Source organism: Perognathus longimembris, chromosome 8, assembly GCF_023159225.1.
Source record: "Perognathus longimembris pacificus isolate PPM17 chromosome 8, ASM2315922v1, whole genome shotgun sequence".
NCBI classification, from domain to species: Eukaryota; Metazoa; Chordata; class Mammalia; order Rodentia; family Heteromyidae; genus Perognathus; species Perognathus longimembris.
Genome location: NC_063168.1, coordinates 10,153,392 through 10,218,425, shown reverse-complemented (window position 1 = coordinate 10,218,425; position 65,034 = coordinate 10,153,392). Strand labels below are relative to the sequence as shown.

Genomic DNA, 65,034 nt, shown 5'->3' with positions numbered 1-65,034 from the left:
CCTTGCCTGGAATGTCACCCGTCACCCATCCAGTGACCGCTTCTTTGGACTCTGTCACCATCGGTTCTGGGAATGGTATTAGCACCTTTAAGTGCAGCTCCCTAGGAATTCTGAGGACACAGATAAACAGTAAAATGTTCTATTGCCAGAGTGTGACTTGCATGGCTTCTAGTCCAATTCCTAATAGCATCCTTGTTTTCATTGGAAATCTCACAAACCTGGCTTTCACCGTCAACATTCCTATCATCATTCTACCCTTCTGAGCTCCTACCAGAACCACCCATTAACCTCTGTTTACAGCATTCTAAAGCTTCTCTAGCCTCTGTCTCCAAATTCTTCCAGATTCCTCTTGCAAACCTCTTCCAAAGGGTTCTACACGTTTCAGTAGGCACAGTAGCAGTCCTGCTCCTGGTACCAATTTTTCATATTAGTAAAGCTTTTGAATTCCTGTGATGAAAATACCTAACATAAAGCCACCAGTGGCTCACACTTGTAATCCTACCTACTCAAGATGCTGGGATCTGAGGTTTGAGGTTCAAAGCTGGCCAGGGTAGAAAAGTCCATAGGACTCTTCTTTCTGATTAACCACTAAAAATCTGGAAGTGGTTCAAGAAGCATAGTGGTAGCTTTGAGTGGAAACAGCTAAGGCCCTCAGTTCAAGCCTCAGTACTGCCCACTCCCCTGTCAAGAATATATAACTAAACAATTTAATAGGCTTATGAATGAGCTATATCAGAAACATGGACCAACACACTTGCGGTTTCACAAAAATCAAAATGTATTGAATAACTATTAATAAATTCCCAAGATTTGTCACTTTGATTGGAATTTACCAAATGATACAGGTTTTGATTGATAGCTCTGTTCATTGACAACACAGCTTTCTCTCTCTCTCTCTCTCTCTCTGTGTGTGTGTGTGTGTATGTGTGTTTGAACTTGGGACCTGGGCACTGTCCTTGAACTTTTGTGCTTAAGGCTCGTGCTCCATCACTTGAGCTACATTTCTATTTCTGGCTTTTTGGTGACTAATTGAAGAGTGTCATAGACCTTCCTGCCCAGACTGACTTCAAAGCGTGACCCTCAGCCCTCAGCCTCCCGAGCAGCTAGGATTTCAGGGGTGAGCCACCCGCCCTGCACGACACACATTCTTTAATTCTGATTTAATTAGCAATACTCTTAGATTACTTAACAATAATGTAAGGCAACAGAAAGCTAATAAAGGGTTAAAGCTGCCATGGGGTGCCCAGAGGCCCAATAACCAGCAAAATGTGAAGGTATCGCTCAGGAAAGCCCCTGAAACTCTTATTTCCAATAAATTACGCAGAAAAAGCTGGAAGCTCAAGTGGTAGAGCACTAGACTTGAGCAAAAAAGCTCAGGGACAGTGTCCAGGCCCTGAGTTCAAGCTTCAGGACTAGCACCAAAAAAAATAAACAATAAAAATAACAAAAGGTTAAGGACAGTACTTAGACCCTGAGTTCATGCCACAGGACACGCACGCAAAAAAACAAAATGAAACAAACAACAACAACAACAAAATGGGATTCCAAGCTTATTTTTCCCAGACAATGGTAATTCAAATGGGTCTCACCGCGCACCAAGTAGAGGAATTGAGGTGAAGTGAAGCCTGGGGACAGAATCAGAATTTCATCCCTGTCTATTCTTGACCTCTGTCTGTTTTTATTTTTTTGGCCAGTCCTGGGCCTTGGACTCAGGGCCTGAGCACTGTCCCTGGCCTCTTGCTCAAGGCTAGCACTCTGCCACCTGAGCCACAGCGCCCCTTCTGGCTGTTTTCCATATATGTGGTGCTGGGGAATCGAACCGAGAGCTTCATGTGTAGGAGGCAAGCACTCTTGCCACTAGGCCATATTCCCAGCCCCTCTGTCTGTTTTTGACACATGTGCCAGATGATCTGATGACAGGTTGGTGTGTGCCACTACTATACTGTACGGTTTATTAAAGTAGGTAATTGATAAAGGAGAGAAAAGTTCATTCCCAAACTGCTGGCCTGTGGCCTAGATGACGCACGGCTGGAAAGAAGGGCTGAACCACCCCAGGGCCCTGCCTTATCTAAGGCAGGGGCAGGCGGTATGGCCAGGTGGATTGGATGTGCCTTCAGAGAAGGGGGAGGTGGCTGCCTCCAGGTATGTTGCAGACTTAAGCAGGTGGGGGTATCTGCATGGAGCCCTCCTGGGGGTGGACCTTACATATACCTTCTAAGGTGTCCTTCCTTTCCATGACACAAGGGAGGGGGTGGCATTATGCCTAAGCCTGGTGTGTGCCCTAAGTTTGTGGGCCTGGTTTTTCTGATATGAGTTAGACACACACACATACACACAAACACACACACACACACACACACATCTATGGTGTTCTTGATTTAAGTTCAAAGATGGTAATCTTCTACTTGCATTAATAAAGTATACATCAGTTTATTTCAAGCTTGACAGAAAGTGTTTTTCTTTTCCTTTCTTGTAAAAACAAGATGTAGAATCATTCTGTCTCAGCATTTGCACTCAAAATGAAAGTAGGTTTTTTAGACTCCAAACCCAATGTCTAGGAATGTCATGTTAGGTCTGGCTGCTTGTCCCCACAGTCCAAATGAAGAGACATGGTGAAGGGTAAATAAAGGAGATTGCTTATGTGATAGCTAGGGGACAGCAGTGCTTCAGGACATCTTCAGCCATCTTCCCAGCTATAGACATTGGCTTCAGGTTAAACAGGGAGAACTGGCAGGAGGTGGGAAGGGTAGTCTCAAACGACAAGAGTGGCCTAATTAACTACTAGCTCACAATTGGTCTTGAGAGGCACTCTGGAGAAGTCATTATGACTTTACCACTGGAACAGAACGGAAACAAGTAGCCTGGAGGGTGATCTCCTGAGTTTTGGGCTGCTTTCTTTAAGATAATAAAAAGAAAGCACTGCCTGTTGATGGGAAGAAGCAATCTGTTTTTTTTTTTTTTTTTTTTGCCAGTCCTGGGCCTTGGACTCTGGGCCTGAGCACTGTCCCTGGCCTCTTCCCGCTCAAGGCTAGCACTCTGCCACTTGAGCCACAGCGCCGCTTCTGGCCGTTTTCTGTATATGTGGTGCTGGGGAATCAAACCTAGGGCCTCGTGTATCCGAGGCAGGCACTCTTGCCACTAGGCTATATCCCCAGCCCGGGGAAGAAGCAATCTTTTCTGTCAAATTAAAATTTCTCCATCTTGTAACCAATCACTGTTCTTTACTGATATTTCCTGGTATGGATATTCCCTGGAATGATTTGCTTCTTAACTTCCATTGTAACTATTATCTGTGTCATTTGCAGCTAGCCAGCCATGTCAAGGGCATGAGTTCTTACCAATGGAGTCAAAGAATGGCCTCCCCCCCACTGGATTGGGAACTTTCCACTGATTTTTCAACCTCCTCCAACTGTAACCATTCCCAGCCCCATTCCCAGCCAGCCATGAAGAAGAAAATGTACTCTTTTGCCTCCAAAAGGACAGTGTCCCTCCGGGTAGGACCTTTCACTGGTGGTTAGAGGCTAACTTCCTTGTATTACGCCATCACCCTAGTAACCAGTTATTAAAATTTTTGAGCTTGACTCCTTAGCAAGAAGGAGAAGAGACAATGTCACCCTGCATGGCGAGCCTGTCTACTTCTGGGGAGGGGATGGCAAGCATCCTTCTCTGCAGAAGTAAAACACCTTGAGGGAATCTCCTATATATGGCATCTCTATTCATTTTATGGCACTAAAAGGTCATGTGTTTCCAACATGTTTGAGAGGTAGCTTGCCTTCCACATAAGATACGTATTGGCTGATTTTTCTTCTTTCTTAGAGTTCAAGATGATTATGAAGTGAGTGTCAGACAGGCACTGGTGACTCGTGCCTATAATCCTAGCTACTCAGGAGGCTGAGATCTAAAGATTGCAGTTTGAAACCAGCCCAGGGATACAAGTCCCAGTGAGACTCTTACCTCCAATGAACTCCTCAAAAACCAGAACTGGAGCTGTGGCTCAAAGTGGTAGAGTGCTAACCTTGAACAAAAAGAGCTCAGGGACAGCACCCAGGCACTGAATTCAACCCCAACAACTGAAAAAATAAAAAGTAAGTGCAGAAGAGAATAATTCAGATTATAGGGCACAGATAAAAGTTTGGGGACTTTTAGTTAATTCACAGGACTCAGCAAAAGCATCTTTTAGGTTGCTTCTTACAAAAGAGGATCCAACTACTAATTTATAAAACAATGTCAGGGCAAATCTACTGTTCTATATAGTAGGGCGTCACTTAGAGCATGGTCCAGCCCAATTTCCACAGAGGGGGAAGGATTTATTTCGGCTAAGGTTTCAGAGGTGTCAGTATGTCACAGCAGGGAGGTACGGTACAGCAGAATAGTTCACATTATAGCATCCAAGGAACAGAGAAAGGGTAACAGGAAGTGACCAGTGCTAATATACACCTAAGACCCATCACAAGTGACCTACTTCCTGTAGCTAGGCCCCACGACTCCATGTTTCCATAACCTTCCGAAACAGCACCACCAGCCAGTGTCCAAGTGTTCAAAACATGAGCCTGTAGGGAATATCTCATACTCAAACCATAACTGCAATCTTGAAAAAGGAAAGCCAACTTCAATAAGGACATGTATTGCCAACTTAAAGTCTTACTGCATAGATGTAGTCATTAAGACAGTATTGAACTGGCAGGCAGAGAGATTAATAGCATAAACTCACAGTACAGTGCAAACCCTTACACTTAAGCTTAATTGATTTTTGACAAAGTTGCTGTGATAATTGAGCAGGGAAAGAATAGTGTTCTCAAGAAATGGTGCAGACACAAACAGAATGTGCCAGAAAGGAAGCTGGACTCCTTCCACAACCTCACCCAAAATAGAGAGCTAAATGTGAAAGTCTTAAGGTGGTAAGACTTTCAGAGGAGAACAGAGAATATATCCTGAGCTTGGATAACATAAAGGAGTCTTGAATGTAACATAGCATAAAAGGAAGGAGAAAACAAAAAGGACTTCACTGAAGATTAAAACTTATGCTGGGCTCCTGTCTATAATTGTAGCTACTCAGGAGGCTGAGATCAGGGGATTGATAACATCTCCAGTTAACCAACCAAAGGCCAAAAGTGGAGGTGTGCCTAAAGTAGAATGTCAACCTTCCCAAAAGGTAAACAAGACTGTGAAGCCCTTAGTTCAAGGTCCAGTATCAGTGAATTGCCTGCACACATACAAAAAGGAGGGGAACAGGGAGACTAGTGATGGAAAGGGAGTTAGATTAAGGCATAATTTATCTCTAAATATGGAACTGTCAGAACGAAACCTCTTTGTAGAGCTAATTGATTTTTAATAAAATGTGAAAACATTAAAATGGGCAAATAAATAAAAATCCCTCTAAGAAGATATATGAGAGCCATTAAAAATAGTTAACATCTTCAGTCTTCACTGAGAAGTAAATCAAACCCACGGACAGCTGCGAGTGTCCCAGATCTGTCTGCTCCACATTTGAAAAGCACTTCAAAGTACCTCATGGATCAAGAGTCTTTTGTTGCTGGTTGTGGTGAGCCGAGCCCACCCAGCCTTTCTGGACCAGCAGCTAGCACAGAGCACGAGGGTTGCATCCCCGAAGCAGGCAATGCTATTTAGCAGGGCAGCTCAGCTGCAGTCATGCCTGCTAGTGTTGCGTCATCACTGCCAGGGCTGCTGAGCTTCCAGGGCTGAGTCTTCTCAAGTTCTTGCCTGAGGAATTTTGACAAAAGATGTTCTGGACAATGAAGGACAAGTGTGAAGAACTTTATTCAGCAGGCAAAGTATTTAGCTCAAAGCCTGCTGCTGCCACTGTTGCTCTGCCTGCCCATCGTGTGCTTTTGTTCATTGAGTCTTCATCCTCTTTTCTTCAGGTGGTCCCTATGAAGCTGTGTCTGCCTCTCAGTCCTCTGTCTGACCCAGAAGCTCTGAGTCTAAGGGTTCTTAAAGTCTGGGCTGGGATCGGATTGGCTATTCCTGTTATAATGAGGTGTATTGGATGTTAACACTCTATAGGTCAGGTGCCCAAACATCCTTCTGATTGGCTGTTACTTCCTAATCAGGTCCAATCTGCAAATCCTCTCTAGGATCATGGGAAGGCTATGGAAACTAGGAGGGGCTGGGGAGAGGCAGGGGCAAGATGTTCTGAAACATCTCTTTTGAATCTGGTTTTCACTTGCCAGGCCAAAATGGTGCCCAGAGACCCGGGTCCTAACTCATTTACTCTTTCATCACAAAAAGGTGTGCCTCATGCGGTACAGGTTTTAACAAGGATTTTAGTATAACAGGGCAGAACTAGGAAGAAACATTTCCTGCTCCCCATGCAGGGTATGTGGATTAAAGACTTGAAACAGTGACTCCTGTTAGGAGCTAGGTGTGGTAGTGAATGGGATGGGTAGTGGATAGGATAGGTGAGGTCCCAAAACCCAGGTAGCCTTCAGGACATTTTTTTTGTTGTTGTCAGTTATGTAGCTTGAACTCAGAGCTCTTCTGCCAAAGACTAGTACTCTACTACTTTGAACCACAGCTAGCTGAACTTCTGGATTTCTGATACTTCATTGGAGATAAGAGTTTCATGGACTTGCCTGCTCTGGCTGGCTTTGAACCTTGATCCTCAGATTTCAGCCTCCTGAGTAGCTAGGATTATAAGGATGCACCATTAGCACCTCACCACTGTATTTCTTTTTTTTCCAGACATGGCTTTCCTTCTGTCGCTACCCTTAAATGAAGACTTTCCAGATTTTTACCATTTCTAGGGAGAAGACAGATTAAGCCTTTCCTAAATCTCCTTATCTTGTAATTTAACATCCAAAAGGAAGTAGGGTGAGGAGACTAGCTTTTTTTCCCTAGTTTCTTCCTGATTCTCAAGTAGTTATACAAATTGGTTTCAATTCAACATCCCTCTTTTGGTGCTGGTACTAGAGCTTGAACTCAGTGTGTGAGCACTGTCCTTTCAGTTTTTTGGTTTTTTTTGAAGGCTGACTTGAGCCATAACTCCATTTCCAGCTTTTTCTGGTGGTTAATTGGAGATTAGAGTCTCATGGGCTTTCCTGTCTTGCTGGCTTTGAACTGTCATCCTCAGATCTTAGTCTCCAGGGTAGCTAGGATTATATAGGCCATGAGCCCACCAGCACCTGGCTCTATTTTTTTTTTAAGATTAGGACCAGGGTTTGAACTCAGGACCTTGTACTTAGTAAGCATGTGTTCTACTATTTGAATAATGCTGACATTGAATAATGTCCTTTTCATTCTAATTTATTTTTCTGGTAGGTTTGTATGCTAGTATTGCCCAGGCTAGCCTCAGATTGTGATCCTCTTATCTCCACTTCCCAAGTAACTGGAATTACTGTGGTTTTGGTTTGTTTTGGTGGTGGTGGTGGTACTGAGGTTTGAACTCAGGGCCTACACTTGCTTATCTTTTGGGGCTGGCACTGTACTCCTAGAGTCATACCTCCAGCCCTGCTTTTCTCTGGTATTTTGGAAATAGAGTCCGAGTTTTCTGCCTAGACTGGCTTCTGTGACCCTGTGGACCTCAGCCTCCTGATTGGGTAGGATTACGGGTGTGTGTCACAAGCACCTCACCCAGGGTTTCTTGAAATGTACTCTATATGAGATGGCAATAAGCATGTCTGTTCGTGAGGGAATATTTTAATGCTGGCCATTTCCTGGCCAGAGCTACAGGGCCAGTTGGAGAGGGTTCTAGGAAGGATAGAAACAAGGGAATGCTTTAGGAAAAGGAAGCTGAGGTTGGCATTCAGGATACATACCTTCCCTCAATCCCTTTCTTTTATATCCCCCTCATCTTTCTTACCTGAGATTGAGTTCAATATTTTAAACAAGTTGAATCTGTCTCTTCCAGTAATGTTGCTCTTATGAAACTAGATGCATCAAAATTTGGCATTTATATTTTAGCGTTATCCCCTTCTCTAGCTGGACTGTTCATTTTTATCAATATGCATTGATCTTGTCTCTTATGACTAATTTTGGTTTGAATTCTTGTCACATAGGAGTATAGTGACTCCTGCTTGCTTTTGGACTCGTATGCTTTAGAAAAATTTTTTACAATGTTTTACTCTAAGCATGTTTGTCTTTGTCAGTGAAATGTGTTTCTGATTAGTTCTTGCTTTTTAATCTTGTACTATAGTCTATGTCTTTGGATTGGAGAATTGAAACCATTAATGTAAGTTACCATGGAAAGATATATAGTAACTCCTTAAAATTTGTGTTTTGTAGTGCTTGACTTTTCCTTACTACTCACTGTTTATCTACTTATATTTACACTTTCTTGTATTCGCATGAATTTATCATTTTCCTGTTCTGTATGCAGGGCTTTTTGTTTTGTTTGTGGGGCTTGAACTCAGGGTTCAAGCATTTTACAACTTTGAGAGAGAACTCCACTTCCAGTTTTCTGGTTGTTAATTGGAGGTGAGATCCATGGACTTTCCTGCCCAGGCTGGCTTCAAATCATGATCCACAGATATCAGCCTCCTGAGTAGCTAGGGTTACAGGCATGAGCCTATAACTGGCTCTCAAGTGGTGTTTGAATGTGTCCCCAGTAGTCAAGTGTGTGTCTGTGTATGTGGTTTTTTTGTTGTTGTTGTTGCTATTGTCCCAATGTTAGCATTTGGGTACCTTGTCTTCAAGCCTTGATATTATCTTATTCCATGTATTGTTAAGCCTTTCAACTGAATTTTTGACTTACTGAACCTTTCCTTTCCAGAATTTCAACTTTTCCCTAGAGTTCCATTTTATTTATTGAATTTTCCTGTGTGCTCAGGGTGCTAGCACTGCTTAGGTCAATGTAAACTAGCTGGAGTCTCTTCAAGGGTTTATTGTGTGTTATTTCACTACCAAAGCTTCCCTTTGTGTACTAGGAGCTGTGGCTGGCTGCAGGAGGTTTTACAGCCAGTGGTCTGGGGAGATTTCCACATGCTCTACAAACCCCTAGGGGCAGCAAGCATGCAAACACAGGGATAATCTCTGAATGGATCAGAGAATGCAGGGAGCAAACACAACACTGACTTCTGTGCACTGGCTTGGAGGAAACTTAAGGACCTAGGCACTGTGCCTGCTGGTCTTGTGTTTATAGGATCTGTGTAGCTGTTCGCCTCCGAGGGCAGGAGGCGGCTGTGGAAGTCTCATGACTCAGAGGCTCCCATCTCAGGGCCTTCAGACCCTCCAGATCCTCTTGACAGCATGCACACATTCCTGGCGGTGGGCCTCACAGCTTCCACATCCTGCCTAGCAGCTTTGCAACCTGAGGGAGGGAGCAGTCAATCTGTTTGGTACCCCCTCCAGTTGTCTGACTTACCTTGTGGTTGCAGCTTTTGTTCCAGACTTGCCACCCCCAGGGAAGACTATGCTGGGGCTGAGGACTGTTTCCTTCCCCTGTCACCTATTTCCCTGTGCTTTTCAGCTGTCCTATCATTTTTCTCACGATTCTTGCTGCTCTGTCTTTCTTTCCTTAGAATATAGTCATTCATTACCCTCACTCTTCTCACTAGATAGGGTTACAAAGAGGAAGTGTGTAATTTTGCCACTTCAGTCCTTTTCGATTCCACATCTTCCTTCCCTTGTTCCCTTTTTTGTATGGTCAGGCCCCCAGACTCTAAGCCTAGCTTTTTACTCTAGGAACCACTGGCATACAGTGAAACTGAATAGTGGCTGTCTGACCTATATTATATATTTCTTTTTTTTTTTTTTGCCAGTCCTAGGGCTTGACTCAGGGCCGGAGCACTGTCCCTGGCTTCCTTTTGCTCAAGGCTAGCACTCTACCACTTGAGCCACAGCGCCACTTCTGGCCGTTTTCTGTATATGTGGTGCTGGGGAATTGAACCCAGGGCTTCATGTATACGAGGCAAGCACTCTTGCCACTAGGCCATATCCCCAGTCCTATATTATATATTTCTTGTGTTTTGTTACCAGGCCTTGTAAAAATGTTTATAATTTTAGTGTGACCGGTGGAGAGAATATAGCATGAGTTATCCCACTGGACTGAGTCTAGAAATATGGATTCTTGCCCCAGCTCTGGACAGATAGAAAGGTCTTAAAAACAAATGAAGAGTAACTTAATCCCTGAGTCATGAACTGCTTCTCCTGGATTTGTTTACTCCTTTCTGTGTTGGCCTGTTTTCTTTTTCTTGTTCCTCATTTCCTACTTGAAATTCCCAGAGGTTTATTTAGACTTCTGTCCATACCTAATCAAAGCACATTATCTGAGGTCTCTCATAGGTTGAAACTTTTACCAGCATCTACCTCTGCTGGGATCTACATATTCTCTTGCCCAAAGAAAGGTCAAGTGTTGCTTTTCAGTTCCAACTGGGAAGAGGGTATCAGATATTACAGGAACCAAGGTCAAGTTGGCATATGCCAGAGTTGGGCTAGCGAGTGGTCTCCTGGGTTTCAGGGATCCTCCTGTCTCAGCCTACTGGGTAGCTGGTACTATATGAGCATGCCAATGCACTTGGCTTAGTTTACATTTCTTAGCACCCAACTGTGGAAGAAGCGTAGTTAAGGAGATCGCAATTCCAATTCACAAGCAAATTGAAAACCGGAAGCCAAACAACATTTAATGGAAAAAGAGTAGTCAAAATTGTAAATACAGTTAAACATATTTAATAGTAATACTAAAATAATCATTCCATTTCTTCACTGCTGAAGCCATGAGAGAATGTCTTTTGTAATCAGTTATTTTTTTTATCATGCAGAAATGTATTGTTATTTTTACCTTTGTTATAACATTTCTGTAATACAGACAAAAGTGATGTTTATTTAAATATTATTACATTTACAGTGTATGCTGCTGGCACACTCATATTCACAGTTTACAAGTAAAAACTCAACTGTTTAAGGTCGGCTCTGAAATAGAAGCATTTTCATGAATACATTCACCAGTTAGGTCTGTCTTCTAAGTCAGGAAAAAAAGAAATATACATTTTTTTAAATAAAAAAGAACAAACAACTTGTCAGCAGCAAATTTCAGCTAAGTTGGAAACTCATGTCCCTAGGAACAGAAGCACAAAGTCGGATCTCCAGCTGAGATGAAAGTATAAATTGCAGACTTAAGAACTTCCGAGAGTATACTGTATAGTCATTTATCAACAAATAAATATTAAAAATAGAACTCTCAAATTTAATAATACAATTTTTATCTAAATAAAATCTATTAAGAGGCATCAATGGCAAGTAACACCATCAGCTAGCTTGGTTACTCACCAGAATGATGGAAACATAGCCCTCATCTCTGGGTGTCTCTTTCAGTCCCTTTGGAGGACAAGCTGAAAGGATGCTCTACCTACCCAACACTGGGAACACTGGTTTCATTTCAATGCCAACTAATACCGACGCTGTTCTGAGAAATATTTGAGGGGATGAGAACATTCTCAAAACAGATTCATGGCTTGTAAGTAGGGCACCAAAATAATAGCCCTGAGAGACACACCAAGCTACCATAGCTAAGGTGGAGGACCCATCAATCCAGCCAGTGTGATACCAGCCTGTACCAGGGCTTGAGACAACATGGTGCGTTTTGAGAGTATAATATACTTTAGAGAAGAAAAGGACAGCTTATTCAAGTAACTAAATACACTATAATTTAACTTAGCCTCATAATTAACTGCAGTATATTTACTTCATTAATTCCATAATAAACATAAGCCAACTTTACCAGTAAGCATTTTCCTTCAGATGATAATTTCCAAATTTTCTCAATAATTTATTAATAACCTATCTGAAAATCTGACCTTGTAGCAAATAGTCTTGAGATATTATTTGAAAGGCTTAAATTCCGGCCGGTATGGTACCAAAATTTAGCTTCAAAATTCACAGTACTGCCAGGAAGCAGGCGGCTCCTGAGCTTGCAGACGAGAGCGGGATTTTTCCTTGTTTCCTCTTCCAGGGATGAGCCCCGGAGATCACAGGCTGCCTGTGGTGCTCAGTGAGAGGGCTGTGGCTGGACTGGAACCAACACTTCAAACTGTGGTACTTTTAAACTTGAGCTGAGACTTTAAATACATCAGTTATACATATTCACAAATATAGGAGGATGTGAAGAGATACATACTTTCTAGCAGACAGCAATACATGGGAACAAACCATTTTTTCCAACTGGGTTCTATTTGGTTAATAAGAATTTTCTTTCCATCAAAAATGCTTCTTTCTATCGAAGTCCAGACCAACTATGAAGATACGATGCCCACCCAGAGGAACGAGAAGCATTTTCTTCCTCACCTTTGGAAGGTTAGAAAAAAAGCTATTAAGTTTTCTCAATGTGAAATCTGTATTGTAGAATCAAGCTATAAACAAATAATGTCCTCTCCATTGATTACATGCCATCCAAAAGACATCGTAAAGGTTTTCCTTAGCAGAAGCCAGAAACTCACGCCTGTAATCCAAGTACTCAGAAGACTGAGATCCAGAGGACTGAGGTTTGGAACCAGCCCTGGCAGAAAAGACTCAGTTTCCAAAATAACCAGCAAAAAGCAGGGATGGTGCTGAATGCCAGTGGCTCATACCTGTAACCCTAGCTACACAGGAGACTGAGATCTGAGGATCATGGTTCAAAGCCAGCCAGGGGTAGGGAAGTCTGTGAGACTCATATCGCCAATTAGCCATCAAAAAACTGGAAGTGGAGCTGTGGCTCAAGTGGTAGTACACCAACACTGAGCACAAAATCTCAGGGACAGCACCCAGGCCCTGAATTCAAGCCCCAGACTAGCACAAAAAGGAAGAAAAAGCAGGGGTGGAGGCATGGCTAAAGTGGTAGAGCAATGGTGAAACAAGCAGGCCAGGTGAGTGCAAGGCTCTGAGATCTAACCATAGCACTGCTGAAAACATTTACAGAAAGGTGTTTTTCCCTTAAGAATATGGCATTAGATTTCCTCAGTTGAGACAAGTTAATGATTATGTTATATACTGTAACTGTAAAATTGTGAGCTGTAAAACGAAGCAAATACAATTCGGCAAAGTCATTTGCTATAAACAAGCAATATTATCATATCATAAGACGTGACTCCATTATCTTCTCACTACACACTTTGTTTTCTCTTTTTTGGTGGTATGGGGGATTAGACTCAGGACCCTGAACTTGCTAGCACTTTGCCATTTGCACCACTCTATTATTTCTTTCCTATTGGTTATTCTCAAGATAGGATCTTGCTTTTTAACTGGGCCAGCATTGGCCATAGGCTTCCTACTTATGCTTTCCTGAGTTGCTGGAGATGATAGGCATGTATCGCTGCACTCAATCATTGGTTGAGGTGGAGTTTCTTGAACTTCCTTTTGCTCAAGCCTCAAATTGTAATCCTCTGACTTCTGCCTCCCAAGCAGCTAGTTATACCAGACTTACTTCACTGGTACTTTGCCACTTGAGCCCTGCTTTTTGCATGTTATTTTGGGGATCCTTGGCTAGCTTTGAAATAGTTATCAGATTTTAGCCTCCTGAGTAGTTAGCATTACAGGCATGATTACAGTACTCAATTAAGCCTTTTTATTTTCTTGAGACAGGGTTCTCCTGGAACTTGTGATCCTTCTGTATTACCCCTCCTAGGTACTGGTATTACAGGCATACACCACCATGCCTGGCTTTCACCTATACAATTCTTAAGTACAATGGCAATAGTGAGTATAAATTATGAAACAGAAATACTAGCACTCCTGTTACATACCTTGAGCAATTGTAGCAAGTTTTCCCTTTTCTTCAGGGCTGAGCTGCAACATCGTGTCTATAACAGGGAGCAGTCTTTCTCTCTCACTACCTGGTTTGAGGAAAATGAACTGCAGCAAGACATTCTTCAAGTATTCTAGGTTAGCAACAGACTTTTCTCGTTCTTGATTCCTTTCCAATCTTCTTATTTCACTTTTGAGAAGCTAGTGTCGGGGAAATGAGTAAAATAATGGGTTTTAGGAGCTTCTGGTTAAACAGAGCAGACTGAACACATCTTTTCCTTTAGTACCCTCCCCACCCCTACCCATGACAATACAATGGAGGCTCGGGGGAAGAATGTGTCAGAGGCAACAAGAAATTCCCAAAAGATGAGAAACAGATGAAGCAGCAGAGGTAACTCAGTCCAGCAGTTTTCCAAGTACTATGGACAAGGACTGAATGTATACCATGTCAGTACTGAGCAGCTCCTGACTCAGAAGCACAAGATGTCATACAAATGGTTGGCTGAAAGCTGAGGACAGAGGAAAATTCTACTGAACAAGCAAATGGAGCTATAAGCTAGTACCGTGATGCCTCCTCCACTTCTACTGTCTATACAAAATGAACAGGGGAGTCAGTGTGTCTCAAAAGGAGGCCCTGAAGTAAAGGGCCACAGAGTCTCCTAAACCCCTGCTCTGCACCTGCTCCCAGAGAGTAGACAGCTGCCACCTCCATGGTAAACAGCACTTTCTAAAAAGGTGAATTCACTATCCACTGGATAAGAAGCAAAAAGCATTATAAAACACTGTAAGAAAATGGAAAAAAGATGAAAATAGCAGCTGAAAATTAAAACTCTTTGAGGACAATTTCCAGGTTTAAACAATGCTGTGGCTGTTGCTTTTATTGTTTTATTTCATCATTTTAATTTAGTACAGGAAATTAGCCAACGCCGTTCAAAAATCCAAGGTTGTTAAAAAAGTGACAAAAATTTACTGAGCTAGTCAGTGAATTGATAGGTATATTGGTGTTTTGACTAGTGGAAACAGTATTATTTTTCAACTTAAAAAATGTGATTATAAAGGTAATGTACAGAAAGAAGTGGTACCGTTTCATAAGTGAGGTACTAAGTACATTTCCTTTTGGACAATGTCATTCCTTCATTCTCTCCCAGTAACAGTATTATTTTATAGAGATGAATACTTAAGTATTTAGTGGAAAGATGTCATCATATACATAATTTACTCTAAGTGACTAATTCTGCACTGAAAAACGGAACAAAGTGCAGAGACAGAAGTTTGTGCTTTTTAGACAGACATGAGCTTGAATTTTGTACTACCATTTATACATACCATTTTCTTTTGCCTTCAGGGACAATGAGGTTTAAATAAGGGAATATATATGTAAAGTCAGGGGTCCAAATTGTAGAACCTGTAACCTCCTTCTGGCACTACAACTTCCTTCATGTCCCACTGGTGACTTTAGAGAGGAAAAACATCCCTAGCCATTTCATTGTCTCCCCATACACAACTAAGCACCCTCAGCTGAATGGTCAGAATTAGAAATAAGTATTCCACTGTTTTTTGTTTGTTGTTGTTGGTCACACAGTTTGGACCTGGGGCCTGGGCACTGTCCCTAAGCTCTTCTGCACAAGGCTAAGCACTCTGCCACTTTGAGCCACAGCACCACTTCTGGCTTTCTGGTGGTTAATTGGAGATAAGAGTCTCTTGGACTTCTCTGCCCAGGCTGGTTTTTGAACCGTGATCCTGAGATCTCAGCCTCCTGAGAAGCTAGGATTACAGGTGTGAGCTACCATCACCAGGCAAACAGAAATTGCTCTTTCTCTCTCTCTTTCTCTCTCTCTCTTTGTTGGAAATGGGGCTTGAACTCGGGATCTGGGCACTGTCCCTTTTGCTCAAGGCTAGTGCTCTACCACTTTGAACCACAGAGCCACTTCCTACTCCCCTAAAAGTGTCCTTTATGGATATGTGGGACAATGATCTGTCAACATCCATCTCTCCAATGTTTTCACTTTTGTGGCTTCTTAGAAAAAAAGTAGGAATAAAGAATCTTGATAAAACAGATATAAAAACAAGAAATATTTCTTGTAATCAGGAATCTAGTATAAAGAATTATGCCAGACATTGTTGGTTTATACCTGTAGTCCTAGCTATTCAAGAGGCTAAAATCTGAGGATTGCAGTTTGAAGCCAGTCCAAGCAGACAAATCTGAGAAATTCTTATTTCCAATTAACCAGCAAAAAGCCAAGAGGAACTTTGGCTCAAGAGTGCCACCTTTGAGCAAAAAAGCCAAACAAGAGTATGAAACCCTAAGTTCCAGTACACACACACACACACACACACACACACACACACACACACACACACACACAAATTGAGATCTTTGGATGTCATCTGAAAGGTTAATTTATCAACCTAGGTATGTGTCAGAAAATCAAACTGATTTTAAGTGTTTTCATGGTGGCTCACCTTAATTTGCTCCATAAGGATGGCATTGGTGGCTTCTGTTTCCCGAAGCAGGCCATTTAAGTGATCTGCACTTTTGGTGGTAGTGCTGAGTTTCTGAGCTAATTCTTCTTTGGTAAAGTCAGCATGCCACAAAGGAGGCTCTGCAAGATGTTATTTTAAGAATTAATTGAGCAAAGAGAAGCCAGGGACAGTGCTTAGGCCCTGATTGGCAAAAAACAAAACAAAACAAAAAAACAACAACAACAAAGAAAAAGAATTGATTTTTCTTCTTCTTCTTCTTTTTTTTCTTTTGGCCAGTCCCGAGGCCTTGGACTCAGGGCCTGAGCACTGTCCCTGGCTTCTTCCCGCTCAAGGCTAGCACTCTGCCACTTGAGCCACAGCGCCACTTCTGGCCGTTTTCCATATATGTGGTGCTGGGGAATCGAACCCAGGGCCTCCTGTATACGAGGCAAGCACTCTTGCCACTAAGCCATATTCCCAGCCCAAGAATTGATTTTTCAAAATCAGATTACAGATTCCAAATAAAGAAAATCATTTAAACATCATACTTTGCAATATTATATGTCTGCTTTCTTTGCAACATGCCTCAATAAAAGTCTCAAGTTGACTTCCATATAAGACAGAATCTCTGCTGTAATGCATATTGCTTCATTGAATACAATTCCCTAGAAGTCTCAATTCTGAAAGTTGTCAGGCTTTGCAAACTTTTGCCCCCTTCTTGTGGTGTTGGGGATTGAACCCAAAAACTCAAACATGCTAGACTAGTTCTCTACCTCTGAGGTACATCTCTAGCTTTAGACCAATTTACTAGTTTCATTATATATCCTCTATTTATCCATTATGTTCGATGAATGAGGTAATTTCTCTTATAAAGGAAGGAAGCATTAACATCTACATAATACACTCACTTTGTATTACAGACCCTTTTAAATCTCCCATAAATTGGGATAAGTATCATTATTTAGATCTTATAGAGGAAACAGGGTTCAAGGCAAGTAATTTTGGTAAAAAAATCAGCGACAAGTATGATTCTGGAGTCTTCTGCCACTTTATCTCCATGTTGCTAAGTTATCACTGTTCACTCTGCTTGGCATGTCTATCTCATACTATCAGTGACTAATATTATGGTTTGGATCTTAAATGTCTTCAGAAGGCACATACACTAAAGCCTATTGGTGCTGTTAGAAGGTAACGAATCTTCAGGAAGCTGGGTTAATGGATATAGTCCTGGGGCTTGAACTCGGCCTGAGCACTGTCCCTGAACTTCCTTTTGCTCAAGGCTAGCACTCTACCACTTGAGCCACAGCATCACTTCCAGCCTTTTCTGTTTACGTGGTGCTGAGGAATCAAACCCAGGGCTTCATGCATGCTAGGCAAGCACTCTACCAACTAAGCCACTTTCCCAATCCCTGGGTATGGTATTTTTTTTTTAAATTAAATTTTGTTGACAAGGTGTTGTGCAAAAGGGGTACAGTTACATAACTGGGCAGTGAGTACATTTCTTGTGATATCTTACACCCTTGTTTTTCTTTCCCTTCCCTAGATCAGGTAGGCATATATACAATACCCAGTGTACCAAAAACATATACAGTAGCCACATGGCATACGCCAAAGGAAATTCACCTAGAACTTTAAATGTAACGTCAACAACAGAGTTTGCTCATCCTTGTCTTATATGATCATATATACATAGCTTTTGAGCTATTGTGATCCACTGAGAGGTCTATTTTTGACCTTTATATGTTGAGTAGTTGTTTGGTTTTAGTTACATAATGTAAGGTCACTGACCCAAACCTGTGGGAAATACCATTTGACAAGAAGTTTTTTGTTTCGCAGACCTGGTCTCTACTGTCTCTCCCTCCCCCCACCTTAACAGTCATATATCAGGGAGATCATGCCCCTTTGTTTTCTGAGTTCTAGGCTTGTCTCGCTCAACATTATTGTTCAAGTTCTGACCATTTCCCTGCGAATACAAATATTTTATCATTTCTAATTGCTATGTAGTATTCCACTGTGTATGGGTACCACATTTTTTGGATCCATTCATCTGTAGAGGGGCATCTGGGTTGTTTCCATATTTTGGCTATTGTGAATTGTGCAGTGATAAACATGGATGTGCAGATGTCTTTTTGGGGTGTGGTATTCTTGAAGGGCATATTGGGACCTCTGTCCTTCCTGTCTTCTCTTTGCTTCCTGAAAGCCATGAGGTGAGCAGTTTCCCTCACTATGAGCTCCAACTATATGCTGCCTCCACACAGGCCAAAAGCAACAGGGTCAAATGACAATGGACTGAAACTTCAGAAACTAAGTCCAAATAAATCTTTGCTCTTCAAGCTGACTATCCCAGGTATTTTGCCATAGTAATGGGGAGGTAACAGAATCTTGGCTATATATAACCCTTATTCCAGGTGGTCCTAAAACTTCAGGAAAGTGAGATCTCCCTAATTATGAATGATGACATTAAAGATAAGAACAAAATATAACAAACTGTACTATTATTTATTACAGGAAACTTGGCGCCATTTCATCATAAGGAATAAACTAAAATGGCAAGTTTCTTGGAAGGCTGAGAAAATACTACTTTCTAATACCACTACAGGACTTCAAACTATCCATTTCTGGCTCAACTCTAGGGTAGCACTATTATTTTATTTTAGTCTTTTTTTTTTTTTGGCCAGTCCTGGGCCTTGGACTCAAGGCCTGAGCACTGTCCCTGGCTTCCTTTGCTCAAGGCTAGCACTCTGCCACTTGAGCCACAGCGCCACTTCTGGCCGTTTTCTATATATGTGGTGCTTGGGAATTGAACCCAGGGCTTCATGTATACGAGGCAAGCACTCTTGCCACTAGGCCATATTCCCAGCCCACTATTATTTTATTTTAAGAAGAATTTGCTTCATTTTTCATTTGAAAAGGTGGCATAATACTGAAAAATATTTTATGGAGCAGCTAAAAAAAAAGCAAAAAATGCAGAGTAAGGAAAATATTTATACAATGTTAACATACCAAGTTTGGTCTCAGGAGAATTAAGCAGCTGCTCTAAAGACAGTGTGTGTGTGCTGGTAGAAGATACAGATTCAGTGTCAGTTGTCTCCATTCCTTCTCCTTCTTCTCGGGTGGCTGTGTGTACATCTAGTAGTGGGAGGTCTGTGTTTCTCCTTTCTCGAAGGTTCTTCCCAGGTTGGTGGGAAGAAGCAGGGCCTGTATAATATTTTTGTAAAGGATAAATGTTAGATTATTTATAAGTGAGGATTCAGTTTTAACAGATACTCAATACAGTTAAAATGAGCCTGGGAATGTCAAATGATAAAGAAATTCAGTAGCCAAAAGACAAGCAAATGATGGAAGAAAGAATTGCTAAATAGCCCAAAGCATTTAGTCATACAAATCTGTACCACTTTAGTCATCTCAGCAGAAGCTATCCTCACTCGCTAACTAAGCTAGACAGCTGGATAACACAAAACTCTCAATTGTACTACTTAGTGTTTAGTAATTCATAGTAGAGGCTTATACTGTTGTTAAATATTGGTAGAAATTCTAAAGCTGGATTCAAGATGGTTTTTTGAGTTACGTTATTCCTTACCACTACATAACTTCTGATGTAATGCACAGGCTGTAGTCTGCTCAGCATACTGTCTCCATCACTGCCCTTAAACCTTCACCCCTGCTGCTTCCTGATACTGCCCATTCACATCTACAGAGTCCAGACATCAACCAGAGTGCAATGCAGAAAACCAAATAATACAGTTCCTGGGTGATGCTTCCCTTTTTTTTTGGTGCTGGTCCTGGGGCTTGAACTCAGGATGCTGTCCCTGAGCTTTGTTGTTCAAGGCTCACACTTTACCAACTATATCCACAGCTCTACTTCTGGCATTTTGGTGATTAATTGAAGATAAGAGTCTCACAAACTTTCCTGCCCTGCCCAGGCTGGCTGAAACCATGATCCTCAGATCTCAGCCTCCAGAGTAGCTAAAATTATAGGTATGAGCCACTGGTGCCAGCAATGCTTTCCTCTTTGCTGATAATAATGAAGTCTATTAGATATTTTCCAAATATTTACTAACTTGATAAAAATAAAAAAAACAGAGAAACATAATGATTCTAAGGTTTCTTAGCTAAGTGAGGGAGCAGAATTCTAACTGAAATTCTTGTTTGTTTCTTTGCTTTTTGGTGGTACTGGGGTTCGAACCAAAGGCTCCATACTCACTTGGTTTGATTGCTTAGCTGGTACTTTTGAGCTATACCTCCAGTTCTTGGGTTTGCTGGTTATTATGGAGACAAAGTCTCAAGGCCTTTCCTGCCTGGGATGGCTTTGAACCATGATCCACTAATCTCAGTCTCCCGAGTAGCTAGGATTATAGGCAGGAGCCACAGGTGTTGGGTTAATCCAGATTTTTTTTTTCCTGGTGTGTGTGTGTGTGTGTGGTTGTGAGGCTGTTGTGGGGCCTGGACACTGTCCCTGAACTTTTTTTGCTCAAGAATAGTGCTCTACCACTTTGACCCATAATTCTACAGTGGTTTAGTGGAGGTAAGAGTCTCATGGACTTTCCTGCCTGACTTTGAACTGCAACACTTCGATCCCAGACTCATGAGTAGCTAGGATTACAGGTGTGCGCCACTGGCATTCAGCTTAATCCAGATAAAAAAAATTTTAGAATTTAACTTATTTTCTATCCTGTAAGGTTATTTCTCTTTTTTTTTCCAATCTCAGCTCTTTGGCTGCCCTTTCTGAAGTTTTTTCCTAATTTCTTATATTTTGCCAACGACTCATTCCAATACTGACTTCTAGATTACGTTTTGTGAAATCCACTTGTTTTGGCTGGTTGTTCTCTCTTCTGATTCCTGATATATGTTAACTTTTCCTGAAGTTGTTTTCTGACCTTGACAACATTTCCCATGGGAAACAAAGCAGTGTCACTATGGCTAACACTTTCCTATCTTTTCCGAGAAGTATAAGAGATGATAGTAGGTGTGTTGAAAGTCTCAACCAGATTTGAAAGGAAGAAGCTGTATTGGCCAGGAAATTCTACAAGTTCAGTGCCACCACAGTGTTTTCAAGCCCTTTGCTTTACCTTTAATGTGTCCAACTAAAGAGAAGGTGTATCTAATGACCCACAATGAAGAACACCAAGTATAAAGTGGTGAATACTAGAATTAGAATTCATGTCACAAAACTGCTAAGAGTATGTAGTATCTAGAGAGAAAGAAATGCTCCTTTATGGGCTGGGGATATGGCCTAGTGGCAAGAGTGCTTGCCTCGTAGACATGATGAAGCCCTGGGTTCAATTCCCCAGCACCACATACACAGAAAACTGCCAGAAGTGGCGCTGTAGCTCAAGTGGCAGAGTGCTAGCCTTGAGCAAAAAGAAGCCAGGGACAGTGCTCAGGCCCTGAGTCCAAGGCCCAGGACTGGCAAAAAAAAAAAAAAATAAATAAATAAATGCTCCTTTATAGGGAGCATTCATGAAATAAATTTGTGAACTCCTAAGATATATCCAAGTAGTTCAAATATCTTCTTAGTAAATCCAAAATTCATTAATTACAGAACTGGCACTGTAAGTTTATGACTCTCTCACAAGAATGCACTCAAGTGACAAAATGTGAAATCACGAACAAGCACTTCCATGGGCACATACATACTTCTTGTGATGGGTTCACTCTTCAGCTGGAAGAGCTGAGCTTCCACCTTGGAGAGCTGCTGCTGGAGAGTTTCCATTGTTTTTCTATGCTCTTCCTGTAGATGGCGCACTTGATCTCGGAAACTGTTGCGGAGGATCTCATTTTGGGATGTTAGCTGACTTACGGTCTGGGCATGGTCAGACTTCATCATCATGTTCTCTGATTGTATTGAACACAACCTGGAGGTGACAGAAACTTAGTTCATATTTAGTTTCCATTTAATTTACCGATTCAGCCTTTCTCAAGAAAGAGCTTCTGCAAGAGAAGCCCTATATCATCCACATGTCGATTAACCTCTCTCCTCTGCATTTGCAATATATTAAGAAACACCTTCAACCCAAAGGTTTAGTTTTCTATAGTGCTTCCAAATCCCACTGTACATCACAACAACTGAACACCTTGATAAAACGGCCATCTAGTTTCAAACTACAACCTCTTTATCAGATTCTCTAACACTGTCCTACTTTCTCTAGTTTCCTCTGGAAAACTGAAAGTAGGCAAAGGATATAGTTAACTAGAGTACAAACAGAGTTCCTTCACTCACTCTCATGCCTGCCAGTATAAAACCTACTTCCAAGGGGACATAAACAGTTAAACATGTCCATGTTCACTGTACATGCATATACCACATGACATTTAAAATTAATTTTTAGTGGCAGAAGACAGATAAGCAATAAAAAATTTCAACTTTTAGAAAAGGTACTTTCTTTCTTTCTTTTTTTTTTTGGTGCCAGTCCTGGGGCTTGAACTCAGAGCCTGGGTGCTGTCCCTGAGCTTCTTTTTGTACAAGGCTAGTGCTCTACTACTTGAGCCACAGCTCCACTTCTGGCTTTTTTGGTAGCTTAGTAAAGTCTGACAAACTTTTCCACCTGGGCTGGCTTTGAACCTTGATCCTTACAGTCTAACCTCTTGAATAGCTAGGATTACAGGTGTGAGACACTGCCTGGGCTAGAAGGAGTATCTTAATTGGCAAATTCATATCATGAGACAAGAGAATGTGAGCATATAGTTTTCCACAAGTATTTTTGTTCAAGCATTATCTATGAAGAAGGTAAAAGAAGAACCACAACCACTGGCAGTCACAATGAGTTCCTAAGGAGGGCTGGGGATGCAGCTCACTGGTAAAGTGCTTGCCTCATATGGACAAGGCCCTGGGTTCTACCACTGGCACTGGGGAAAAACTTCCAGGAGGATAAGGTGAGGCTAGGGTAAGGATTTTGTAAGTTTGCTATATTATTCCAGTTATTTCTGGGTGTATACTTTATCTGTGTATGTATGTATGTATGTGTAGAGGGGGGAGAAAAGGGGATTAGCCAAGTCTTTTGGTAGTGCAGATATGAATAAGCACATTCTTTTGGCCAGTCCTGGGGCTTGAACTCAGGGCCTGGGTGCTGACCTTTTGTGCTCAAGGCTAGCACTATACCACTTGAGCCACAGTACCACTTCTGGCCTTTTCTGAGTAATTTATTGGAGATGAGAGTCTCATAGACTTTTCTGCCCAGGCTGGCTTTCAACCGTGATTCTCAGAACTCAGCCTCCTGAGTAGTTTAGGATTACAGGCATGAGCCATTGGTACCTAGCTAAGCACATTCCTTTGGAGCTATTTTCACAGTATTACATAGAAAATGTGTGGATACTTGAACATCGTAAAAAGTAATAACTATACAAAGAAAAAGCTACTTCTTACAGGGGCAAAGACAGTAATATTAACAGTAGGTTTTACTTCTTGTGAAGAAAGAAGAAAGGCCCCTAAAAGCTCAAAATGCTGTGAATAGTCTTCATCTCTTTTGAGTACCTCTAGCTTGGTAATGGGTGTGCGTGCGTGTGTGTGTGTGTGTGTGTGTGCGTGCGTGCGTGCGTGCGTGTGTGTGTCCTGCTCAGGAAGCTGAGACCTGGAGGATCACAGTTCGAAGTCAGCCCAGGCAGAAAGTCTGAAAAAATCCATACACAATTAACTAGCAAAAAGTTGGGCTGGATGTGTGTCAAGTAGTAGAGCACCAGCTGTGAGCAAGCAAGCTGAGAGATCTCCAAGCTCTGAGTTCAAGCCCTGATATCGACAAGACAACAAACAGAAATAGCTACTTGTTATTTCTGAGTCTGCATCTCATTAAGGGAGCAGGCTGTGTGCCTGGTTCTCAGTGCGAGTGCTGCCGGCAGCCTTACTTTTCCCGCAGCTCCGCCTCTTTGCTCACAGTTTCCTGCAGCATCCTGTTGTGCCTCTCCAGCAGAGTATCGTGCTCAGACTGCAACGTCTGCAGTTCACATACATTCATCTGTAAGCTATTCTGGCTATCTTGTAGTTTGATTTTCAATTGGTCAATCAGCAATTCCAGCTGTTCCCTAAAATAGAAATAAACAGTTGTAAAATATTCTTTCAAAGAAGTGATCCTCACTTGGGGGTTTATTATGTATCTTAATCATTTAATCTTTCAATGTCATGCTCTTGCGATTAAGGATCATTCTAAAAGCAATGTATAAGTTGCAAGAATTCACAGTCAGATTTTTAAATCTCAGGCTCTGTTTTTCTTTTTTTTAAGTCTGAATTTTAAAATATTCTATTATAATGGAACAGAGCCTATTTGAGATTTGCCACTAGCTGAGAAAAGCAAACAAAAGAACAAAAACAAACTTCATATAGGTCTAACTTAACTGTTATGAGATTGGGGTATTAGACCAAGGTGAAGTGAAAGACAACCCTGAAGAAAGCAATAGATATTAACTCAATAAAATATGGATAGAAATAGTAATATACTTTGTATTTATTCAATGTATTAATATTCAACCTCAGCTTTATGATGAGTTATTTTGGAGAAAATACCTCATCATGCTCCTTCAGTCCACATTTTCACTAGATTCTTACAGGAGAAAGAATGTAAACATAAATATATGAGCACCACAAGATCATCAGTCCTACCTGGAACTGTATGACCAGCTTTGAATACCAAACTTCTGGTACAAAACAAAGTGCATAAGCCAGTAGTAAATGCCCTACCGATCTCAGTATATTTCTGAGAAATTTACCAACTCCTTTGTAAATTTGCTAGTCTCAAATAATCATTAAGTACTATTCAAATATAATTGAGGTCATAAAATTAAGAAAAACTAATTTACAACTTCTTGAAATAAGTAAAATATTTGTAATCAACTTCTATGTAACTTAATGGGTGACAAATAAGTATACTGAGACAAGATTGAGCGTTGAATGTGTATCTCAGCAACCACATTCTGGCTTGACTATTTACTTTAATAGCTTTGGAGTCTTCAACAGTGCCCTTAATGATGAAGTTTCCCTGAGCAAAGCCAAGAACCTCTGTGCATACTCCTATAATGATATCTAAAATCTCCCAGTCAAAAGAAGAGAAAATTTTCAATCTACTTGATTAGTTACCAGTGTAAATTGGGAAAACCCTGAATATTGATATTTCTTTTACTTAACTTTACCTTTCTTGTTTAGCTCCCTCAGTTTCAGCTTGAGACACAGATTTATTTTTCTGTTGTTTTAGAACGTTATGAACTCGGACTTTGTAGCTCTCAAATTCAGAGGTTATAGCAGCTTGTTCTGCCTATAACATTTTAAAAAAAGAGAAAAATTCTTTTGTAGTATTCTATTTTTTTTTCAGAAGTTAACAAATTGAAGTGAAATCTAGTTTTGAAAATCAAGAAAATAGCTGATGTTCATTTGAGCCCTGATTTACTTCACTATGAAATACAGTTCTATTGGCCCAACAAAATGTTTTGCTATCCTGGCAGAATAATTTGCTACTCATTAATTTTACAATGGCACTTTTTGCTTCTGAAATTGTATAAATACTTTTCACTCATGATGTGCTCTTAAAATGAAATGAAAATTTCAAAGACATTACCTTACTTGATCTTCAATTCCAAAATAGCATAGTAAAAGTTTAATTCTAGGCCTTCTACTTGCCTGAAGAGAAACTATAAACCATGTCAATTTTGCCAAGATAGCCTTTCAAATCACTGCACTGTTTTGCTTATTGAAGACAAGGAAGCAGGCCCCAATGGTCATTCTGTTAGAATGTTATTTTATAATTACTTAGTTCTCAGAAAAAGCTATACTGCCTTTCTAATTTAAAAGGATTTTCTCACACACATAAATTGTACGTGGAAGCATGTGGTCATGTTACTCCTTTTAACAAAACTTATCATTTTAAAATAATGGTCAACATTTTGATGGAGGCACTGAATGGGTTTAGAGACTAGGATGAGCACAACCAGGTATTCATCTAGAGAGTGCTCATAATTGCAAAACTGCATAACTGCAACAGGGAGCACCCTGCCTGCTCTCTTGTAAGGGAATGTCATGGTCAGATGCTGCAGTCCCCAAGGGCGCACCTTGGCAGCTCGACTCTCCTCTTGTAGTGCTGTCACCTTCTGCTGGTATGCGCTCAGTGTGCGCTGATGCTGCTCTGCAGAGGTCTTCAGATGCTCGTGAATTTTGTGTTTCTCAGATGTTATTTCAGCAAGTTGAATCTGGGTGCAAAACCTTTAAGTTTAGCTCCAGAAATCAAATTTTCACTAGCTAAGAAGATTTTTTTTGGTAATTTATTTATTAATTGAACACAAAGTTTTTGACAAGGTGTTGTGCAAAAAGGGTACAGTTACATAGTAGGGCAGTGTGTACATTTCTTGTGATATCTTACACCCTGTTTTTCTTTCCCTTCCCTGGGTCAGGTAGACATATATACAATACACAATGTACCAAGAACATATACAGTAGCCCTGTGGCCTACGCCCAAGAAAATTCACCTAGGGCTTTAAATGTAATGTCGATATTAGACAATATGTCAACAGTAGTCTTATATGAACGTACATACATAGCTTTTGAGCTATTGTATTCCACTGAGAGGTCAATTTTTGACCTTTATATGTTGAGTAGTTGTTTGGTTTTAGTTATATAATGTTGGGTCGCTGACCCAGTCCTGTGGGAAATAACATTTGACAAGCAGTTTTTGGTTTCACAGACCTGGTCTCTACTGTCTCTCCGTAAGACGATTTAAAAAAAAAAACCAAAACATGAACTTAAGGTCGTAAGACCTAAGTATATGTTAGTGGCAGAACACAACAGTAAAATATTTTGGGTATTATATTCAAAAAAGTAGAGAGAATATAAATAGACTATAAGAACTTGATTGCTCAATATAAGAAGGTTACTTTTTCTTTCCTTTTTTTGGGCTGGTAAGGGGGCTTGAACTCAGGACCTTACAATCTCACTTGGCTTTTTTACTCAGCCCCTACTTCAGGCATTTTGCTGATTAATTGGAATAAGAGTCTCATGGACTTTTCAGACCACAGCCTCCTAAGGAGCTAGGATTATAGCCATGAGCCACCAGCACCTGGCCTTATTCTTTCTTACACCATCAATAAAAGAATATTAATTGTAAAAAATTCCACATTTAATTAAATACTTCAAGACATACACACATATTCATATAAAATTATCTTAGCTGCTTCTGTTACTGTAATTGTATTGAGGCTTCACATTATGTTTAGAGCCAAAGTTATCTTATTTTGCACTATTATATGATGCATTACAGATCTTCAAATACATAAATTTGTCTCTCCTACTGCCACAAAATGTTTAAAATCCCTCTTCTTCCCTTTTTCCCTTCCTTGGACTGTAATCCTACTTATAGCTGCCTCTTGTAGAACTGAAATTACAGACAAGAACCACCATGCCTGGCTTATTTGTTGGAGATGGGGGGTCTCACTAACTTTTGGCCCAGGATGGCCTTGGATCTCAATCCTCTCAATAGCTCATCTCAAGTGGCTGAAGGAATCTTTAAAAAAAACAAAAATTATCCAGATTTTTTATTGGCATCAATTACTTGTACAAAAAAGTTCTATTTTGACATATCCAAATCAGGTTAGTCTCACCCACTCTGTCACTCCCCCTCTTCCTCTAGCTCCCCTTAAATCTCAGTAAATACAAAGACTCTTACTTTATAGACTTCTACTTGCTGTTGGCTTGCCTCCAGCTCACCCTTTAATGATGCTTGAAGTATTAAGTGATCAGTTTCCTACAGAAGGAAAATCTTGTTTAAATTAAAAAATAAATTTGTTTATAAACTATGAATAAGTACTAAAATATGAAACCAAGAAATAAACGTACTGCTTGCTTTGAATCTGCCAGTTCCTTTTTGGTTTTCACAAGCAGTTGTTTGATTTTGGTGTTTTTTTCTTCATACTGCTGCAGTGAAGAGTGGAGGGAAGCTAGTACAAGAAGTAAGTTAAGCAGAAAGAGGTGAACATTTTTATGGGTGAAAATAAATACACGGATGTTAAGTTTTTTCTTCGTATTAACTCAAGCTTTAAAAGAAACCAATTTTAGCTTTTTATTATGAAAGATTACCAACACATTTGACAGTAGTGGTAACCATACGATGAATTCTACCGTTTCCAGTTCCCAGCTTGATAATTACTAATTGCCAATCTTACTACACTCAGACCAGTCAACAAAATGCAGCACAGAGGCTGTTTTTGTGAAGTTTTAACAAACATGCTAATTTGTTCGATTATACGTGAGTAACAGTATGAAATGAAGAGATAGCATCCCACAGAAAAGTAGCCCAAAAAGCTATCTGGAGTATTATGAAATACCTGTCAGGGATAGTCAGGGAAGACTGTTTTATTAACTGTGGGACATGATTAAGAATACTGACAGAATATTAGGATTGTGAACTAACAGTAACTTAAAATCACATATGAGGCTTCTGAAAATAAGAACCTCAAAGTCCCAAATTTTAAGATTTTGATTCTATCTTTTCATAGATGACCAGGCTTTTCAGAAAGCTCTCCAGGAGTTATTTGATACGGAAATCAGGTCTGGCTTCCCGGTCAAATGCTCCATTCATTCATTCATTCATTTTTGCGCCAGTCCTGGAGCCTGAACTCAGGACTTAGGCACTACTCTCAGCTTTTCTGCTCCAGGCTACTGCTCTAACCACTTAAGCCACAGCTTTACTTGCAGCTTGTTTTTGGTAGTCAATTGGTGATAGTCTCACAAACTTTCCTGCTTCAGCTGGCTTTGAACTGTGATCCTCAGATCTCAGTTTCCTGAGTAGCTAAGACTACAGATGTGAGCCACCAGCACCCAGCTTCGTGCTCCTTTTATAAAAATAAAAGTTCTCACAGATTTTTAGTATTCGGAATCTGTGTTTCTCATGAGTATCAATCACACTTCTTCTATTACTGTGGATATTACAAACCTTGTAACTGATAATGCTTGTATCTTTTCTCTAACTTCTAGGATGTTCAAAGCCAAACTCAGATCTTTTATGTGACTTTACAGCGTAGCCCTACCTCAATATTTCCTTTTATACTACTTCCTCATTTACATCTGTAAAGTCTCATTAATCTTTATAGCCACTTCAAATTATTTTACGGAAATTTTGCTTCTAGTCATGAGTGAGTAACAGGGTCTTAGCATCACAAACAACTAAAGCAACCAAACAAAAAAACATAAAACCCTTTTTTTCCCCCTGACAACAGATGATAAGTAGTGTAGGAATATCATCCCCAAGAGATGATAAGGTGAGCCTTGTTACTGTCCTGGTTTTCTGCAATGTAAGCAATTTCTAGACTGTGGGACAGAAAAGGAATCTAACGCTGAGCTGCTGGTCTTGCTGGCAAGCACAGAACAACTCTGGGGAAAGAACAATGAAGAAAGAGCTGCAGTCTGAACAGCTTCACACAGGGTTATAAAACTGGGCTAGGGAATCTCCACCAGCCATTTGGAGATACTTTTCTGAGTAGTATATAGGCACTCAGAAGTGGGAAGAGCACCACCTTAAGAGGGAGGCAGAACTCCATGAAGAGGAAAAGCTACTCTACCCTTGTCCAAAAGGGGATGGAGAGGAAAAAAACTCCATTTATAAAAGGACAGAACTGATCTACAAATTATTTGACTGGCAAATGTGAACTTTTTAGATGAATACAAAAGTTTATACTCAACAAGGAAAATTTACATTTGTTTTAAAATGCAGAGTAAAACATGATATATAACTATGAGAAAAAAATCCCTCAAAAGAAACAGATGCATACATTACATAAATAATGGAAGTAGTACCCAAGTACAAATACAGCTATTTCAATATGTTCAAAGACTTAAAGGAAAACATAAACATACTGAAGTGAGAAATGGAGAATATAAAGAAGAATCAAATGGAACTTCTAGAGATGAGAATGCACTATATACAACAAAAACTTCACTGGATGGGATTAATGGATTATATACTAGAGATTGGTGAACTTGCACACATAGTTAATAGGAACTACTCAAAAAGACATAAAATAGCACAAAGGACAGGGAGAAGGAAGTAAACCTCTCATAATATAAGACATAATTCAAGAGGTATGAAAAACTCTAATCAGCTACTAAAAACTTCAAAAGAAGACAGAAGAGGAAAAAGCAAACAAAAGACAAGACAGACTGCAATCAGCAAGGAGTAAATAACCTAGTTACTTAACATAAATGATTATGTTAAAAGGAAATGGTTTAATCACTTCAACTGAATAGCAGAGACCATCAGCTTGGTAAAAACAATACTCAATACCATGCTATTTAAGAAATTTCATGCACTTATGCTAAAACCAATGTTAAGTCATGATACAAAGAAATCTCAGTATCAATTCCTCTTAAGATCAAATAAGACTTTAAAGAAAGGAATATATTACCAGGAATAGAAAAGGGCATTCTATAGTAATAGAAAAAGTAAATCATCAAGAACACCAGAATTTTTAAATATATGAAACAAAAAACTGACAGAAGTGAAGTGTCAAAGTGATTCACAAAGGTTGGAGATTTCAACACACTTCTTGTAGAACTTGATAGGAAAAGTTCAGAACTCCCCTACCAGACATCATGTAACTGACATGACAGAGAGCATTCTATCCAACAACTAATCCACAGTCATACACTGATTTCAAGTGCACAAAGAACAGTATCTAAGGGAAGTCATTTGCTAGCTTACAGACCTAAAAGGCCTGAAATCATGAGCACATACTAACTGTAAAGGATATTAGAAATCACTAATAGAAAGGTATTTGATAAAAAAATCTGTTAATAGTTAGAAATTAAACAACATGCTTGTAAGTAACCCATGCATCTAAGAATGAATCACAAAGAAATTAAATATTTTGAACTAAATTAATGTCACATATTGATTTGTGAGATACAGCTGAAGGAGTAGACTAAATTAATACCTTTCAATGCTAATACTGGAGATCGTTTATGGACAAAGTTGAAATCTTTTTTCTTTCAGTGGTAATGGAGTTTAAACTCAGGGACTTGTAAGACTGCTGTTCTACCACTGAACCATGCCTCTAGCCCTTTTGGCACTGGTTATTTTTGAGATAGGGTCTTGCTTCCTGCTGGGTGAGTGCCTGGATTATAATATACTTATTTTAGGCTTCCTGTGATAGCTGGGATGACAGGCATATAATACCATACCCAGCTTTTTCTGTTGGGATAGAATCTCTCAGACTTTTTTGCCTCAGTCTCCAATGTGGCTATGATGTCAAGTATATATCATCATGGTCAGAAATTGGTTGAAAAGGGGTCTCTTGAACTTTTCTGACTGGGTTAGCAGGAACTGAAATCCTTTAGATCTTGGCTTACTACATAACTGGAATGGTAGGCATGTACCACCATGCTATGTTATTAGTTGAAAAGGCATCTCTCCACTATGCCTGGACTTGCCTGCCATTAGGATCTTTTGGCTCTGTCTCTACAGATGTCACCTCAGGTGTGTTGAGCCCCGGCACCTGGTTTAGAAAAATCTTTAAATGGGCTGGGAATATGGCCTAGTGGCAAGAGTGCTTGCCTCGTATACATGAAGCCCCTGGGTTTGATTCCTCATTACCACATATATGAGGCCAGAAGTGGCGCTATGGCTCAAGTAGCACAGTACTAGCCTTGAGCAAAAAGGAAGCCACGGATAGCGCTCAGGCCTTGAGTTCAAGCCCCAAGACTGGCAAAAAATAAATAAATAAAAATAAATCTTTAAATGCTTCACTTATATTTACATTTTGCCAATCAGCAAATTATGGCGAAAGACCTTGTAAAGTTTCTTGGTTTTGTCTTTGTACTGATCATATAACAAGTACTTAAGAAATTTTTAAAAAAGGAAGCCCATCAGGCAAGCAAGCACCAATGTGGATTATTATTTGTGGCAAATGGTTATCCTTTTGGTCCTCATGTTTAGCACTGTGTTAAGAAACACATGGTAAGGGAACTGTGCAATAAACTAATGCTGCCCTCTCAACCTACTATGATGAAATAATTAGAAGGTAAAGTGGATTTGTTTTTACTTACTCATTTCTTCTTGTAAAGTTTCCTGTTTTTGTTTCTGAATTTTTATTTCTTGTTCCAAATCCTCTATTTGGCTGTTTTTATTTGTTAATTTTTGATTTAGTTCTTTCACCAAACGTTCATAATCTGCTATTTCCATATTCATGAGTGTAGTTTGTTGAGCATCCTGCACATTTTATAGAAGATTATACGTTACTAGGTTAGTGTCATTTGTAATGTTCTAGTTTTATGTGGATCTTACATTTATGAAATATTAACATTTAAGCAGCCCTTACGGTATATTTATTTTTATCCTAATCTTTGGAAATGTAGAGAAAAGTTGGTCAAAGGTTTAAGCCTAATACAAATTTCAAACTTTAACATTAGCTAGATCTCCACTTGTCATTCAATAATTACATACAGAAGATGAACTATCAAATCAAAATCTAACAATTCATGAACCAAGATTCTTCTAAAAAGATAAGTACTTAGGAGTTAAAATTTCAATTAATAAGCTGAAAAGACTATTTTAGTATCATAAGAATATTTCAAATTATTCCTTTTTTATGTGCTTAGTATCATGAATAATGACTAAATTTTGAATGTGGTGACTTATATTACCTTTTTAACCAGCTCTAATTCTTGCATGGTTTTCTGAAGTTGTCTCTTTTCCTTCTGAAATTGTAGCTGAAGTTCTTCAAGCTCCTTTATAGTATTGGTATGTTCCTAAAATTAAAAGTAAAACCAATTCAACCAACATTTTAAAAAATGGTATTTGTTAAGGGCTTTAAATCTGACACACAAAAAAAGTTTGGTAATCTTTCAACAGTATACATTCAAAGTCAGTCTGTATCCTAAATTTTAGATTGGCGTAGATTAAGGAATGAATGAATTCTTCTGTTCTCAGTGTTCATTCCTTTACTAATCTTTTCTCCATTCAATAATAGTCTGATAAAAATATCTTTACATCATATATATGTAAATCAACAGGGTTTTTATTTTTTACCTTAATCTTCTGCTCTTTGTGAAGTTTTTCAGTTTCCAATTCTTTATCTACCATTGCTTTAGTTCTCTGGAGTTCTAAAATCTGTACTTCTAATAACTTGGCATTAGACTGTAGTGTCTCAATACGGGCCTGGAGATCTTCATTATCTGAACTCAATTTTTCACACTGAAATGATGAATGATTTGTTACTATAAATATGTGGAAAATATGCAAGGAAAGACTAACTGTTTAATGAGAATATTGGCATAGTATAAAAACTTAAGATTTTGGCTGGGCGCCGGTGGCTCATGCCTGTAATCCTAGCGATTCAGAGGCTGAGATCTACGGATTGGGTTCAAAGTCAGCCTGGACAGGAAAGTCCATTAGACTCTTTATCTCCAATAAATGACTCAGAAAAAGCCAGAAGTGCCACTGTGGCTCAAGTGGTAGAATGCTACTCTTGAGCAAAAGGAGCTCAGGAACAATGCCCAGGCCTAGAGTTCAAGCCCCAGAACTGGCAAAACAAACAAAACCCTTAAGATTTCAAACCAACTCCACGGAATGACAATGTTAAAGGAAGAATAAGTTTTTCGAGCTACCACTGTTGATAGGATAGTTATTTAGCTATTTTGTCAATATCCTTATAATACAGAAGAAAAAAAGGAGAAAGATATTCTACATCTGATTATATTCAAATTACCTATGAATGATATAGATTGAGATTAAAATTTATCACAATTTTCATGTCTGAATCAATTTAAAATTACCTGGAAGGCTGAATTTCTTAACTGTTTGGTAAGGTCTTCTACATGATGCTCAAAATTGCTAGCACGTTCTTTTTCCATATCCAGCTTCTCTGACTGCTTATCATATTCTAGTAAAAGATTCTTCAAAGAAAGATAGAAGAATTGAACACTAGGTTATTATGCAATCAGTAGGTTAGACTATATATATACATATTTTTTGGCCAGTTCTGGGGCTTGGACTCTGGGCCTGAGCACTGTCCCTGGCTTCTTTTTGCTCAAGGTCAGCACTCTGCCACTTGAGCCACAGCACCACTTCTGGCCATTTTCTGTATATGTGGTGCTGGGGAATCGAACCCAGGGCCTCATGTATATGAGGCAGGCACTCTTGCCACTAGGCCATATTCCCAGCCCCTAGGTTAGACTATATTATCAAGATATCTTCATATGAGACTTACTGAGTTCATTTGGGATGCTTAGAGTATTTAATAAGAAAATATGGCAATAAAAATATAAATTTATATGACAAAGGATTAATATTACTTTATAAAAAGATTTTACGAATCCATCTTTTAAAACACTTCTTGAATCAGTGGGTGTGGTGGTACATGTCTGCAATCTGAGCTACTTTGGAGGTAGAGATCAGGAGGATCAGTTTGAAACTAGCTCAGGCAAAAAAGTTCATGAGACCTCATCTCAACCAAAAAAAGCTGAGAACAGTGGCATGTGCTTGTTATTGGAAGTGCAAATAGGAAGATCACAGTAGATACCCAGTATAGTCTGGGTAAAACGTGCAACTGCTCTTTTTTTTTTTTTTCTTTTTTTTTGGCTGGGAGTATGACTCAAATGGTAGAGTGCCTGGCAAGCACAAGGCCCTGAGTTAAAATTCTAACATTAACAAAACATCAATGACAAAATAGTTATTTAACATTTACATAAGAGCTTATTCATGAATCAGTTTACACTAGAAGCTGAATGTATCTCCACATCTTTTCTTTCTTTCTTTTTTTTTTTTTTGGTGCCAGTACTGGTGCTTGAACAGTACTGGGCCTGAGCACTCTCCCTCAGCTTTTTTGCTCAAGGCTAGGACTCTTATCACTTGGGCTACAGCACCACCTCCAGCTTTTTGGCGGTTAATTGGAGATAAATCTCACAGACTTTTCTATCACTCCTAAGCAGTTAGGATTATAGGCATGAGCCACAGTGCCTGGCTATATATGTCTACACATCCTAACTTTATATAGTTTAATCTCTCTTTGTAATTTCTTAAATTGCTTTGAAATTCAAAAAGTTTTTTTGTAAAAAATTCAATAAATGACCAACTATTTTGAAGTATTTTTTCTTTCATTTACAGAATACATTATTAGTTTTTGTATGCAAACCTATGTAAATAAGGTCTTATTCTACATTAACAATTTTTTTCTCACAAAATTCTATCCAGATTTTAGTTTGTTCAGTGTTAAGATTTTTCTCATATAGTTTTTTAAAAATACGTAGTCATGATTTTTATTGTTTTTTTTAGAGTATTTATAGTTTTGTTTTTTCTTTTTACTCACACAAACGCATCTGACATGCACATGCATATACAAACACAGAAGATAATTTGATTCTTTCCTTAGCTCATCAGGACAAAACAATTGGTAATCTTATTTTACTTTTAGATTGGTATATATTTGTACATATTAGTTTTTTCTATACCAGTCCTGGGACTTGAATTCAGGGCCTTGGTGCTGTCCCTGGGCTTTCTTTCTCTTTTTTTATTTCAATGAGATTTTATATTTTTTTGTTTAATTATTTAAATTTAATTTTATTGTTGGGTGGTGTACAGAGGGGTTACAGTTACATATATAAGGTAGTGAAAACATCTCTTGTCAAACTTGTTACCCCCTTCCCTCATTTGTCCCTCATTTCCCTCCCTTCCAGCTCCAACCTCAGGTTGTACAGTTCATTTCCAACACATTGTCTTGTGAGTATTGCTGTGACATTGGTTAAATTACTTTTCCAGTGACTTTTGTTTTCAGACCTTCCTTGAGTAATATAGCTTGTTGGTTAAACAATTGATCTGCAACACTGGTAAAGTCCTAGCCTCTATTAGTGATCTTGAAGTCAATTAAGAATTTTTAAATAACCTTGAGTCAGATACCTCACTTGTAAACTGGTGATGCCAATTATACTCATTTTGGTTGTTTTGAGAATTGCATGTGTTAAAATACATAAAATACTTAGAAGAAAGCGTGGCACGTGTTGCTAAATATGTGGCTATGGTGTAGAAGTCTCTATCTCTTTTGATTTCACCAAAAAGGAAAAAAGGAACTCGAATTTTGTTTTGTGTGTTTATACAGGGACTAGGATTTAAATTCATGCCTTTACTAGGCCTTTTTTTTTTTTTTTTTAATAATATAGTCAGTGCCAGTTAAGCCACACTTTTACTTCAGGTTTCATGCTAGCTAGCTGGAGAAAAAGGTCTTACATTTTTCTGTTCAGGCTGACTTCAAACTTCAATCCTTAGATCTAAGCCTCCAGAGTAGGATTATAGCCATGAGCCAATGGTACCTGGCTTCTGAGATTTTTAATGAATTTTTTCTCTTTTAGAATTTGTAAGTTAACTTGAGATCTAATATTTCAAGTAATAGTCATCCTATATGAATTTTGAAGTTTTCTTCATTAAGGGTCCAAACTGTTCATTAAATTTCTTCCCAAAGTTGTATTTTTTTATGTCAAGTTCCATCCGTTTCTGCTTTGTAACTCTATCTACTCCCCCTACTTTCCTATATAATATGTATCTTTCCCTTTTGGTTGTTTGCCTGTTGGAATTTAAGTCTTAAGTGGATAGGAACTTAATCCTGTTTGGTTGGCAAGGGCCTATTTGGTTGATCACTGTCTATCTGAGAACTCAGAATTTAGTTCAGTTGTATAAATATTTGCTTAATGAACAAATTAATGACATTTATCTTGCATATGATGATTCTGTTGGCCTGTATTTTTAAAAATGTTACAGAAAGAGTCTCATGTTATTAGACAAGCTCATTACCTCCAAGTAACAATGCTTCCTTCCACTTTCCTGTTAGATGTCTTTTACTTCAGGTTTATTCACTTGGCCAGAAAAAAAATACTTCATTGTAAAACTAGTAACAGCCATCTTTCTTTTATTCTTTTTGTGCCAATCCTCTTCGGCTTGTATTCAGGGCCTAGGTGCAGATCCTGAGCCTCTGTGCTCAAGGCTCGTGCTCTACTACTTAAGCCACAACTCCAATGAAGACTTTCTGGTGCTTAATTGGTGATAGGAGTCTCATGGACTTTCCTGCCTGGCTGGCTTTTAACTGTGATCCTCGGATCTTAGCCTCCTAAGAAGCTAGGATTACAGGTGTGAGCCACCAGCACCCAATCCCCTTTTTATTTCTGAATTTTGTTAGAAAGTTCCTAAACAGAATTTAAAAAAATTCTTTAAAGGTTAACCACTTTAAAATCTTGGAATCATGGGGCTGGGAATATGGCCTAGTGGCAAAAGTGCTCACCTTGTATACATGAAGCCCTGGGTTCGATTCCTCAGCACCACATATATAGAAAAAAGCCAGAAGTGGTGCTGTGGCTCAAGAGGTAGAGTGCTAGCCTTGAGCATAAAGAAGCCAGGGACAGTGCTCGGGCCCTGAGTCCATGCCCCAGGACTGGCAACAAAAACAAAACAAATAAAACAAAATCTTAGAATCAAGATTACACTACACTATAAAACCTAGAAGTACACTGTATAAAAACTAGGAAAAAATGCCAGGTGTGGGTGGCTTAGTCTCGTAATCATAGCTGCTCAGGAGGCTGAGATGGTGAGGATGGTGGTTTGAAGCCAGCCTGGGCAGGAAAGTCCATGAGACTCTATCTCCAATTAACCACCAAAAAAAACAGAGTTCAAAAAAAGTTCAGGGATAGAGCCTAAGCCTTCAGTTCAAGCCCCAGAATTGTGGCTAAAATGAAAGAAACAAACAAAAAACCCTAGGGCAAAAAGATTCACTAACAAAACCAAGGTAATTGTTTTATGAACAAGAATATACATTCTCTTACATTTATTAGTTATGACTACAATTTATAATTAGCCAAACACTTACCTTGTAGCTTTCTGCCCCTTGAATGAGATCTCTCATGGAAGCAGATAACTGATCCTTCTCTGAACGTACAGATTCAATTTCCTCCTTTAGTGTCTGGGCCTATTTTTTAAAACACAGTAAAGTTTTTCATAAACAGAAAAACCTGGATTGTCTAAAATCTAAGATCCCTAACTCTCATGTTCTTAGGTCAGCTTACCTCTTTTCTGCTAGAATCAAGCTCTTTCTTTGCTTTCATAGCAACTAGTTTTAGCTTACTTATTTTTTCCTCCTTCTCTTTGGACTCTTTTTCCAGATTTCCTAAAAACAGAAATGAAAGGACTATTTGATACCCAAAAGAAAAACATTCAAGTTACTTATTTTTAATGCTAGACATTTTTTATTTAAGGAACACAAAATGTACAGGATGAAGTTAAGCTAAGTAGCAAAAACACTATCTTTTTAAGTGAAGGCTTAAATACTCATAATCTTATTGAGGCAATTAATGTCAAACTTTTCCATTTTCTTAAGTCATTTTAAACATGACTAGAAATTGGAGTTGTTCAGGTTTTTTAAATGTTTTTCTAAAAATTCAGGTATGTTAGGATTTTAGGTGGTAGTTTCTAAGTTAGGATCAAGTAGAGAGAATACTGGAGGTGAATACTTATGTACACTTCTGGGTTTTTTTTTTGCCAGTTCTGGAGCTTGAACTCAGGGCCTGAGCACTGTCCCTGGCTTCATTTTTTTTTGCTCAAGGCTAACACTCTACCACTTTGAGCTACAGCGCCACTTGTGGCTTTTTCTATATATGTGGTACTGAGGAACTGAACCCAGGGCTTCATGTATATGAGGCAAGCACTCTTGCCACTAGGCCATATTCCCAGCCACTTATGTATACTTCTCTAGGTTGATGGATCTGATATTTACAACTGTAATGTTGTTTGACTGATCCAATATTTATTTTTCCCCTTAATCTCTTTTGTTATCTGTATTCAAACTCCAGAGTGGATGACTTAACTTCATGTTATTTTCTGGAGTTAGGATCTGAATTTCTGTCTCTGTCTATAATGTGTATGTATATTCCTTGTGCCACAGTAAACTGTGTGTAGCAAAGGCTACCTGCCCTCAATTCTCCATTTCACTAAATGCCTTCTCATTTACTCAAGCATCAGAATAGTTATTTCCCCTTCTTGGTGGATTTTTCTCCTACAGATTATAAATAAGAAAAAATAACACCAAGAAATGAAGGTTAACAACAAATGGTGGAAGCAGCTGAAGAACAAAAAGGGAGAGCACCGTAGGATAGGTCAAATATCTATCCCAAACATGCTCTTACTTTTCTTTTTTTTTTTTTGGCCAGTCCTGGGCTTGGACTCAGGGCCTGAGCACTGTCCCTGGCTTCTTCCCGCTCAAGGCTAGCACTCTGCCACTTGAGCCACAGTGCCACTTCTGGCCATTTTCTGTATATGTGGTGCTGAGGAATTGAACCCAGGGCCTCATGTATACGAGGCAAGCACTCTTGCCACTAGGCCATATTCCCAGCCCTAATTCTCCATTTCTTTAACTTCTTTTTTTCCACATCTGTCATGGGGCTTGAACTCAGGGCTTGGGCACTGGTCCCTGAGCTGTTTTGCTCAAGGTTAGCACTCTACCACCTGACCCACAGCTCCACTTCCAGTTTTCTAATAGTTAACTGGAAATAAGAGTCTCATGGACTTTCCTACCCGGGATGGCTTTGAACCGTGATCCTCAGATTTCAGACTTCTGAGTAGCTAGGATTATAGGCATGAGCCACCAGTGCCCAGCCATTTCTTCAACTTTAACTGGGATAAATGCCTACCCTATAAAGTTGCTGCAAGGAACAGAGTGTGAAGTCTCAACTTTTCTGCACCTCTTGAGAACTTCCTCCTATGCTTGAGGTTATAAATGTTAGACACACACTGTTCCTTCTTGTTACCTTTCTTCTGTATCACATTCCTTATGTGAAACCCAACTGAATAACTTGCTCTGTGATGGTCTTCTTCAATCAAAGCAGGCAATGTCCTATGCACTATACGCTATCTACATGCCAGCCTCTAAGCAGTGAGCTTCTCTACCTCATATACTTTTCTACTACCTGTGTCTAGAACAGTTGAGCACTAAAATGATGTTTGTTAAATAGATGAAATATCCAAAATAATAACAGAAGCATTTAAAAAAAATGGAGTCATACATACTAGTGCTTAAGGGGAATAGGAATGACAGGAAAATAAAAGAGGTATTTGTCTTTAAAAATGTGTTAACTGGCTACTGTATTTCCCAATTTATTCTATTATTAACAAGTTTAAGCCGACAACACCTGTAAAGCCATAATTACCTATTTTTTCTTCCAGCTCTTTTACTGAAGAGAGTTGATCATTTTTTACATGTGATTTTTCTAAGGAATCCTAGATTTTGTAGGGGGAAATAAAATAAAAACAAAAAAACAGAATTCATTATCAGTCTTTGCAAAGAACTGGCCATCACTATAAGATGAGAAAATTGTTACCAAGGAGAAATCATATAAGAACTAGTTTCTTTGTCTTCCTTCTATTGATAGACTAGGTAGCACCAACATTATCATGTATTTATTTAAAAAAACAAAAACAAAACAGTACCAGGGCTGTGAATGTGGCTTAGTGGTAGAGTGCTTGCCTATCTTGCATGAAGCTCTCGGTTCAATTCCTCAGTAAAACATGAACAGAAAAAGCCAGAAGTGACACTGTGGCTCAAGTGGTACAGTGCTAGCCTTGAGCAAAGGAAACTCAGGGATAGTGCCCAAGCCTGAGTTCAAGCCCCACTGGCCAACAACAACAAAAAAAGTACCAAAGGGCAAGATGAGCAACATGATAGATGTCAATGACGTGTAATAAGGGAATGATTACAATTGTCATAGTTTTACAACATCATTTTTAAGAAAACCTTAAAACTGTACCAAAGGTAAAATACTACTAAAGCAGTTTCTCACTCAAATGTTCTTTAAGATACAACAAAGCCAAGCATCGAGGCTTTCTACCAATAATCCCAGCTATTTGGTAAGTAGAGTAAGGATCCATGATTTGCTGTCTCAACAAATAAATAGGCCTGCCACAGTAATGTACACCATGTACACTATTATGCCTGTAACTGCCAGCTATACAGAATGCATAAGCAGGAGGATGACAGTCTGAGGCCAATATAGTACCATATCAGAAAAATAACTAAGCCAGGTATTAGTCATTCATGCTTGCAATCCTAGTTACTTAGGAAGCGAGCTGAGATCTTGAGGATGACAGCTTGAAGCCAGACTAGTGTAGTCCTTGAGACTGTCTCCAAAATAAAAGCAAAAGGCAGACTGCAGTCATGACTCAAGCAGTAGAATACCAGTCAAGCAAGAAAAAAGAACAAGTGAGAGACCTTGAGTTCAAGGCCTGGCATTGACAAAAAAAGGAAGAGGACTGGAGGCATGGCTCAAGTTGAAGATCACTGTTTACCAAGCATCATGCCCTAAGTTCAAATCCAGATAATACATATCACAGAAAAATGAAGTTCAAAGTAATTCATTAATTGTCATTTTGGTAGTGATTAATTATAAAATTTTGGCCAAAATGTTTAAATCTCTAATCTTATTTAAATTCAAGGTTTTAATGTAAATGATGTATACCACAAAAGGACCAAAGTAATTAACACAAGATACACAACAATAATTTTAACATTTGTCAGAAACTTGCTGCAAGAGCTTAACTGTTAAGTTATTTTAAGGTGCAAAATGTTAATATATTTCTAGAGTATATAGCCAAACTATATGAATCAAAATTAAATTAAATCCAACTGAAATCCAAAATAATACCTTTAATGATGCCAACTCTGCTCTCACATCTTGCAATTCAGATTCTTTTTGTTCTAGTAATGGCCTTAGGTCCTCATATTCTGTTGTGAAAGATTTTTCATTACTGGTTTCATTTTTGCTATGTAACATTTGAGTTAGTTCTTCAATTTGAATTAAAAGATTCTGATTTTCAAGGCCTGTTTTTTCATTAGTGTTCTTCATTTCTAGAAGCTTAAGTTTCAGGGCTTCTTTTTCTGATACTGTTTCTTGTAATTTTTCACTCAAGAGAGCTTTTTCCTGTTCATAGTCTCTATTCATAGACCTAAGTTCTTCACACTGATTTACATTCTCTTCTTGAAGGCACTTAATTTTTTCTTCAAATTCTAATATCCTTTCATCACATTGAAAACTCAAATGGTGTTTTTCTTCCTTTAGTTTTGTTAGAGATTTACTTAGAGCTTGTAGGACATTTCCAACATCTTCATTTTCTTCTGAAACTGTTGGCTCCAACTGTTTCAGAAACCCAAATAGCTGAGATTTGATAAATGACTTCTGAGCCTGCTCCTTTTGAAACACCTTATTTAAACTATCTCGCTCTTCAATCACTAAATGAAGTTTATTTTCCAATTCAGAAATATGTTCTTTAAGTACAAGATCCCCTTCTTTTTGAGACAGAAGAGTTTCCAAATCCCTACTCAACTGGTTCTTTTCAGAATTTAGCCTACTGTTTTCCTCATAGAGAGATTTTATTTCAGATGACAATGCTCCCTGATCTTCAGAGACAGTTTTCATGTGAACCATAAGTTGCTCTAGTTCCTGATCATTTTGACTCTTCTGCTTTAAAGTCTCATCTAGTCTTTCTGTTAATTCATTTACCCTCTGCTCTAGTTCACTCTGGTACTTGGAAGATTGCTCCACTTTCTCCTGAAGTTCTATAGCCCATCTGTGCTCTTGCTCACATTTCTTATGGAGATTATCTATTTCTTCATGGGAATTTTTAATTTTACTCATGAAACCATCTTTTTCTTCACTAAGAGAGCTTATCTTTACTTCTAATTCTTTTAACACAGCATCTCTTTGACTGAGAGTAATTATGTTCTCTTCATTCTTTTCCTGAAGGCTCTTTATGGTATTTTCAAGTTCTGGCACTAACTCCTGTTGAGATAATAACTTTTCATTTTCCTTCTGGAGATGATTCACAGTTTCAAGAAGAGCATCTTTTTCATTAAAAGCAGTTCTCAGCTTCTGCTGAAGTTCATGAACATCAGATGCTTGCTGCTGCTTCATTGATTCAAATTCTTGACTGATTTTTCCAGCAGATTCTCCCAGTTCTGTTTGTAAAATTTCCATAATCTCTCGCAAACTCTCATAATTTAAGATTGCTTCTTGCTTTTCTTGTTGTAGGTTTTCACACTGTTCCTTAAGACCCTGTATTTCAAACATTAATGTTAATTTTTCTTTTTCTGAGCCTGACAAAAGGGTCTCATTTAGTTCTGATATTTCTTTTTGGTGGTGTTCCTTAAGATTCTCGACTTCTCTATTATGTTGATCTATGGCATGGCCAAACTGTTTATTTAAATCTTCTAGTTCATATTTTAATTTTTCTATTACACAGCCTTGTTCTTCTTTAGCTAGTAATAGTTCATTAATTTTAAATTCCAAGTCTTCTCGCTCATGAAAAAACTCATCCTTTATATGTTGGGCATCCATTTCAAGTTTTAATTTAAGATTATTCATATAAGTTACTTCATCTTTTAAAATACTATGTTGAGATTCCAGTTCTTTTAAGGAATCTTCTAAGAGTTTAACTTTTTCATTTGCTACTTCTTCTACAAAAGTACCTTCTTGTAAGAGCACAGGACAAATCTGACTTTCTTGGTTTACATCTGAAGTGCCTTTCCTTAAATGTTCTAATTCACACTCATATTTCTCCTGAATGTTCTTACTTGCCTCACATTGTTGTATTAAGTTCTCCTTTTGCAGGTTTAGCTTGTTTATTTCTGACTCATGTTCTTTAGCTGATGCTTCAATCTGGCATAGCAATCCTTTTACTTCTTCTTGATGTGTAACTTTCAACTGCAAAAGCTCTTCTTGTAAGCTATTAATATCTTTTTGGTAATGCTGAGAGTTTGTCTCAATAATATTTTCAAGGTGAGTAATCGCTTGCTTCTTTTCTTCAGTGCTAGCTTCCAATTGCTTTTGTAGATTCAAAATTTGCTCCTCAAAAGCTGGCCTAATTTTCTGAATTTGTTCTTGTAGGCTTTCAACATTATGTTCAGAGTCTCTCTGAAATTTAAGTTGTTCTGAAAGTTCTAACTGTCTACTCATTGCTTCTTCCAGTTCTTTTTGTAAAGTAGCTTCATCTTCTTTATGCTTGGATTGTACTGCTAACAACTCATTTTTCAAATTTTCAATTTCTTTCACATACTTTCTCTGTGATTGTTCAAACTCCTTATGCACATCTTCCATCTTAGTTACAGAATTCTGTAACAAAAATAAGAACAATTAAGACATAAGAAACCTCTGTCCTCAGGAAATATATCAGCTATAGACTAGACAGGAAAGAAATAAATGCACCGAGAGAAATATAATAGTGAAATATTGTAAGGATTTTTGTTAGGATTTTCCTATCTTAAGGTACTACATGCTGGCAATACTAAACATGCTACTTAGCAATAATTAACTAGGAAAATTTCTGCACTTAATTTTTGTTGGAAGGGAATAAGTTAGCCAGGCACTAGTTGCTCATACCTGTAATCCTAGCCACTTAGGAGCTTAATTTCAGGAGGATAGTGATTCCAGGTCAGCCTGGGCAAAAAAGTTCAGGAGACAATGTTTCAGAAAAGGAAGCTGTGTCGGGCTGGGGAGATAGCCTAGTGGCAAGAGTGCCTGCCTCGGATACACGAGGCCCTAGGTTCGATTCCCCAGCACCACATATACAGAAAAACGGCCAGAAGCGGCGCTGTGGCTCAAGTGGCGGAGTGCTAGCCTTGAGCGGGAAGAAGCCAGGGACAGTGCTCAGGCCCTGAGTCCAAGGCCCAGGACTGGCCAAAAAAAAAAAAAAAAAGAAAAAAGAAAAGGAAGCTGTGTATGGCGGTATATGGCTGTCATCCTAATGGGAAGCCTAAAACTAGAGGGATAGTGGTCCATGCATGCACATGGGCGCAAAGTGAAACCGATCACAAAAATAATAAGGATTAAAAAAGGGCTAGAGGTGTGGCTGGATGGCAGAGCAATTCTGAGGAATAAACTAGCTCATAGAGTAGAGTATCAGCTGAGCAAGCATGAGCTAGGCTCTAAGCTCAATTCCCAGTACTTCTCTCCAAAAAAAGTAATTCATTAAGTTGTAAGTCATAAATCTTCAACTTACAGCTCTGGAATTAATTGAAGACTTTTTAGAGAAAATTAGCTTAGACTTGGGCTGGGAATATGGCCTAGTGGCAAGAGTGCTTGCCTCCCATACATGAAGCCCTGGGTTTAATTCCCCAGCATCACATATATAGAAAACGGCCAGAAGTGGCGCTGTGGCTCAAGTGGCAGAGTGCTAGCCTTGAGCAAAAGAAGCCAGGGACAGTGCTCAGGCCCTGAGTCCAAACCCAGGACTGGCAAAAAAAAAAAAAAAAAAAAAAGAGAAAAGAAAATTATCTTAGACTTAACAGGCAATATGCTACTAGAAATGAACAGAAAAGATAACAGTAGTTCACACTGTATGAAAATCAATTTGCTTTTTAAAAAGAATGTCATTATAGCTAAAAGATTAAACAATGTAATAAGTAAATATTTACTTCTGTGTAATTGGATGATGGTACTTAAAACAATCTTAATTTTTGCTTCTTTGTTACATAAAAGAGTAAAACCAGATTAGATGCTTTTCTTTGTTTCACAGTACTGGGCTTTGAACATAGGGCCTTGTGCTTGCTCAGGTAGCACTCTACTATTTGAGCTGTTTCTCTAGTCTTACTTTTTGCTGGTTATACTGGAGATGGAGTCTAGAAAATTTTTCCACCAGGACTGGCCTTGCTCCATGATCATCTATATCTTAGCCTCCTGAGTTCCTAGGATTGCTAGATACTCAGGTATGGGCCGCTGGTGGATTTTTTTGTTTGTTTTTGTTTTGTTTTTCTTTCAAGACAAGTGTATTGCTCTATAGCCCAGGTTGGCCTCAAACTCTTATTTGCCCTGCGTAAGCCTCCCAAGTGCTGGTATTACAGGCATGTGCCACCATGCCAGCCTTGGGTTAAATTGTTTGGAAGGTTTTACACTGTGTTAAGGTAATAAAAAAGAATTAAATGTCGTCTTACCTGGACTTCTTGCTTCATTTTAGTATTTTCCTTCTTTAGAGAAAGACACTGTTGCTCAGTCTCTGCTTTTTCCAGAAGAACAGCGTCCAGACGTTCAGATAATGCCTGTTTTAGAATAGGATGATGCATTTGTGTGTGGTTACAAAAAAATGGTTGACTAAATGCATAATTATCTCCTCACTGTTTTCAAATCATGCTAAAGTGAGAATAAAATTGAAAAGGTATCAACCTAAGAACAAAGAGAAAAGGAGAAAAGACATGAGGACAGGAGAAATTTCAATGCATACTTCTGGAAAGAGAAGGATAAACTATATTAGAAAAAGAAAGGTATGGTACAGGGCCTGTAGAGGGATATAGGCACGAGAAGCTATCACTTTTCAGAAATGACATGCCCAGAAATTGGTGACAGCAGGGGCTACAGGAATATATAGCTCAGTAGTAGAGAGCTTGCCTAGCATTTGTGATGAGGCCTCATCAAAACTGAAACACAAAAACAAAACAAAAAAGCTAAAACTCAACAAATTAGTGATAACAGGTACTGTTAAGGGAGATGTGTTAGGTTCAAAATTAGGAATTGATCAACAATCCAAATAGAGAATAGACAAAAGTACAGGCAAGAAATGACCTATATTTCCCTTCTCCCACAAAAAGATTTCTTCTGAGTGGGAGAAATTAATATACAGAAAAATATCAATAACACATTAAGTCAGTTATTTTTTAAAGCTAATATAATAGACCCCTAGAGTAAAGGGGATCAAGAGCACGACAAGTTTAAGAGATTAAGAGCACTTATTTCTCAATAATTCAGAATATCAAGTAAGATGAAGAAAAATTCCTAGAAAAATACAGCTTTATTGACTCAGAAAAAATTAGAAACATAATAATGTAGTAAGACCCCATATCAACATATGGCATAGTGGTATACATATATATATATACATTTGCAATCCCAATGACCTGGGAGGTATACATATGAAGATCACAGTTCCAGAATGGCTCAGGCAAAAAGTGAGACTCTACCTGAAAAATAACTAAAACAAAAAAGGGTTGAGGGCATGACTCAAGTAGTAGAATACCTGCTTAGCAAATGGCAGGTCCTGAACTCAAACCCTAGAACTGAAAAGAAAAACAAAATGAATCAAAAACAAGGAAAAAAGAGAAAAAATGAGTGGTTAAAAATTATCTGCTGTGGGGCATGGGTGCCTCATGCCTATAACCCCAGCTACTCAGGAGGCTGCGATATGAGGATTGTAGATCAAAGCCAGCCTAGGCAGGAGAGTCCATGAAACTCTTATCTCCAATTAAATACCCCCCAAAAAAGGCAAAAGTGGAGCTATGGCTGAAGTGGTAGAGCACTAGCTTTGGGCAAAAAAAACAACTCAGGGACAGAGGTCAGCACAGAGTTCAAGCTCCAGGTCTCTGGCACCAAAAGTAAAACAGAAGCAAGAACCAAAAAAACTAATGAGACTTGTAGAAACTGTTTTAAGGAGGAGGAGTATACAGGGGGAGATTATTAGAGGGTTGAGGTTAATCAGGATATATTGTATTCATGTGTGGAAATGTCACAATTAAATCTCTTATTGTGTAACTAACATATGCTAATTTAGAAAAAAAGGTTAAAGAAAACATCAGGTATCACATCATATTAAGAAGAAATCAACTCCAGATGGACTACGACTTCGATGTCACAATCACAACCTTAAAACTCTTAGAAAATATCTTTTAAACAGTAGACTAGAGAAAGAATTAACTAAGAGTATTTCCGTATAAAATAATCTGTAGGAAAATAATTCTACAAATCATTAAGAGGCCCTCTGGCCCATAAGAAAACAGGTGTCGGTCAAAAAGAAGCCCATGGAATTCTACAATTTACAGACTGAAAAATGTAAATGTATGAGGATACCTAGTACTAGAGAGGATTATTTTAAATACTTACAAAGTGGCTTAGCATTATTACTTTAAAGCTGCACCTTCGGTAACTTTTGATATGGCAATTGCACACCACTAGAAGAATTCTTAGTACACTTATGCAGGACAATAAAGCTTCCAGCATTGTACTGCACAAAACAGGGCAAAACCATTGCTTAGCACAGTGTGGTCCACAAGTGAACTGACTTAGAGTAACAGAACAGGATATTCTCTAGCGCCCACGGTGATGTGCAGTGATCCAGGGAAGCTTTAGGAGACTGCTAAGGGGAAACGCTCTACAACATTTCAAACATGATATCCTTCCAATGAACTTAATAACTAAAACTGATTTTTAAATGCTACTTATTTTTGGTGTATTAGAATTTTATACAAGGGAAAGGAACAAACATGGGACTTGTGAAACTAGGGGTTGAATGAGTGCAAACTTCACAGCAAGCCATTCAGTATTTTTAGGATCCCAGCTTTTCTCTTGGGCACATAGATTACACTAAAAATGATGAAATTAGAAAGAAACAGAGAGAAAAGAAATGGAAGTAAACTTCGAGACAGCATGATTTTATGGATCCTTAAATAAGACAAATGAAAAAGAATATTCAGATATCAAGAAAGAGCTCTTTGGAATTAAACACTTCAAGCCTTAAAGAGAAATTTCAATGTAAGGGTGGAAAATGGAAAAGCATGGATATTTCTTAGACAAAATGGAAATCTGGATGAAAAACGTACTATCTACAAGTTCTGTGGCAGACTCTATACACTGTTTCCAATTGATATATCACTATTTCCACTTCACTTGCCTCTTTTTTTTTCCATTTCCTGGAATTCATTCAATAATAAATATGATTTTATATTATCAGATGCACAGAGGCATGTCGTCTTGGTGCTCTTCCCCTAAGAGTATCCTCCTTTGGTCTCTCTGTGTCACACTACAAAAACTAAAATTCTAGACCCCTAATCTCCCAAGGCAACAGGATGAGGACACAAGAACACATCCAGAGTGTGTCTCTGTGACATTCACTGGGAGATCAAGCCAGGCCTGAGATCACCTATCTCTGAACTTCCCTATGAAATAACACTAGCAGAAAAACCTCTTTAAGAAAACAAAACTTGAACCAGATATTTTAAAAAGCATAGAATAAAAGCATTTTAAAATAAAGAACAGCCTCAAAGTTTATCTCCAATGCACAGGGATCTATTAAAGAATGTGCTCTACTAAAAAGTAGGCATGTGACCTAGACAAGTGACTTAGAACCAACAGGTCTAACATAGGAAAGCAAAGCACAAGTTCATTGTGTTCTGCAAAACTGAGTTTCAGAACTGCAATAAACCTTAGAATTGCATAGACCAAATGCACAAAGAAGATAGGCTTCAGAAGATAGAAAAGAGCCACGCAAATACAGAGCAAAAGGCCCACTGAAGAGCTATCCTGAAGCAATACTAGGGTTGTATTGACTGATGAAAATGGAGGATAAAGGAAATAGGAAGAGAAAACATCTCTAAAGTTAAAAGGTAAGAAAACCAGTGCTGATGCTGACTCAATTTGAAGAAGGGGTTTGGTGAGGTTGAGTTTGAGAGGACAAATGAAGTGTGTAATGATTTTCCCTCAGGCAGCTCAAGCTCTATCAGACCGGGACAAGTAGTCCTGTCCAGGAATATAGATCTAGCTAAAATCATTGCAGTTCAGAACATAGCCATGTTTCCTGAGGGGGACAGGAAAAAGCAGGGCAGAGACTAAAGCAATGACCATGGTCACTAGGGATAATAGCCCTTAGTCCTTAGGGACTATGAAGGAACACAAAGAAAAAATTCATTCCAGATACAAAGAGACCTTTGAAATCATTAGCACCTCTTCCTCATTGTTTCCACTGTGAACCAGAGAGGTAGTGGTAGAACAGGGACAGAAAGCCTACACTGTTCTGATCTACATGCCTCTGCCAGGGTGATAACCCAAAAGGACATTATATTTACCATGAGATATTTTCTCTAAATAAATAAAAAAGCAATATCCATGACTGTTTTTATTACCTTAGTAATATCATCAGTTCCTTTATCAGCAGGTTTTGACTTGAGTTCTTCAATTTCTTTGTCTAATTCTAAATAATCAAAAAATATTTCAGTTCAACTGTTAGGACATTCTAAAAAACCTACCAAACATCCAAATTAGAATATTCTTAAGCAGACACTGAAAAATGTTAACTTCACCCACATAATAGTATATTTTCCCTTTTTATTAATGGAAAACTTCAAAAAAATAGAAAAGTGGACAAAATAGTGTAATTAATCTATGTTTCCATTACCCTGTCTTAGCAAATACCATATGGCCAATTTTGTTTCATCCCAAATATACTCCCTCTTTCTCCTACTTTCTGATCCGTTCTTTAGGAGAACAGCATTTTACTGACCATTGTAATTTTCAAGCAATTCCTATTATTTCAGGTATAAATACTTCTTACTGTATAACCTTAATGCAGCACCTAATCTCATATTAAACCTGTTAATCTGGATATTTCATCAACACCCATCTAGAAATCTGTTATTTCATCAACACACATCTAGCTCTGGAGCCAATGTCTGTCTGTGTATCTCTGTCATTCAGCAATTTATCCCTTGAACCATGCCTGTAGCAACATTTTAAAGTTATTGGAAACTCATGAATTCACCAACTTATACTATATAAAGGACATGGACATAATTTTTTCTTCTGGAATAAAAAGAAAAAGAAACTGAAGAGAGAATCAAATAATTTCAGCAGATATATACAGTTCAAATTTCCAAGAATGGGAATCTTTTATTATTTTATGTAAGAAATTATGTCTTTGGGCGTACAAATTTGTGTTTCAAACACTGACTCCTCTAGAACAAAGTTAACCCACAAGAACTGACAATCTATGTGAAGTTAAAAAATGCTACTTTGTAAATTTTTACAATAGTCCTCCTGAATTTGTTTTAATTACTCAAAGGTAATTACAAAGGCTGAGTGTGGTGGTGAACACCTGTAGCCCCAGCATTCAGAAGGATGAGACAGGAAGAAGTGAGTTTATGGCCAGCATAGGTTACATGTGAGATCTTGTCTTAGGAAAAAAAAACAACAGAAAGGAAAAGCAAACAAACAAACAAACAAAAAACAAACACGGGACTGTGAAACAATGAATAAAATGGTTAAAATGTTAACTGACAAAATTTCACTACACTAAGCTGGATGGGGCATCATGGAGTAAATAAAAACAAGTTTTAAAACAGTGCTACTTAAAAAAATATATACTTTTTGCCCAAGATAATGTTTTCAACCCAGTACCTGTACACCTTGACTTAGCTTTCTGTAAAAGCATCATTTGCTTCTTGGCAAACTTGATGAGATCTTCTTTGGGTAATGTTTCCAGCTGAAAGATGGAGTCATATTACCAATTTGTTACTCACTCATGTTTCTAATATTCCACAATAAAACCCCATAATGTCTACCTAGAAATAAAACTACTCCAATATTTAAGCTACTCAAACACAAATTTGTTTCAAATTAAAAAAAAATTAGCAAATGTAATTTTAACTCAACAGTGATTAGTTATCACACAAAACAAAACAGAAACAGTACATAACCTCTTACAAGATCATGTAATTTGTTTTTATTATTATTATTATTATTTTTTTGCCGATACTGGGGCTTGAACTTTGGGCTTGGGTGCTGTTACTAGACTCCTTTTGCTCAAGGCTAGCACTTTACTACTTGAGCCACAGCTCCACCTTTGACTTTTTGGTAATTAATTGGAAATGAGTCTCATAGACCTCATGATGATCCTCAGATTTCCGTCTCTTGAGCAGCTAGGATTGGGCAGGGCTGGAGCAGCGTCCATGGTTACCACCAAGTGTAAAGGACGAATCTGAGTACTTCGGCAACTTAGTGCCTGCAACTTAAGTAAACCTCGGCAGCAAACCAGCATCTTCCAGAATCACTGGATGCTGAACACAGTGCAAAGCAAAAGGAACAACAACAACAACAACAAAAACCCTCACTTATCGCAAGGTAGGAACTGGAACCTCCACAGAACAGTTCCCTTGACCTTTTCCCAGTCGCTTACACAAAGCTTCGTAAATCACACGGCGTTTCCCTCATGTTTGAAAAAGTGCAAGATCTCTTGGCCAGAAGTTAACAAAGAGCAGGAAGTCAACAAAAAAGGGTTTCCCTATCGAGGAATAGGAATGAAGAAGAACTGAAAATGGGACGGCGACTGTAAATGTAAACCGGAATCCTTCAAGAAGGGCCAGTTCAGCGCTTTCCCAACGGGGCCATCCATCCCTCTTCACCTGGTCATCAATCACTCTGTTCGTCTTGGGGGAAAACGCCTGCCTCAAGACTGTCCTCACCTTAGATTTCCCGGTCCCGGGGGTGGCGGGTGAGGCCACCCCATCTTGAGCCGGGTCCTGCAAAACAAAAATCAAAGCTAGGGCTCACGCCACGCGCGCCAACTCTTCCAGGTCAACCCCGCTACCGCCGTGGCACGGACAGGTAGCCCCGGCGGCGGCGGCGGCGGCGGGCTGGGGCGGGCAGGCGACCCCCGGGGGCCGGGCCGACAGGTGGCCGCGGGCCACCGGCGACGCCTCGGGCACGGGGGAGGCGGGCAGCGCGGGGCTTCGGGCGCGAGGTGGGGGGTCGCCATGCCCGTCCCGCACGAATCCCACCCCCAGGCCCCACTCGTGGCGCGGAAGGCTAGTCACCGAGGAGAGATGACCCGCCCGGGCCTGGCTGCCGGGGACGCGCGCGTTAGTTACCTCCATAGTCCCGCAGCCCGCCGCGGTTTGGCCGGAGCTGCCACCGCAGCTCTTCCGTCTGCGGCGGTCTCTGACGTAGCCTCGAGCACGGGTCAAAGGTCACGCTCTCCCGGTCCGCTCCCGCGTCTCCATGGTTACGGGCCGGCAGCGCTTCCGCTTCCGTCTCTGCGCCCGGGTGGGGGCGGTACCTGGTACGTGATTGACCCGGCTCATCGCTGGTTCCGCCCACTGGCGGGGGGCGTGGCGCGGCGTGGCAGCGTCGGTGCGAGGTTTGCTCTTCCCGGCTACGCGGACCGCGGGGTCCGCTCCGGGCGCACGTCTCCGAGTACCGAGCAGAGCCACCGCTGCTTCCGAGGGCCTCCCTAGGCAGGTGCTCCGGCCGAGCTGGGTGCCCCGTTAATCAGTGAAGGAATTACCGAGTGCCATCTTGGGATTGAACTCGGGGCCTGGGCCTTGTCGCTTAGTCTTTTCTGTTTAGGCCTGGCGTTTTACCGCTTGAGCCACGCCTCACAGACTTCCCTGCCCGGGCTGGCTTCGAACTCGCAATCTGTAGATCCCAGCCTCCAGGGTAGCTGGGAATTCGGGCGTGAAGGTCAGATGGGGATGGGGACCTTCCCTGAAGCAGGCCGGGGCCTGTGCGGAGGGTGCAGAGACAAGATGGGAAGAGACTGGGGAAGGGAGGCGGGAGCCCCACTCATTCCTAAGGTGGTTTGCTGTGCCATTTACCTTCCCACCCCCATTTTCCATGTACTTACCTTCACTCAGGACACCTGAATGTACCACTCACTTGTTTGGAATCACACAAGGATGTGGACAGAATACAGTCTGTAGCAAGTCTGTGGGGTTAGTTGTGGCCAGGAAGTGTCCTGTAAGCCATAGAGAACCGCCAACACACTTCTGCCCTTTTCTTCCTCGTGTAGAACTCTCTTGGAGCTGAGTTTTGGTGGTTGTATCTCCATAGTTTCATCTCTTCCCCCCCCCCCCCCACTGTCTTTCCTATAAATTACCAGTTATATTAAAAGACGTGACCAGACTCTGGTTTGTGTTTGCATGCATATGAAGAATCGTTTGTGAGTGGTCTGAGTCTGTCAGGAGATGTACAACGTCTGTTATGCTGTGAATGGCAATTGAGAATCCAATAATAATTGCTTAGATCCATTAATTCATTAGGAGTTACAAAAGCTAACATTCTGGGCTGGGGATATGGCCTAGTGGCAAGAGTGCCTGCCTCGTATACACGAGGCCCTAGGTTCGATTTCCCAGCACCACATATACAGAAAAACGGCCAGAAGCGGCGCTGTGGCTCAAGTGGCAGAGTGCTAGCCTTGAGCGGGAAGAAGCCAGGGACAGTGCTCAGGCCCTGAGTCCAAGGCCCAGGACTGGCCAAAAAAAAGCTAACATTCTGGTTCTACATAGGTATTTTATTATCAATTAAGGGAGCTACTTCATGAACAAATTTTGTTCTTTTAGGATCAATGTTTGACTCACACTATAGTTAACAGTTTTCAAAGCAATCCTCCAAAGTAGACCAGTTTTTTTTTTTTTGCTGTTGTTGTTCCATCGTCACTCAGCATCCATGATTTTAAATATATATAATGAAGCTGGGCACTGGTGGCTTATCCCTATAATCCTAGCTGTTCATGAGATTGAGATCTGAGGATCACGGTGGAAGACAGCCCAGGTAGAAAAGTCCATGCACCTCTTATCTCCAATAAACTACTCAGAAAAAGCCAGAAGTGACACTGTGGCTCAAGTGGTAGAGCACTAGCCTTAAGTACAAAGAGGCTCAGAGACAGTTCCCAGGCCCCAATTCAAGCCCCAGGACCAGCAAACAAACAAACTATACACGTGCATATATATGTGTATGTATATGTATACATACACATATATACACATGTATAGGTATATATACATGTAAAATATAGGTATATAAACATGTATGTATATACATGTGTATATATGTATATATAATGAGTTTCATTTAATCCACTGTGGATCTTATGTTTCCCACTATAGAACTTGTTCCATTTTTGGCTTTTGGAAGGGATACTTGAGTTGGTTCTGTAGTTGACCATGTCTTTTTTTTTTTTTTTTTGCCACTCCTGGGGCTTGACACTTCCAGTTTTTGCGTTGTTAATTGCAGATAAAGAGTCTCTTGGGCTTCAAATGGCGATCCTCAGTTCTCAGCCTCCTGAGTAGCTATGATAACAGGCATGAGTCACCAGTGCCCAGCTTCATTTTTCTTTGTAGCTGTGTGATATTCCATCATGTATATATGTGTGTATGTAATATATGTATATAATTATAAGTACTCCTTTGGATATATGCCCATATGTGCCTATATTCCTTTGGATATATGCCTAATAGTGGTATGGTGGGGTCATAAGGACGGCCTATTTTTAACCTTTTTGAGGAACCTGCTTACTAATTTCCATAGTGATTTCACTAGTTTACATTCTCACCAGAAGTGTTTGAGGGTTGCTTTTTCTTTACATTTTTGGCAGCATTTGTTGTGTGTTTTCTTGGTAATTGCCCTTATGACTATGACTGAGGTACGGAAGTGAGATGAAATCTTTGTGGGTTTTTGTTGTTTTCAGTTGTAAGGCTTGAACTCAGGGCCTGAGCACTATCTCAGATCTTTTCTTGAGGCTAGCTAGCACCCTCCCACTTTGAGCTACAGCTCTGCTTCTGGTTTTTGAATGGTTAATTGGAAATAAGAGTCTAATGGGGACTTTTCTGCCTGGGCTGGTTTTGAACTGCGATCCTCAGATCTCAGCCTCCTGAGTAGCTAGGATTACATGCCTGAGTCACTGGCACAAGTTTGACATGCATTTCTTTATGGCTAAGGATGGTGAACATTTCTTCATTTATCTTAGGCATTTGTATTTCTTCTTCTGAGAACTGTTTAATTTGCTTTCCTATTTATTAATTGGATTATTTGTTCTTTCCTGTTCATTTTTTGAGCTCATTGCATATTCTGTGTATTAATTCTTTAGCTGTTGAATACACAAAAAGAGTGTCTTATTTTGAGTGCCTTAATCCACTTGAGGTTTATTTTTTGTGCAAGATGAAATACAGGTATCAAGTTTCAGACTCCTACAAATGGATACCCAGTTTTCCCAGAATCATTTGTTGAAGAAGCTGTCTTTTTTCCCCAGTGTATCTTTTTGGTTTCTTTGTCAAAATTTAGATGGCTGTGTGGTTTTATTCTGTTCCATGGGTCTGCTGTACCTTTTAAGGAAAAAAAAAGTCTTACACTTCTTACCTTGCTGGTTATAATGAGCACTGAAATCTAAATATAGTTATCATCTGCCATAGTTAAAGTAAAGAATATTTTTGAATTGTTCTGTAAGCACTGTATGGTCTCCTAATGTTCTTAAATTCATTGCAAAAACCTATTTAGAAATACTTTAGCTAGGCACTGGTGGCTCACACTTGTGATCCTAGCTACCCAAGAGGCTGAGTTCAGAGAATCATTGTTTGAAGCCAGCCCAGGCAGAAATGTCCATAAGATTCTCATTTACAATTAACTACCAAAAACTTGGAAGTGGAACTTTGGCTCAAGTGGAGATGTGGCTTAAGTGGAGGTGTGACTCAAGAGTTCCAGCCTAGTGTAAAAAAGCTAAGGAACAGTGTCCAGGCCCTGAGTTAAAAAACACAGTACTAGGGGCTGGGGGTATAGCCTAGTGGCAAGAGTGCCTGCCTCGGATACATGAGGCCCTAGGTTCGATTCCCCAGCACCACAGATACAGAAAACGGCCAGAAGCGGAGCTGTGGCTCAAGTGGCGGAGTGCTAGCCTTGAGCGGGAAGAAGCCAAGGACAGTGCTCAGGCCCTGAGTCCAAGGCCCAGGACTGGCCAAAAAAAAAAAACACACAGTACTAGCAAGCGTGCGTGCTCGTGCGCATGCGTACACACACACACACACACACACACACACACACACACACTTCAGAATGTGAAGTTTGGAGTTAATTTTTGGGTAATTACTTCTCACATTTTGTAACAAGTCAAAGGTTAAAATTGTTTTCAGCAGCACATATAGCTAGTACAATAAAGTTTATCTGTTTTTTTTTTTTTCCAGTCCTGGGGCTTGGACTCAGGGCCTGAGCACTGTCCCTGGCTTCTTTTTGCTCAAAGCTAGCACTCTGCCACTTGAGCCAAAGCGCCACTTCTGGCCTTTTTCTATATATGTGGTATTGAGGAATTGAACCCAGGGATTCATGTACATGAGGCAAGCACTCTTGCCACTAGGCCATATTCCCAGCCCTACAATAAAGTTTAGATCTGAGTTTTGAAGCTCTAGCATTAGTTTTTTTTTTTTATTATATAATACTCATGCCTATTTATAGGTAAGGGTAAATCAAACTTTTTGTATATGAGTTGTTTATGATATCCTTTTGCATAATCTGTAATCATTAAGCATTTCAGTATACATTATATATCACAAGTCCTTTGGAAGTCACTAGTATTTGTTTCCTTTATGGTATGCTGTACAAAACCAATAGTTCAAGTATAGTTGAGTGTTGGTACTAGTAATAGTAGGCTTTGGATACAAACTAACTCCTGGCTAATTTCTATAAGCTTAGCTACTCAGATCACAATTCAAAGCTGGCCTAGGCAAGACAGTCCATAAGACTCTAATCTTCAATTAATCACCAAAAAATCGGCAGAGGAGCCTTGGCTCAAGTGGTAGAGTAATAGCATTGAGTGAAGAAGCTGAGGGACAGCACCTTGGTCCTGAGTTCAAGCCACAGTACTGGCACATACCCACACAAAAAGGTTCTTTTTGAAAAAAGAAAATTAAAACATTTTGTTGTTTTTAGCATCACTGTCTGGTTTGTGTTTTTTGTTTTTCCAGTCATGGGGCTTGAACTCAAGACCTAGGCACTGTCCCTGGGCTTCTTTTGCTCAGGTCTTCCACTCTACCATGAGCCACAGTGCCATTTCTGGCTTTTTCTGTTTGTGTGGTGCTGAGGAATCAAACCTGGGGCTTTATGCATGCTAGGCAAGCAAGCACTCTACCACTAAGCCACATTCCCAGCCCCATTGTCTTTTTATATTTGCCAAACTCCATAATGTCAGAAACACCAGACTACTTGTCAGATGTCAACACACACAATGCAGGAAGCCATTGTAATCAGTTGGGAGCTCACTGGCTCTGTTGGTATGGCTTCTGACAAACTCTTGGCCAAATTTACTTTCTGGTGTCTTTAAACCAGATCAATAAATGGTCTTATTATCCGAAAGTTGTAAAGATCTCATTTATAATTTGAACTTCATAAAAGAAATGTCTGGTAATACAAATATATCTGAAGAGTATATACTGACTTTCTTTTATGTCTTTAATCTTAAAAATTATTGATACAATGTCAACTATAAACTGGGTAACAAATGTTTTTCTTTCCAATTGTAAAAGTAATATGTATTCATTGAAGAATATTTGAAAAACACAAGAAAATAAAAAAAAGAATTAAAAAAAAAGCATATTGGAAGTGGAGAACAGAGCCAGTGACGTCAATGACAGGTGCTAAGCTGCTGGGCCCTAAGAACAGCAGATGGTGACTGCTTTCCCTAGCCAGTCTTCCTCCCATATCATGACTTGAGGATGTTGAGGGCCCCTGCTTAAGTAAAATATCTACCAGCTTGGCATGGTGCCCCTGTTGTATCATTGTCCAAATGCCTCATTTCAATGCACCTGTTAGCCAGGAAGAGCTAGAGAGATCTGATCTTTTCTTTTTGTACTAACACAGTAAATTTTATACACCAAACTCATTCTTTGTCTCTTTAAAACTCTAATTGTGACTTTTATTATGTGCACAGGAAAAGTGAACTATGCATATGAAGCCAGCCTAGGAGGGAAAGTCCATGAGATTCTTACTTCCCATTAACCATCAATAAGCTGGAAGTTGAACTGTGCCTCAAGTGGTTGAGTGTTGGTCTTGAGTGAAAAAGGATATGGAGCAGTGCCCAGGTCCAGCTCAAGCCCCACTATCAGCACAAAACCAAAAACAACCAAACAAAAATAAAAAAACCTAAGGCTAAGGTTTAAGGTACTTGCTAAACTAAAAGTCATTAAAAAGCTAGAGCAGATACAGTATCAGAAATAAGGATTTTGGACTCTTGGTACAATGCTTTCTCCTCAATGACAAAAAATGTTACGCACATGGACATGCTCTTGACAGCCAACGTTATGTTAACATGGCAAGTAAATGCTTATAATAATTTTGAACACAGAACATCCATGATTCTTAGGTGTTTATACTGGTGAATTATTTTCTATCTTAAGTCACAATAGCTACAATGTATTTATCAGATTATAGGATGACATTATTCATTTTCTAGGACTTCTGTTACAAGTACCACACAGAAATCGGTGGTCTCTTAGTTCTGGAAGCTGGAAGGTCGAAGGTGTTACAGGCTTGCTTGCTTCAGAGGCTGAGGGAAGGACCTGCTCTGGGCTTCTTCCCTGGCCTAGCAAGTGGATATCTTCCCCTGTGTGTGGGGTTTTGTGGCAAGCTTCCCTGCTTTATAAGAGCCTCAATTATATTGGGTCAGGGTCTGCCCTAATAACCTCCTATGACCTTCATTGCTCCTGGAAAGATTACCTTCAGATAAAGACACACTGTGAAGTACTGGGAGTTAAGACTTTGATGTGAGTTTGGAGGGCACACAATTCAGCTCACTGACGTCATCGTAAAAAGGCACAAATAAGCCAGGTGCCAGTGGCTCATGCCTGTAATCCTACCTACTCAGGAGCCTGGATCTGAGGATCACCATTTGAAGCCAGCCCGGGGAAAAATGTCCCCGTGAGACTCTTGTTTCCAATTAACCATTCAAAAACCAGCAGTGGAACTGTGGCTCAAAATGGTAGAGTGTAGCCTTGAGCAAAAAGATCAGGGACAACATCCAGGCCCAGAGTTCAAGCCCAAGGACTGGGAAAAGAAAGGTACATGTAAGTCAGGTGCTAGTGGCTCACGCCTGTAATACTTGCTACTTAGGAGGTTAAGATCTGAGGATGGAGGTTTGATGTCAGCTTAGCCAGGAAAGTCTATGAGCTCTTATCTCCAATTAATCAAAAGTGATGGAAGTGGAGCTTTGGCTCAAGTGGTAGAACATCAAAACTAAGCAAAAGGCTAAGTGACAGTGCCCAGGTGCTGAGTTCAAACCCCAGTACTCTCTGTCTCTCTGTCTCTGTCTCTCTCTCTCCCCCTCCACTAGTGAATACAGTCAACTCAAAACCTGTCCAGCTCAGGAAGCCAAACCTATAAAGAAAGTGATGGTGCTGAAGCCAAAGACGTGCAGTGAGGATGCCTGAGCGTCTGGCTGGCGCGGCAGAGCACGCGTGCTGGGTTCTGCTGTTGATGTTCATAAATGTCTTCTTTCCCACTCCACACTGTCATTTTACTTTGTTTTCAGATGTGAAAGTTGCAGAAAGAGTAAACAATTCCTGCATTCCCTCTTCCACCACATTAGCAATTTCCTCCATTTGCTTTATCATTTCCTCTCAGTGAATATACATACCTTTTCTAAACTGTGAGCAGTAAAACTGCTTCACCGTCACTGTCACCGTCATAATCATCATCCTCATTAATACTATCATCATTATTTTAGGTCTATACAAATGCATGAGACTGATTTCTTTTTTGAGCTCCACCCATGACCTTTATTACAATCTAAAGTCCTGGCCACACCACTTTTGCTGGTTAGCTGGAGATAAGAGTCTCATAACTTTCCAATCTAGCCTGGCTTTGAACTTTGATCCTCTGGTTTCAGTCTCCTGAGTAGCTACAATTACAGGTGTGAACCATTAGCATCTGTCTCATCAGTTTCTTTGTGAGTTTTGTAGATTGTTATTGTTTGTAGACTAAAACCTGTGAAGACCCATTCATTTATACTTGAACTATTTCTTGTGTGACATATTTTCCTGGGCCTTTACTCTTTTTTTTCTTTTTTGTATTTTATTAGGTTGTCAAGTGCCATTTAAAAAATGATGTATCCAACTTAACAATTTGCCAAGGCAATTGTTTCTCGTTCTAGACTGAATCCTCATGTCATTGTATTTTGAGCCAAGTACTGTCCAACATGATGAGAGGCAGAGTTTATCCTCAAGCTAATTTGTTTTTTAAGTACTTTGACATTAAATAAGTTATTTTTTTAGTGTGTGATGTGTGATTGAGAATTACATGGGTGCATGTCTAGGTATAGTGGCACCATTTACAATATATTCGATTTATATTTAGCTAATTACTTTTGGAAGATTCAGAGATGAATAAAATGCAATCTATGCTCTGGGAAACAAAAATGGAGGGAGAGTATGTACTCAAAAGTTAGCAGTTTTAATGGTTGCATCCTTTGTGCCTTTAGGACAGATCTTTGTGGCCTCTCATGGTTCATTTGTCTTGAAAGAAGTCTGCTTCTGTTCCAGACTATTTTAAAAAGAATACATAATGAACAGTTATGTAAGAAACATAATGTCTCTGTCTGAATAAAATGGTAGCTATGTTTAAAATGACAGGCACTAGCTGGGTGCTGGTGACTCAAGCCTAATTCTATAGCTACTTGGGAGGCTGAGATCTGAAGATTGTAGTTCAGAGCTATCTAAGTCAGGAAAATCTGTCAGACTCTAATCTTCAATTAACTAACAAAAAACCAGATGTAGAGCTGTGACTCAAAGTGAAAAAGCTAAAGGACAGTGTCCAGGCCCCAAGTTCAAGTTCCAGTACTGATGAAAGGATGAAATAAAGAAAGATAGATAGAAAAAGGAAAGAGATGGAGAGAGAGAAAAGAAAAAGACAAAGGACAGGAATATTTTAAGAAAAAGGGGACTGGGGATATTAGCCTACTGGCAAGAGTGCTTGCCTCATATACATGAAGACCTGGGTTCGATTCCCCAGCACCACATATACAGAAAACGGCCAGAAGTGGCGCTGTGGCTCAAGTGGCAGAGTGCTAGCCTTGAGCAAAAAGAAGCCAGGGACAGTGTGCTCAGGCCCTGAGTCCAAGGCCCAGGACTGGCAAAAAAAAAAAAAAAGAAAGAAAGAAAAAGGGCTCCATTAAGTGTAGTCTCTTCTGATTTTTGTGTATTTATGTATATATATAGTAAATAATTAAATATATATGTTTATTCTCAGGGTATTATGCTTACCAGGCAGACACTTGATTGTTAGGTGACATTTCTAGTCCTCACCACCCCCCCCCCCACTGGTTATGTTTGAGATAAAGTCTTACAACCTGTCCCAGTACCAGATTGGTTTCAGTCTACATATTTAGGCTTTTATCCTAGCTGGAATGACAAGCATATACAGTCAAGCCAGATATATTTCCATTGAGATGAGTAGCCTTACAGACTTTTTCTGGGTTGGCTTTGAGCCCCAGTCCTCCCAGTTTCAGCTTCTCATATAGTTTAGGATGACAGTCATGGGCTACCAACTGTTGGTTGAGAGGGGTCTCACCAATTTTTCTGCCTGGGCTGGCCTTTAATAACAATCCTCCCATTCTCAGTCTTCTAAGCAGCTAAAATTCTATGTATGAGTCTCTGGCAGCAGGCTATTTCTGTTTTATTTTTTGAGACTAGGACTTAGTTGCTCAGGTCACAATCCCACTGCCTTAGCCTTTGAACTTCCGTGATATCTGGTGGGTTCTACCATATTCATTTCTTAGACTCCTATCTTAAAATTCAGCCCACTGCAAAGAATTTATCTTCATATTTCCTGTGAGGATTAGGGAAATGCTGTTACTCAGGCTCCCCTTATTATTTTGAATGAAAAGATCCTTTGTTTCTGACCCCAAAGTCTGTTGTCTTCTGTCAGCTCCTATGAATCTTTGGCAGGCTTGTGAACTTACAAGTAGGATAACAATTTAAATGTTCAGTTTGTGACATGTGCCATTCAAATCCTGTCTTCCTTACCCTTATGCCCCCTGATGGAGCCACCAGAGTCCGGAAAGTTTAATGCTCTGTGCAGGAACAATCTGACATCATTTCGGGTCTGTGTTTCCATACTTTTCACTTCCTGCCTTTAGGTTTCTCCAAAGCCCATTTGCAGGCATGCAGTAGCCTGTGGCACTTCTAGTTCCTATAGTGCTTCAGGCTCCTGCTCTTAGTACCTTGCATGCCTGCTCAAACACTAAGAAGAGCACAACCTATCCATCAGTGCAAAGTACTGTACTATAAAAAATATCCCCCCAGGAGGACTCCACTGGACTCCTCTTGAGCCCTCTCAGGTGGAGAATCTTGCTACTTCCTTTCACGGCTTTCCTTTCACTTTCAAATAAACTTACTCTGTTTACAAAGAAAGAGAGAAGGAAGGAAGGAAGGAACGAAGGAAGGAAGGAAAGAAGGAAGGAAGGAAGGAAGGAAAGAAGGAAAGAAAGAAGGGGGGACTGGGCATGTGGCTTAGTGGTAGATTGCTTGCCTAGCACGCATGAAGCCCTGGGTTTGATTCCTCAGCACCACATAAACAGAAAAAGCCGGAAGTGGGCTATGTGGCTCAAGAGGTAGAGTGCTAGCCTTGGACAAAAAGAAGCCAGAGACAGTGCCCAGGCCCTGAGTTCAACCCCAGGACTGGAAAAAATAAATAAATAAATGAAGGAAGGAAGGAAGAAAGGAAAGAAGGAAGGAAGAAAGGAAAGAAGGAAGGAAGGAAGTTAACACTCATTAGAAGGTTGGTGTACAGAAATAGCAAAGACTTGGGGAAGAACTGAAATTTTTATTGAATACCCAAGTACTGTGCTACTGTTAGGAGATACAAAGGTAAAGCAAAAAAACAAAAAGTAACAGGAAGAGAAATAGAACCTATTAATTGAATGGGATATTTCATTTGTGATATTTAAATTCAAATTCAAATGGAGAGGTCAAGAAGCTAGTTAGATGTATGTCACAAGTTTTGGGACCATCTGAACCCCTCTTGGAAATAGGTATTTATAGTGCTTTAATTTCAACAGAGTGGGAACCAGGTCATCTGCTTTGGGTAAATTTGAGCCTTGAAATGAGTGGAAGGTGTTGGAAACATTTGTTTCAAACCATGGTTGAAAAAATTCCTGATTGAAAAACCTCCTGGCTAAAAAGGCCAGTTGATAAGTGAGTAATGAAGGAGTTACAAAGAAGCTGCAAGTTTCTAGCTGAAGACTGAAGACAGTCATGGGATGTACAACATAATTTTGAATGAGTCTTAGTGGCTTGGCTTTATAAAGGGAACTTGAAACAGTAAAGGAATGGGATTCTGGCTTGGTGATTAAGGCACCTTTGACGGGTAGCACGCAGATACTAAATGGAGATTAGGGCAGAGAAAACGGACCAGGAAGGCAAAAGAGAAGAAATATGAAAATAAGAACACTGTGATCGTGGAAGAGAAAGTTTAGGATTCAGGATGCTGGGGGTGTGGTGGGTGTGATTCTTAGTCATTTGGAGCTCAGGGATGCTGAATTTCAGGGCTGATGAAGGTCACTGCGGGTGAGGGGATTGCAGATTTAAGTGGTTGTCTATGAGCTGGGCCTTCATGTGCAGCATCCAGTAGTGTCCTTCTTCCCTCCCTCCCTCCTTTGCTTCCTTCCTTCCCCTCCCTCAGTCCCCTCCTCCCCTTTCCTTCTTTCTTCCTTGGAATAGAACCTGGTACCTCTTGCATCCCAAACGAGTGATCTACCACCACTGAACTACAGCTTTCATCGCAGAACCTCTCTTTCCACTCATCTTCCTTGCTCCTATTGTACAGATTAAAAACAACAGCAACTACAGCAGCAGGTTCAGAGAAGATGAAGAAAGGTGCCCATGACACAAAGCACGGAAGTATGACAGTATTAGTAAGGTTACTCTCTGTTGCTCCTTGGCTCCTTGGTGTCTCTTCCCCTGGCTGAGCTGAGGTGGCCAAGGACAGCCGGTAATTCAAGGATCTTCTGGTTAGGGTGAGTCCCAACCAGTGTGCCGGCACACATTCTTGTAGGAGAAAACTGGAACTTCAACTTTCAATAATTTGGGAGCTTCTACTGTTAAGAGCATGGGATTTAACTTTTTTTTTTTTTTTTTTTTTTTTTTTTTGCCAGTCCTAGGGCTTGGACTCAGGGCCTGAGCACTGTCCCTGGCTTCTTTGTGCTCAAGGCTAGCACTCTGCCACTTGAGCCACAGCACCACTTCTGGCCATTTTCTATATATGTGGTGCTGGGGAATCGAACCCAGGGCTTCACGAGGCAAGCACTCTTACCACTAGGCCATATTCCCAGCCGGGATTTAACATTTTGAAACACTATTGGCTCAGGTATCACAGCATGTCTTTATTAGGGGAGGAAGACATACTTTCTG

The 65,034-nt window shown here is 39.7% G+C and overlaps 1 protein-coding gene across 2 annotated transcripts; it reads right to left on the bottom strand.

The window, feature by feature from the left end:
- Positions 1–10,561: 10,561 nt before the first annotated feature.
- Positions 10,562–52,872, bottom strand: Gcc2 (GRIP and coiled-coil domain containing 2). 2 transcript variants are annotated; one of them, XM_048352485.1, is made up of 23 exons: positions 52,741–52,872; positions 52,336–52,392; positions 51,272–51,356; positions 50,002–50,069; positions 46,051–46,155; positions 41,771–44,233; positions 40,280–40,349; positions 38,144–38,244; positions 37,948–38,046; positions 33,875–33,994; positions 33,129–33,293; positions 32,744–32,848; positions 32,147–32,309; positions 27,944–28,044; positions 27,774–27,851; positions 26,167–26,304; positions 25,255–25,376; positions 23,977–24,153; positions 21,775–21,992; positions 19,141–19,335; positions 16,138–16,277; positions 13,674–13,875; positions 10,562–12,237 (listed from the first exon to the last, which is right to left on the bottom strand). In XM_048352485.1, exons 1-23 carry the CDS (start codon positions 52,744–52,746, stop codon positions 12,167–12,169), a joined length of 5,049 nt encoding a protein of 1,682 aa, XP_048208442.1. In that variant the 5' UTR covers positions 52,747–52,872; the 3' UTR covers positions 10,562–12,166. The 2 variants fall into 2 exon arrangements, with proteins under 2 accessions (XP_048208442.1, XP_048208443.1); XM_048352486.1 differs by lacking the exons at positions 52,336–52,392; positions 52,741–52,872 and having other exon boundaries at positions 51,280–51,355.
- Between the last annotated feature and the right edge of the window lie 12,162 nt (positions 52,873–65,034).

What these genes read in the sequence shown, in the direction of transcription:
- Gcc2 (XM_048352485.1), bottom strand. An exon ending in AACTTTACAAGAAGAAATGA is followed by an intron (nt 28,045 to 32,146) that starts GTAAGTAAAAAC and finishes TTCTTGTACTAG; the next exon opens with CTTCCCTCCACTCTTCACTG. An exon ending in GAGGGAGCTAAACAAGAAAG is followed by an intron (nt 24,154 to 25,254) that starts GTAAAGTTAAGT and finishes TTTCTATTTTAG; the next exon opens with GGAACAGCTGGAATTGCTGA.